The following is a 72089-nucleotide window of genomic DNA, read 5'->3' as shown; positions in this document are numbered from 1 at the left end:
GCTGCCAGTTCTAATGAATTCGCCGTTAAATTTGTTTTTTAACAATATGGTTCTAAATGATGCAAGTAAAAGAATCCATACCATCTAGTGGAGCTTTTTCTAGGTAATAAGTTATAATAACTTCAAGCAAATTAAGGAAATCCAATCACAGTTAATTAAATAAACTTGTAAAAATTATTAAAAACGTGTTTTTTCGGAAATAATATTAAAAAAATAATAATTCAGAAATAGTTTTTAGATGAAAAAAACAAATCAGATAGCTAAGATACTTAAAAAAAAAACTTTGTAAATCTGTTGATTTAAGTACAAATATATTTAATTCAAGTCCTGTACATGACATTTAAAGCTACCCGTGGTGTGCAACTCGATAATCGAAAGGTTCTTCGTGCACCAGGTCCAAGGACTAAATATTTTAATCGTTTTTTTATCGTTTAACAAACATAAGAAGTATATAATAGAAACAACTTTTTCATAAAAGCTTAATGTTTGAAAAAAAGCTGTTTACATTTGAATAGTTGAGACAAAAATAAATTAAACAAGTATATTTTAGATAGGTGTGTTTTTTTTTTCAAAATGTACGCTTAATTTATTTTACATAGCAAGTATTTTTAAATGATCATTTATACGTATATTTAAATAATTACTTTTAAAACAAACCTACTTTGTCAGTTTTCACACATTTTACAATTATAAACACAATTAAACCGTTACTTATATAAAAAACTATAATCTGATATCGACAGAAATTCATTCTTAGTAATATGCCGTACACAGCTTTTAAGAAACTTAGAAAGTGCTCCTCTAGATAAAAATTTAGGTATTGAGCTGAAAAACAGTATAAATTAAAATAAACGTTTTACTTCTCATAATAACACTTTTGATTTTTTCCAAATGCTTTTTAGTTTTTATTACAAATAGGTCTTAACCAGGATTGCCACTCGTTTTTTCGAATTTTTTTTCCGGTTTTCCAGATTTCCTCCAGGTTTTTAAAAGTACACATCTTTGGGTCTATTTTTAGTTCAAATTTAAGGTAAGAAACTGTGTTAAATACTTTAAAAACATTGAAAAGATAATATTAAGCTACTTTAAATGTGTTTTCTAATGAAAAAAATTTTGATGATGACAAAATTTTCTAATCTACATGATAGATTTTTTGTGTCAAATCGAAATTTTACTACTTTACATGTTAAAAATTCCAGGTTTTTTTTAGTGATTTTGTTCAAAAGTTCTCAAATTCCAGATAAAGTGGCGACCCTGCTTATTTAAAAAAAACTACTTTGATTGAAAAATTTGTACTATTTAAAACAGGTATAAAAACTTAAAAGAAAAACTAGTACACACTACACAATGATTCCACAAATGGAAATAAGAAAAACACTATTTTGGATTTAAAAATACATTGTTTCAAAAATTCAAAGATTTTAGCGCATTGAGAGCTTTAAACTAATTTTTTTAATTTGCTTACAACAGAAATTATGTCAGTTGGCGCGACGCGATTTAAAGGGTTTTTGCTAAGAACAAATTATAATCAATAACAATACTATCATCTTTAAAACATTTTTTCTCGTAAAATTATTTTAGTTGTTTTTACATTATTTAAAAGTATATTTAAAAGCTTTGATTAACTAGTAAAACTTTTTCAATAAAAAAAAAACATGTTTTGCAGTTACTGTAGTAAGTTTTAAAGACCATGATAATAACCGCAAAGTTTGTGGATACATATGGAATTTAGGAAAAAAAATCAAACAAGTTAAGTTTCTAGCACAGTTTTAGCCGACGTATTATTTGAAAACAATCTAAAGAACTTAAATTTTAGATTTTCTTACAATATTTCAAGTATAAAACAGTCTTTTTGATTACCAAAACTTTTATTTTTAACATCTACTAAACATTTAAATACTATAAAAATCAAAAGTAATAAAAATCTGTGTTTAACTTGTCTCATTTTTACTTTTAAAGTATACCTATATTATTAAGGCCATAGGGGAGTTCAACATTTTTTTTAAACAAAAATTGACATTAGACCTTCTATGAAAGCTATAATTGTACACTATAAGAAACTTTTCACAGAAGAAAAAATAATAAATTAATTTTTGTATAAGTTGTGTAAAAAGTTTCAATACAAACGTATGGAAGATAAATTTTTCATTGCCTATTTTACAATAAGTTACAAGACACACACTTTCAAAAACACTAAATATATTTCGAGCAATTCTCTTCAGTAGAGTACAAAGCTAACAAATAATAAGATTTTACACAATTATATAATAACCAATAAATCATAAAGTAATCAAGAGATTAATAAAAGACAAATGCAATTAGTAAAAGTTAAAACCAAATAAGTCCATTTTCGTTATAATTGATCTACAGTAAAACTAAACATAAATAAAATAAAAACAATTCTTATAAAATGTTACGAAAATAAAGAAACAGTATAGCCAAAATCTTTTTGCTTACATAAAAAAGGTCTCCTTAACAAAATACAAATGGCTTCTAATTTAATCAAATCAAAAACATTACTACAAATTTTAACTATTTTAAATCTATCTATATTATAATTGTTTAGGTTATTGAAATTTTTGTTAATACATTGTTTAAGTTAAGTAAACCTACAATTAGCAGAATGAATTTTAAAAAACTTTTGAAACTCGAAACTTCTGGCGTCAAGTTTAATTTTAATTCCTTAATTTATTCACAACAAGACGGGATAGCCATGGGATCCCCCTTTGGACCAACATTAGCAAATATTTTTATGGGTTATATTGAATTAAAAGTTGTTCCTGCGTCCAAAAATAATTTATCATATCTAAGGTATGTGGATGATTGTTATGTTTTACTTAAAAGCGAGAAAACTAAGGATAAATTCTTTAATATTTTGAATAATGCTCATGATTCTATAAACTTCACAATAGAAAAGGAAAACAATGGTGAACTTGCATTTTTAGACGTACAAATTAAACGAAAAGAAAAAATATTTTTAACTTCTGTGTACAGAAAGAAAACTTTTACAGGATGTTATTTAAATATTCAATCAAACTGCAGTTTACAAAGAAAAGTAAATTTAATAAGAACTTTGTGTCATCAGGCACACAAAATTTGTTCCCCAGAGTTGCTACTAAGTAAAATCAAACAAGTCAAAACACTATTAAACAAAAACGGTTTCCCACAAGAGCTAGTTAACAAAACAATTCATTTACATGTGAAAAATTTGGATAGAATAAAGACAATAGGACCGAAAAAATGTGTAGTTACTTTAAAAGTTCCATTTATTAATAAAAGCTCAGAGATGTTAGAAAAGAAAATTAGACAACTAGTAAGAAATACTTATTATGCAGCGAACCCTAGAATTGTTTTTACCTCTAAACCACTAATAACACCAGGTGGTAAGGATCCAGTATCAAAATAATATAAAAGTATGGTAATCTACCAGTATAGTTGCTGTTGTAAAGCAAGTTATATTGGATTAACAACTAGACATCTAAGGAAGAGAATAAAAGAACACATACCAAAATGTGTAGAGAATTTTTTCCTGTCAGATAAGAAAGATGATATACCGGTTAAGGTTTTAAACGCATCTAAACGTTCATCTATTTCAGAACATTTAGTTTTATAATCCAACAACTTCAAACAATTATAATATAGATAAATTAAAATTATTAAAATTTGAAGTAATGTTTTTGATTTGATTAAATTAGAAGCTATTTGTATTTTGTTAAGGAGACCTGTTTTATGTAAGCAAAAAGATTTTGACTACACTGGTTCTTTATTTTCGTAACATTTTATAAGAAATGTTTTCATTATATTTATGTTTAGTTTTACTGTAGATCAATTATAACGAAAATGTACTAATTTGGTTTTAACTTTTTCAATTGCTTTTGTCTTTTATTAATCTCTTGATTACTTTATGATTACTTGGTTATTATATAAGTGTGTAAAATGTTCTTATTTGTTAGCATTGTACTCTACTGAAGAGAATTGCTCGAAATATATCTGGTGTTTTGAAAGTGTGTGTCTTGTGTAATTTATGGTAATTTACTGGTCACTTATTGCCTATTTTCTATACTCTTTAAAAATTCACAAAAATCTTTATTCTTCTTTATTTTTTGGTTAATTAATCTCAGAATTTTAGGAAATGTTTCTTACATTGGTTGAAATAATTCTGTTGTAAAAATTAAAAAAAAAACATTTTAAATATAAGTAATATTTTTACTTAAAATAAAAAAAAATCCAACAACAGAAATGTTTATTATCTAGTTAGTGAAAATTAAACTTTTAAACTTCTTAAAACTGACTGTAGTAAAAGATAGATTTTTAATAAAATAGTCTTTTCTGCCTTTTTACTTTGGTCCTTCCATAAGGAGCCTATAGAGTTCTCCGAATTTGTACCTTCATATCTCAAAACTAATTTGAATCATACAAAACAATAAAAAGTAACTGCTAGCTAAATTATATATCTTAAGTTCAACATGTAAAATAAAGTGCATTACCACTCCATTGCCTTAAGTCTAAACGATTTCAACTACATTTTTAAAATATTTTTTATTATATTATTAAAAAAAAATATATTACACTAGACTTTAGAGCTAGATACTAAATATTTAGAACTTACATCAATTTAGCAAACATTTAAAAAAAAACTTCAACTTTAACATTTAAGTGTAAATCAACAAAACTTTATTTTATTATCCAAGTGCGAAAACTCTAAATACACCTTAAAAGGTATAAAGTAAAAACGTTTTGTTCATATATTAAACATTTTTAATTGTTATGATACTGCAAAGGAAAACTTTTATTTTACAAATTCGAAATATTTTTCAACTTAATGGACCATTAATTTCACTTACAGTTGCAAACATTTTTATATTTTTTGCAATGAGGCTTACTTTTTTTTAACTAACAACTATTAACAAAAAAGAAACAATTTAAATAATTGATAAATAAAAATTATTTCTGACAACTTATTAATATTAAGTATCTGCATAAAACAGTAAATAACTGCAATATAATAATTTTTATTTTCGCTTAAACAAATGATCCTCTAAATGAGGAAAGTTTTCAAAACTAAACTAGTTTTTTTATGACAATTTTGTCTGAAATTACATGGTTTTTAACTTTTTATAAGTCACGTACTTTAAAAGAAAACTTAAGTTATCTTTTAAAGGTTACTTTTATCAAAGTATAAATCATGTGGCACGCTTTTAATTAGTGGTTATAAAAGTTGTGCGCAATAAACTAGCTTAAATTTATTTTATATGAAAAATTATTGCCATAACGAGATACTAACCTTCTAATGTTAGTGGATAAACGTGGAAAATTTTGTTTTTATAATGTTGTATTTTTACTTAATTATTAAACTAAACTTTCGTTACACTTTTTGGAAACAGCTCCATAATCTGAAATATTTCGTTTTTAATAGATAAATATTAGAGACTGTTACTATGAGTGAATATTATTTACAAGCTTTATTTTTAAAATACTAAACACAATTAGGAACTATATTATTTTAACTAATAGAAAAATGTTAAGATAATCAAAAGTAAATAAGATTAACAAAATGAAGGATTGTCAAAAATTTTTGTATAAGTTAGCCATTGAAGCTTATAAAAAAATTAAACTTAACAAATTTCTAATTACCGTTCATAATTGTAATATTAAAAGGTAAAAATGAAGCGATCAGTAACTTTGATTTAAAATACATACTTAAAATTAATTAACAAAAACTAAAAGTGGAATAATTTAGAAATAACAAATAAAAATACTACAATTGCGCACTAATAACATGAGACTTTTAAAAACTAAACTAGAAAAAGTAAGTTTTTATTTGTGACAGAGAAGTTTTTTGTGATTTTAATCTTCAATAGTCTACTCAAATTAGTATCTATAATTAAATTTAATGATTTAACAAAATCAAGTACTGTATGAAATGTTTGTATCATCAGCAAAAAATAATGAAATATTGGTAATAAGTTTATAAGATGTTAAATGCAAAGTTGTTAAAAAAGCACCATTTGTTGTTTAAAATTCAAAGCTTATAAAAGATTGTGATTTACTAGTAGCAGTGTATAACAAAAAGACTTGAACTAATTAAAACATTAATAAGCTGTTTATTGCTTAATTATTATTACCGAATAAACTTATACGTATTGATAGCAGATTTTTCATTTATTATTTCATAGTTCAGTGTGTACTTTTAAATACAAACATAATTAAAAATAAAATAACGATTCTTATCAACTTAAAAGGATCGTGGATGGAGAACACTTGTGATAACTGATCAGTGCAATTTTGATGTAAAAAGCGGTAAGTTAATGGCTAGCAGCTTTCAATTTTTAATGCTGAGCTTGCAAGCATTATAAAAAGAGTGATTTAGCCTAAAAGCAGGTCCTTCTCATAATACAAAAGATCTTGGAAAACACTTTAAATTGTCATTAAGCACCTGCATAAACATATCTGGACAATCTAGTTTTGTGTTCAAGGTAGTGTAAATAATAAATTGTTCGTACACAACATTTATTTTTTCTTTATAGAAGCACTGCTTGCCCATTATATCCAAGATGTCTTCTTCGCGTATATAAAAACAAAATCTTCTTTTTATAGCATCTACAGCCAGACTCAAACCTGCATAAACAAACTAACTGAGAAGGTCTGATTTAAAAAATACTTCTTGGGTCTTGATGTTAGTTTTTTAAATGTATAATGTATGTGTTTGTTGTAAAAACTACTCTACTACCCTGTCTGTTTATCTTGTAAGAGTGAGTAAAGATATTTGCCAATTTTAGAAGGCAGAAGTTGATGGTTTAACAAGTACTGTTAAAGGTATTTTAATTGTTTGTATGGTACATTGATAAACATGCGTACATAACATAATATATACAACACATTAACAAAAGTTAACGTTTATGTCAGAGAAGTTTTTTTTTGTGCTATAAAGAAAAGTATAAACGGTTGAGGTACAATATTTAAAAGTTAAATCTAACATCTTGAACAGTTTGCATAAAATCATTCAAGATTGTTCTTAAAGTATTTACTTTAAACACTACAAATGGCCTTAACACATGGGCGATCATTGTCAACATAATTGCGCTTCAGAGCATTACCAGTTTCTACCAGTCTATCATCTGAGCTTTTAAATCTGAACGTTCGTAATTCACATCTTTCAGTAAAACTATGCTGTGTTACATCAGAATTGATTTCATCATGACTGTACATGTGTACCTTATCATCTTTGTCGACCGCGTACTTGATATCATTGTAATCAATCCTGTAATTATCATTTGCAATGGTTGAATAAGGTATCATGTCTTCAACAAAATAAAAATGATCATTTCTAACATCAAACACTAACACCAACTTGTCATGCTTTTCTATTTTTATCACAACTTTGTGTGCTTTCTTGAAAAAGAACATCTTATTGAACATTATGCCTTTCGCATGGCTTTTTTTGATGTTTTCTTTCTGTGTCAAAGGTCCACCCGTGTTATATCTTAATTTGTTTGTCAACTCTTCATTGCTGATAACAGTCATTGTTTCAATCTGTATGGTGACCATCTTGATGTTTTGAACATAATCAATAATACTCTTACTAAAATAAATATATTTGTAAAACATGTAAAAAAAGTACAGTTTTCTTTCATCATAAAATGAAAAAATGATGTGAATATTTTTTTTTTCAACACCAGGTTTACTTTCGTTAAAAAGACAAAATGTTTTTGTTTCAAAAACTTCCAACACTGCATTATAATGTTTTTTACCTAAAATTGATACTGTAAACTCATCTTTTATTGGGGTAACAACAAACAAGTTTTTGTTGTTAGAACAAACACTTGACTGGTGACTATATTCTAAATCAATTTTAACCAAGTCAGTACTTAACAGATCGAACTGTAGCAAAACAGGACTCCTGTAATAACCTTGCATTATTATGCTGTTATTAAAGTACAGTAGTAAACAATAATCTTTGTAAGTATATTTGTTAAACTTAACAGAATAACCTTCTTTACCGGTAATTTGAAGAAAATAATACCCGTTTTTGTTGTATTTAAACATATACAAACCTTGAACAGAAGGCCTTTCGCCTTTTTGAAATTCCAATGCTACTTCCATGAAATTGTCCTTCAACAATGGATAGTTTTTCATTCGGTTTATCTGACCATTTAAAGTTTTTTTGTTCAGATTGTAAACGAAATGATCCCAACACAACTTGCTTAAACATTCAATTTGTAAATAGTCAGAGACTAAAAATATTTCGAAAACTGTTTTATTTTTAATACTAATTTTTTCAGTCAATATGTAATCTACCATCACCCTTGTAAAGGCATCAATGCCCACCGGAACACACACTTCAGTAAACTCTGACTTGTGATCTGCAAAACAAGACTTGGTTATCAACTTAAAATATTGGGACTTAGCAAGCAACTTTTCTTTGTTTACTGCTAAAACATGATCTTTATTCAGACGCACAAGCAAAGTTTTATCTTCAGTCTGAATGTCTTTTTTAGTTTTAGTATTTAAAGTCTTTATATCAATATCTGCTTCTGATGCACTACTTTCTTGCATTATTGATTAAATAACTCAAACTGCTTAGTTTAAATTGATTCAGTTTTAAATCTGTAAAAAAATTATACTGTAAATTTTGTATCAAAAATGTAATATTAGTTAATTAATATGTTCTAATAATATTAGGCATTTTTTATACGACAAAATTTCTGGTTTGTAACAGTGAACACAAAAACTTTAAGCATTTTTTCTTAGACAGGTGATACTCTAACAGCATGCATTAAGAAAAATTAAAGTGTACTTTAACTTTGTTGCTAAACAACAAACATTATTTTTCAATTTTTTCAATAAAGCTGAATTGCTAACTGATTAGAAAAATTAAAAAAAGAAAGATCATTAACTATAAATTGATGCACATCAAATAGAAAATGATTAGTTTAAATATTTCAAAAGTTTAAAAAAACTTAAAAAAAAAAGTAAAATAAAAGGTTTCAAAAAATGCTTTAAACTTGGTATAAAAATTATTGATAGAAAACTTACAAGATATAAAGTATTACTTGCAAATATGAACAATTTTAACAAAGAAGTTTTTAAAAGAACAGCTAAGAACTTTATACTAAATTAAACGTATTAAACTAATTATGAGCTTATTTTAATAACGTCTTAAATAACTTGAAATTAAAACAGTTAAACTTGGCAACAAAACAAGATTCCTTACAATTCAAGTGTAAAAACTAACTTGTTATTAGTGCAAGAAAAGTTAACTATGTAATGAAAAGTTTATAATTAAGATTATTTTTTGAATTTAATTAAAAAAATAAAGTCCAACCACAATATTATATTTTTGATCTTTGGCAAAACTTAAGTAATTGATAAAAATGTATAAAATGAATTATATAAAGTTTTGATGTTAAGCGTAAAACTGTTTAATAAGTATTCAAATTTAATTACATTTTGAAAGCTGATTGTCATATGCTAGTAGTGTTGTAAAACTAATAACTTAAATTTAACTGATTTAAATAAATAATTTACACTCTTATTCACCTAAACATGAAAGGTCTTATTTTAAATGATTGCAGTAATTAAAAGGTGCATTTTCAATAAATTGTTTTATAGTCTACTTTTAAAATCAAGTTCACTTAAGAAAGTCTTGTTTTACAGTTTAGATTTATATAACAAGCCTTTTCCAACTTTGAAACAATAAGAACACTTGTACTAATTAAGCCGTGCAATGATGTTGGTTGATTCAAAAGGCAGTTTCTTGGCTGGCAGGTATTTTTTAAATTGGAATTTACATCATTTATAGAAGTGATAACATAAAATTCGCGCAACTTTTTAATAACTAGCAGTTGCTTCTTTATACACAAAATTTTTGATGCATTACTTAAATTTTCATGATCACTTTTTCAGCTCATTTACATTCAACTAACAGCTGAGATGGGGACATCCAATATGTTGCTTTAAGGTATAAGTAGAGTCTTCCATGTAGAGCACAAACAGATTTGTCAATTTTTAGAATATATTGTATATGATGGCCTGCTAGTCTATAATATCTCAACCATCTTATTTAAAACTTTAATAAAAAGTATAAAACAAACTAGGTATTTTTTATTTTTCACCATTTTTAGCAAGAATTCACTTACATATTTATGTTTGTTTAAGATCATTGACTTATTTAATTGTCACCTTTGTTGTGATGTTATGGTTTTTAAATAAAAACTTGGTTTTAATAATAAAAGCGTAGACCCTACCATACTACTATTTCAGATTATTTCTTCTCAAGAGATAGGTAGAGACCACTAGTGGGCTAAAAAAAAAGAAAATGTTAACCACTTCTAATTAGTTGCTGTTGATAAGAATAACAGGTGAAGTAACTTTTGTGGTGTTACTTGCACACATTTAAAAACATATAGAGCTTTACAAATGAAATGTTTTGTGTAAAAACAAAACAAGCATACACAGATTTTCATTACTTGAAATTATTAAAATCTTATAAAGTTGAAAACTGAATTCAACAACAAAGAGAAATAAGTAAAACATCTTTACTCTAACAATAAGTAAGACTGTGGGAGTAACATAAAAAAGTTAGTTTTAACAACTAACACAATTCATGTGATTTTTTTACGTTGTTTTTATGGCATTTATTTTAAACAATACAAATGGACTCAACTCTTGGGTTAACATTTTCAGTGTACTTGCTTATTCTATCATACTTGCACTCCCACACAATACCAGCATCCACCAGTCTATCATCTAAGAACTGATATTTTCTTACTTCACTAATTGCTGTAAAATACTTTTTTATTTCTTTAATTTCTGTATCACCACAAATTGGTTCATACTTTTTATAGATGTATACTAAATCATCTTTATCAACTGTGTACTTGGGCGTTGCCCTGTCATGAACAATACAGTAATCATCATTGTATTTTTGTGGGTGAGGTATCATGTCTTGAACAAAATAAAAGTGATCATTTTTAATATCAAACACTAAAACCAACTTGTCATGCATGTCTATTTTTATTACAACTTTGTGTGTGCTTTTAATAAAAAACATCTTCTTAAACATTTCAACTTCTATGTAACGTTTTTTAACGCTTTCTTTTTGTGTTAAAACTCCTCCTGAATTGTACCTTAAAATTTTTGTCAATTTTTGATTGCGCACAATGGTCATTGTTTCAATGTGTATGGTGACTAGGTGAACATTATGAAAAAAATCAAGAATATTCATATCTTTTTTAATATGTTTGTAATAAGTAATGTATAAAATGTACAGCTTACCTCCATCACAGACTGTAAAAAAGATGTAAGCATTATTGTTCTCAGAATCAGGAATCTTTTTGTTTGAAAAATCAAATGTTTTTGTTTTACAAGCTTTTAACACTGTATCATAATAACTTTTACTGAATAATGTTAAAGAAAACTCACTTTGTGTTGAAGTAACAACAAACAAGTTCTTATTGTCATAACAAACATTGATTTGTTGACATTCTCCTATATCAATTTTATGTAGGTTTCTACTTAACAGATCAAATTGTAATAGATTAAAAGAACTGTGCATTATTATGCTGTTACTAAAACAGTATAACGAACTAATATAATAACAGTCTCTTGTATTGTTAAAGTTTATTGGATAATCATGATCGTCAGTAACTAGTCGAAAGTAATACTTACCATATATACTATTGCTGTATTCAAACACGTACAAACCCTTAACAGCTGGCCTTGCACTTTTTTTAAACTTTAATGCTACTTCTTTAAAGTCTTTTCTCAACAATGGATAACTCTCCATTAAACTTATTTGATCATTCAATGTTTTTTTGTTAAGATTATACACGAAATGATCCCAACATATCTTATTTAAACACTCAATTTGTAAGTAGTCCGAAATTTGAAATATTTCAAAAACAGTTTCATTATTAATACTAATGTTGTCAGACAATATGTAATTTATCATCACCCTTTTAAAAACATCAATGCCCACTGGAACACATACTTCAGTAAACTCTGACTTGTGATCTGCAAAACAAGACTTGGTAATCAACTTAAAATATTGGGACTTAGCAAGCAACTTTTCTTTGTTTACTGCTAAAACATGATCTTTATTCAGACGCACTAGCAAAGATTCATCTTCAGTCTGAATGTCTTTTTTAGTTTTAATATTTAAAGTCTTTTTATCAATATCTGCTTCTGATGCACTACTTTCTTGCATTATTGACTTAATAATTTTAATTGGTTAGTTTGAATAAATTCCAATTAAAAGCTGTTATTATATTGATATGGTTAATATTTAATAACAATGTATGAAAGTAACCATGAAGGTATTTTTTAATTTTAAAAAGTAGGCAAATTTAAGCAAGTACTTATTAAACTTTCAATTTCTTTCAAGTTAAACAAACACTGTTAAAATTTTTGTTAATTTACAAATTTCATAAAGTACATATAGCATAAGTGTCAATTGTTTTCATTAAAAATAGTTATAAGCAATAATATTTTCATTTCTAAATTATTATTAAAATTATAAAAGAATATTTTATAAGCCTTTGGTAAAAGAAAATTGTATTATTTAAACATTCAATATTGAAAAAGCTATAATAACTATATACAAGAAGGCACTGTTAGTTGCTGTATAACTAATAGAACTGGTTTCAAATTAGATCCACCGGCTTGTATGCTTCAGCAAGTATTTCTCAAAATGTGCACATAAGTTTTACTAGTATTAAAATTAAACCATATCTTCTATTTAAATATAGTTATGAAAATATTTTAAGTTTTTTTAAATTAATTTATGTACTTTGTGTAGTCATAATTACAAGAAAAACAATTAAAAAAAGTAATTGCTGTAGTTCAAAAATACTGACATAAAAAGATTGTTATTCCAAATGTCTTTTATATCAATATTTATTTCTATTTAAGATCTTCAAATGCCTTTTCATAACAATGTTTTTGAAATTTAGCATTGCTATAACAAAGAAACTTTAAACCAAAATATCTGGTTATAACTACTTTGGTTTTCCAAGTCAAACTGTTTTAATAAAATCTAGCTGTTTTCTTTTAAAATAATTGTTAAGACTTTTGTCAAATGAAACTATTTGAATGCTTTAAAAAATGGAGATTTTGTATGAAATGGATAGCACTGAACCAAAATTTTTATAACTTGAAAACCAAGTGCTTTACGTTAAGGAACTTTTATCAATTTCATATCCTAGTAATTTTCTATGGAATTGTATTTGAATTGAATATTAAAATAGTTTAAACTTTTTTTTATGCTTGCAAAAATGTCATGTTGAGTGTGCTACTGAAAACAAAATGAAACTACGCCTATACAAACAAGATAAATAAAATGTTTATTGCAATAGATGTAAGGAGTCAGTTTTTTCACGTTCTAAAGGTTAATAACTTGATTATGATTGTTTTTATGAATCTGCTAAGCTTAGTATTTCTGAATTCATTCAGATTTGTCTAGTGCAAATTTAACAAAAAGATAAAACTAGTAATGTTTATATAAACATAAAAAGCTTGAATAAAAATGTTTCTAAAATTGAAAAGCTTTTGTGTGTAGTTGAGGGGTTGCCTAATGTTATTTTAGTATGTGGATTTGAGTGTGTGAAACATGGCTGACTAGTTCTACATTGTCTAATAGTAATCAATCTGGTGGTGTTGCATTTTGTGGACTAATAAGGGCATAGGGAGGTCCACCTTGATTTTTACAAGTTGATCTTATTTTATAGAGTTTTATCTAAGCTACAGAAATTTTTAACCAGTTAAAAAAACTCAATGTAGTTTTTGAGATATAAGTGATCAAGGTCGGTGACCTCAATAGGTTCCTAATGGAAGGCGCAAACTAAAAACGCAAAAAAAAAGACTATTTCATTAAAAATCTATCTTTTGTTTAATTTTTTAACCAGTTTTCTTTAAATTTTTACAGAAAGTCCATTATTAAATTTAAATAAAAATTGAATGGAGATTTTTTTTTAATTTGAAAAATAAACTTTTTGTTAAAAAATAACTTTTTTTTTTGTTTTTATAAAGTTTTTTATTTTAACATTTCAAAAATTGCAACACTCAAAGTCTTTTTAACTACAAAAGGAACGTTTACGTTTCCTGAAAGTTTGAGGTCCCTAGGTCAAAAAAATAAAGAAGAAGATAGATTTTTATTAAATTTTTAATCTATGAGAAAATTCATCCCAAAAAATTTGCCGTTCATATTGTTTGTGTTAATGTTATTTTTTAGTAAAAAAGAAATGTTGGACTCCCCTCTGCCCATAATAACTTGAAACAATTAATCTGTTACAGTTGGTTTATGTGTACACCAAGCTCTGCATTTGCTACTTAAAAAATTCAATCATGTTTTAGACTTTTTTAATGAAAAGAAAGAAGATCATATAAGTAAAAAATCATTAAGTAGAGATCAGCATGCTTGTGACTACCTGTATTTTATTTCTAGTGCTGGTGCTAAGCAATGTGTTCTTTCCCTAACTATAGAATCTACTGATTATTCCTCTAGTTCAGGAGTCGGCAAACTGCTGCCTGCAAGCCAAATGCGGCACTCAAAGTCAAAATCTGCAGCCCGCGAGCTACTTTTTAGCAAAAAAATTATATTTTAAAAACAATAAAAATTAAAAATTTTGTAACAAAAACTTAGTTAGGCTTCTAATGTAATGAATACTCTTTATTAGTGCTCTAATATTGCTTCAGTTTATTACATTTTTGATATTAAATAATATATTTCTACTGATTACTAGAACTTTTATTTAAATAAATGTGCCCCTCAAAGATTTTTTCTGAATAGTGTGGACCACAAGCAACTTTTCCTAAGAAAATTGGCCCGTGAGTTACATAAGGCTGCTGACCCCTGCTCTAGTTCTTCAATTGACCATGTGTATTCTAGTTTTGAATGTGAAAAGCTAAATTTTAATGATATAGATTAAGATATATCTAACCATATGCCTGTTATTTTTGAAATTAAATGTGAAAAGTCATAAGTTAAGCTTTATTACCAAAAGTCTTTTCAGAACTTCAGTAAGTTTGAAGTTAGAACTTTTCTGAATAATTTGAGTATAATAATTGCTAAACATGAGTTTTTGTGCTGAAAATTGTGAAGATGTTAACAAATGGTAATTTTTAAAGGTATTTTTAGTGAGATGGTGTTTGATCACGCTCCTATCAAAACTTGAAGTAAAAAAGATCAAAAACTTAAACCATGTATAACCAAAGGTGTAATTATTTCAATAAAGTTCAAAAACTTTATTTTTTTATTTTCCATTAAACACAAAATTCTTAAAAATCAGGTTCCTTTTAAAAAGTATAGAAATCTATTAAACAAAATAATAGAATGCTCCAAGAGACTTTATTTTAAACAAGTAGTTAAAAAAAATAAAGAAAACAGTAAGACGTTATGGAAACTTGTGAATAGTAGTATTGTTTCAACTAAATTTACCTCTAGTTATAGAATACAAGGTGTGCTAAATGAGTGTGGTAAATTTGTGAATGATCCAAAAGATGTAAGCAATTTAATGAACAAAAATTTGTAAAAATTACTGACAAATTGTTAACAGAGAGAAATATTGTTGTTGGTGTAAAAAATGATGAGTATTGTTCTCGTTCAGTAAAAATGATTTTGTTTTTAATAAAACTTCAGAGAGTGAGATTCAGATGTATTATAACCAACACTGAATGTAGGTTACTAAAAAAAATTATATAGTTATAATATGTAATACACCTACAAAAATAACCATTATCAAACTTAAACATATAATTAAAGGTACTCTATAAAAAACTTTAGGGCTACTTGAAAAAACTAGGCATGACATGAATTAACATATTGTATTAAAGAACCATTACAAACACTATCAAATGTAGAGAACATGTTTTACAAAAAAAGTGGGCCAAGTGGCCCCCTAGGGGGCCATGACAGATACTCAGGGGGCCATGAGCAGCAAAGGGGGAAGAGGGGGGGCCATGAGCAGTAAAGGAGCCACAGGGGGGCCATAAGGCCATAACTTGAAACTTACACTAGATATTCTTGAGTTGCAGATGAAGAGCAAAAAAAAAAAAAAGGTCTTATGTGTATAGTTTATGAGTAACCTATATGTTGAAGGGGGCCATTGCTTTTTCAAACTCTTTAAAGGGGGCCATTTGCAAAAAAGTTTAGGAAACCCTGATCTAGAGCAATTCCATGAGAAAAAAAGATGTCCCAAGAAACAATATTATACTATTTTAATAAAAGAGTAAACCACATCTACTATCAACTCAGATTTATCATAGTATTTTTTTACCATGAATATTTTTAAATTAGTATAAATAATTAACAATAAATTTAATAATAGTTAATATCAACTCAATACATAATAAATGGAATTTTACTTTTTTTATAATATAGCCCTTAGCAAGATATAAGCTCTTATATATTTTATAGATAAAAGTTTATACCTTGCTAAGTGCTCAGTATTGTGAATAACATTTATGCAAGTAATTACAATAATGATAAACTGCTATGAATTTAAAACTAAAAAAGGATTTGACAATATGCTTTTGAATTAGAGAATTGAAATATTTAAACAAACTTAGTTTTAATTAAATTTCATGTATAACACTTTATAAACTTACTAATAGTAATGTGAAAACAACAACATACTTGAAGCAAAAATAAAAAACTTAATACAGATAAATAGTTATTGTTTAATTAATTAAAAACTCTTTTTATTTAAACATAAAACTAGACTATTCTTAATAATTTTACATCCAGTTTCAATGATGTTTAGTTCTAGATCTTTTACTCTTAGATAAGTGCTCTCAATAATCATGATTTCTAATAATGGAAAGTGATTTATAATGTATTCAATATCTTTATCAACATGTAATTGAAATGGCGTTACATCAGTAATATCTTTCTGGCTAGCTCACTCCACACATTTTATATTCAAAATCAAAAGAACTAAAAGTGAAAACAGCAGAAGAAGTTGCCTTTTAAATAAGAAAAAAAAAATTATTACAGACAAAATTTGCATATTTTGTGTAATAATGACATCATAATACATCAAAAGCAGTTGAAAAGTCTAATACTTATGACTACAATTATAAGCTTTCATTTAAGGTATATATTATAAGTCTAGGACATGTATAAGTGATTTTATTACTATTAAAGTCAAGAAATCAAAAAATATGCAACTTTAGGGGTTGTAATTAGTTTTTTGGGCAGGGACTTTGCTTTTTGAAAAATTTCTTTTTTTTTTATATTCTTCTTAATCAGTCTAAAACACATCCAATTCATATCCCCTCATAAGAATTTTACAATATGACCAAAAAAAAGTGCTGTACTCCCTACCCCTACTTAAATACAAATTTAAATATTATTCCGGTCATAATAAAAGATTATTAGTCTATAAAATTATTTAATTTTTTTAAATTGCACAGTATCAACAGGAGTTGCCAAAAAACCTGAAATCCTAGAAAAACCTGGAATTTGTCAAATTAGCAAAAATAGTCTGGAAAAACCTGGAGTTTCAAACAAAATTTATTTATTATTTTTTTTATGGTAGAAAAACGTCAGACTTACTCTTCCCTCTACAATGATATACGTTTTTTGAAGGTCAAGCAAGCAATTTGTCATCACTGCCCTTTTAAAATTAACATAAAACTAATCAAAAAATAAAAACTATCTTTTTAACTTCAAAAATATTCCTTGGTGACCTGTCATTTGCAAACACTTCTAAAGGTTGAAATCTCAACACTAAAAACCACAAAGTATGGAAAAAATCATTAAGCTCAAATCCCCAAGCAAGTATCTGCCTGCAAAAAAAAAAACACATCAACGATATAATCATATAATAACTGTCACAACTTTTTATAATAAAAAATTAACAAAATAAATGTAACATAAAATTTTGTTAGTATTGGATTAACATAAAACTCATAAAAAAAATACTTTGACTTTTACCTCTAGTTTACAAAAAAAAGATATTGATAAATTAGCTGTCTTGAACAAACACTGTAACATGAAGATAATAAATTAAACAGCTTAACAATACATTTAATTTATTTCAATAATTTATAACAATACTCTTACATTAGCCAGATAATCATAAAATATAAAGACCTGTCATACTCTGCTATATATAATTATATAACTTGCATCAAATTTCAATACAAGTAAAACATACATACATAAGCACTCTAGATCTGCTCCTTGTAGTTATCTAATGAAAAATGTTTAAAACTATATTTAAAATTTTTTTTTTTTAATTTCTGGGACGCTAGACTAAAACTTTGGACTTAAATACCTAAGGCAGTTAAGGCCAAGTCTTGTTCTAGGTCTTTCAGTTATTATTTTTTTAAATATTGTGTTGTTTGACTGAACAGAACTAACTTTATGCGTAAATCTATTGTGCTCTACACCAAACCCTATATAAGTATTGTGCATTAATTTACAAAATTGCAATTCATACACATCATTTAATTTCAGCACACCAGTTTTTTCAAATAAAAGTTTTGTTGTGATCAGGGCAGGCACGGCAAAGTATCTGGTTAGTCGTTTTTTGCTTACAAACAATTGGTTTTAATAGGGTTATGAAGTACTTAAGTGATGTTTGCTGGACTCATTTAAACATATGATTCGAATGTTTTTAGGATACCTTAAAAAGAAAAAAAAAGTAAAAACATTCAGCACCTAAGAAACCTGATTTAAACAGTAAAAATCTCATATTTATTTTATGTTTAACTAAATAGTGATAAAGTCACTTAAACATGTCCTAGGCTTATAATTTACATCTTAAATGAAATTATAATTAAAGGCATATATTTAAGAACACTTCAACTACTTTTGATATATTATGCAACATAATTAAACAAAATATACCAGTTTTGTCTCTACAATATTTACTTTTTTCTAATATAAAAAACAAATTTTACTGCTGTTTTTACTTATAGTTTCTTTCATTTTGAATTTCAAATGTGTGGAGTCAGTCAACTAATGTAATGTAATTTCAATTGCTTGTTTATATAGATCAGGGTTTCCCAAACTTTTTTGCAAATGGCCCCCTTTAAAGAAACTGAAAAAAACAATGGCCCCATTCAACAAGATTACTCATAAACTACGATAAAAAACACCAAAGACCTTTTTTTTTTGCTCTTTGTCTGCAACTCAAGAATATCTAGTGTAAGTTTCTAAACTACCATAAAATACACATAAGACTTTGTTTTTTGCTCTTCATCTGCAACTCAAGAATATCTAGAGTAAGTTTCAAGTTATGGCCTCATGGCCCCCTCTTCCCCCATTGCTGCTCATGGCCCCCTGAGTATCTGTCATGGCCCCTAGGGGGCCACTCGGCCCACTTTGGGAAACCCTGCTCTAGATGCACTTAACTAAAGTAATCAATTACAATTACTAACAAGTTTTGTTTTACTTCTGTTTTTGATATAACATATCCTTCACAAAATGCTTGGTGCACTTTGTTATTAATATCTTAAGCATTTGTTGTACGCCAAAACCAAAAAAGGTGCAAGACTGTGTTTCTGCATATTGGAAAGCCCTCTATTTACATTACACCAAAGTATTTGGTGAAAGATATGTTGTAACAAAAACCAAAGTATAACATAACTCCTTAATAAAGTTTGAAAATTGAAAAGCAGTTGAAAAGTCTATAACTTATGACTAAAATTGTAAGCTTTCATTTAAGATATAAATTATAAGTCTAGGACATGTATAAGTGATTTTATTACTGTTAAAGTAAAAAAATTGAAAAATATGCAACTTTTGGGGTTGAAATTAGTTTTTTGGGCATTGACTTTTTTTTTTTAGATTCTTCTTAATGAAGCCAAAACACATCCAAATCATATCCCCTCATAATTCAAGCAAATATCTCCCAAGTACTCCCTACCCTTTATTTAACAATAACAAAAATGTAAAGATAAATATATGTAGACATTAAAAAAAAATTAAATATATATATAGGGTTGCCTTTTGTTTTTTCAAAAATTTTTTTCAGGTTTTCCAAATTTCTTCCAGGTTTTTAAAAGTACACATTTTTGGGTCTATTTTTAGTTTAAAGTTAAGTTTAGGTAAGAAACTGTTTTAAATAGCATAAAAACATTGAAAAGATACTGTAAAGCTACTTTAAATATGTTTTTCAATATTTTTTTTTTTATGATGATAAAAATTTTTTATTTATATGGTAGATTTTTTGAGTCAAAATGAAATTTTACAACTGAAAATTGTTTAAATTCCAGGTTTTTCAATGTTTTTTTAGTGATATTTGTTTAAAATTCAAAGTTTTCCAGGTTTTTTTTTTTTAATTTCCAAAGTTCCAGGTTTTTTCGCCTAAATTGTCAAAATCCAGATTTTTTTCCAGGTAAAACGGCAACCCTGTATATAACATAAATACATTTAATATTAGTATATATACTTTAAATATGTATAATAACATATAAAAAAAGTTTTGGTAAATAAATTTTTCACTAATAACCTTAATTTATGACTATAGGATGGGCATTACTTTTACAAAAACAATAACTTTTTAGCTAAAGACCTAAAATTTTATGAAATATAAATTAATAAGCTCAAAATAATTCTAGTAAAGTATGAAAATAGTTAGAATGTAAATTTTAAATAAAATGAAAAACTGGAACTTTCTTTGTTAAAATAACTCTTTTAAATGAAAAACTATGTTTAATAAAAACATTTTAAAAAATTTCTAAAATAAATGCAAAAATTTGATAACAATTTTTAAGAATTTAAGGTTAGTGAATTCCTATATCAACAAACTTAGTTTGAATTTTCTAGTTGTAAAAAGACTCTAACAGCTTAGATAAAATGAAAAAAAAACAAGACCAACTTATAAAAAGCAAGGTGGACCCTCTTATAGGCCTATAATATTCACTTTTAACAGATAACATCACATCCCTACCTCAAAAATCTTAAAAATATTCTTTTAGAGTTGAATGTGAGTTTGTAACTTAAAAAAAAAGTAACTTTAAACCATGATAATGTTATTGACATGAACAAATGAAGTAAACACCTGATTGGGAATTTTAGTTTCATGATTTTCCCACTCTTTGTTATTTTTAGATTTTAGCCTTGTGAGTGTTATTCAAATGTTGCATGGCCAAGGTTTTTTACAACTGTTTAAAAGATAGTTTTCTTTTTTTTTTAATACTTAAAACTTAAATACTAACGGGGCAGGTAAAATTACATATGATGTAACACCCTTGTTATGCCCAAAAACGTTTATTGATGCAGAGGGTAGAGTGACTGATGTTATTAAACCATAAAACTAAATTAAACACTTTGTGGTATAAACATATTCTTTTTTTTTAACTGTATTCAATATACAAGATGTCAAAACCAATAAAATTATATGCTCAAGATCAAAGACTTTCTGTTCAGAAATTTATTCTGATAAATATTTATCTATTTCTCAATTGAAATCTTCAAGTCAATTTTGAATTTAAATACAAGCATAATATTATTAGTTTTGGAATCTACTATGTATTTGGAAAATAGCATTTAGCTACTTGGAATTAATTTGAATTATAGAATTTACAGCTGACTATGGAAAATCTGGAACATTTAAATTGTGAATGCAAGTATAAAGACCATATAAGTATTGGTAATTGATAAGCAGTTACTAAAAACTTAAACTATATTGTTTATTGAACGGCGGAAAATAACTTTTAGTAAAAATTTTATGAAAGTTCCGAAATCTATATTTTGAATTTCAACTGAACTGCCTTTGCTTATACCTTTTTCTAACATAAGTTAGTTTTTTCAGACTATACGTTTTAGTAATTTTTTTTCCACTTACTAAGTTTTAAGATAAATATTTATAATAAAAGATTTTAAACAAAAGAATAAAAAAATTATATTTAAATTCTCTTTTAAGGTAGTTTAGTTAATATTTTTGTAATGTATTTTCCGTTTATTTATTAATGAAGTGGTTACTGAATAATAGTTAATATTGGCCATTAAAGTCTCCCAGGAGTATGTTTTTAGATTTAGTCATTTTTTCTCAGCGATTTTATTTGAAATATGTAAGCTAGAGTAAGGTGCTCGAAAGTCAAACGATAAAAAATATTCAAAAAGCACACAAAAGTTACAGCATTTGTTTTTAGTTTTTACCAATTTTTGTAGTTTTTATGGTGATGTTTATTGTGAATTTGACTTTTATATTACTCTAAGTTATTTTTAAGTGCTATACTGTGAAGTATTAAAAATAAGTAAACAACAAAAGTATGTTTATCTCAATGTTTTAATTCAAATATATACCTTATGATAGTTTTTTAATAGTTTAAATAAAGTTATATCAATTTTTTATTAATATTGGTAGAAAATAAATATTACTCTCTGAATAGATATAATTACAATAAAAATATATATCAAAAATAATTCAAAAAAAAAACTTATAAATTTAATCAACTGCCAAAAAAACTTTAAAAGTTTAAATAAAATACTTCATAAATTATTTTTAACTACAATGTTCTAAAAAAAGTTAAACAGACTTACTTTAAATACAAAGATTTTTAATATCTAAACAAGTTTTGAATAAAGTTTGAATGTAAGCTTTAGTAGAATTATTACTTCATAATAATGAATAAATTGCAAAACCTATAAAATCACTTTAAATTTTCATACAGCATGAAAGATTAAATATTTGTATCACAAAAAAATATTGTGTTTAATTTTAAAATTTTTTTGAAACTTTTTCTCGACTAAAACTGTCCGGATAATAGAAGTCCGGATAAATGAATAAGCACTATACTGTCAAAAGAAAAGAATAAAAAATAGCAGCAAAAAAATCAGTTATGTTGTATTAACTAATTAGTAATTTTTTTAGAGACATTGAAGTTAACAGAAAAAAAACATTTAGACCTAAGAAATAAAGATTAAATAAAAAGTATATAAAAACATTGGTGAAAGTCTACAGAGCTGAAGCCTGGACTTTCATATGCCGTGAGACAAGCTCAAGTTTATAAGGGTTGATCATACCAATTCGATCATCAGACCACTAGCTTTCAGTAGACTGAGACCGGTTTCGTCCTGATTAGGACTCATCAGGACGAAATTGGCCTCAGTCTACTGAAAGCTTGTGGTCTGATGACCAAATTGATATGATCAAACGTCTTAAACAATTTTACAAGCGTTATACTATACATAAATAATTAGACATAATATTAGACTACAATTAGTTAAGTTTATACGTTTTAATACAAATTTCACAGCAAAATAGAAATTTCTTTAATCAAATCAAAGTATAAAACATATTATGTACACTATAATATCTAAAATAGTTTTAAGAAATAATCATGAAGTTTTAGTAAAACAGTAATTCATAAATATTTTAAAATTATATTTCACAGGACAGTATAGGAAATTTGTTTTGGATACTTATTCTTTCTATTTGTACTCGTTGTTGTGTATATACTGAAGGTTTTGTTGTTGAAGAGTACAATGAAAAAAGTAGGGAATAGAAAATATGAGACTAAAACTAGTGATGTACCGGACCCACAATTTCGGGTCCGGCCGGACCCGGATCCGGACTTTTTTTTCAAATTAGAATCCGGCCGGAACCGGATCCGGACTTTTTTTTCAAATTAGAATCCGGCCGGAACCGGATCCGGACTTTTTTTTTCAAATTAGAGTCCGGTCGGAACCGGATCCGGACTTTTTTTTCAAATTAGAATCCGGCCGGATCCGGATATCAGACAGAAATGGCAATATCCGGCCGGACCCGGACCCGGATAGTGAGTCCGGTACATCACTAGAATAAACTAGCCTGAGTCAGAATGAGGTTTTTAAAAACTGAAAAAAAAAGAACTTTAATCTAATAATAAGTAGAACAGCTAGTCACAAGGTTTACAAATTTAGGTGTTAATTAAAATTAAAAATCTGAAATCAAGTTCTTGAACAAAATACACAAGAAAATAACAAAATATTGAAAACTGGATCACCTTGTGCCACTCTAGTGGCAATTGTCTCTTTTTTACTTTCTTCTTTTCTCTCAAGCGAGTATAAATTCAACAATCTCGCGTAATTTTGACTTTTTTTTAGTTTCTAATGCATTGCAGCAGACTGAAGTCAGTGCAGCTTTTCGCTGCACTTAAGTTTTAATGGTTTCAATCTTGTTGTCGAGTTGATTTCGATTTTAGAACACTTTTTGAGTTTGGTTTAAACATTTAGTCTTTAGTTTCTTTTATTCGAGTATTGTCGTCTTTTAAACGAATTGATAATTTGGTTTATTAGTGTAATGTTGTGCAGTATTTTATCATCTTTTCGTTTCGCAAATTCATTGTAAATATAATCATTATCACAGATTCGAACTAAGTTTAAATAAGTATAAGTAACTGATTTATTAAACCTTTAGTAAATAGTAAGTAATTCATATTAGTTTATTTAAGTCGACTATAATTTAAGCGTTATCTTGGGGCATCTACTATACAAGTTAGAGCGCACGTTGCGTTATATAAATCAGGCCGATAAAATTGTATAAGTAGATCCCGGGTTAGCGACAAGCTCAAACTCATTCAAAATCTAAAAGAAAACTAGCCTGAGTTTTTATAAAAAACTAAACTAGCCTGAGGCAGTCGAGGTTTTTAAAAACTGAAAAAATTACTTTAATCTAATAATCAGTAGAACAGCTAGCAAAGGTTGACAATTTGGTAGTAAAGTTGTGGACTGATTGTGGTATACTTAACTTATTAGTACTACCCATCATGATTAAATCCTACCTTATTTAATTAATATCTAACAAATACTAAATTCTAACTGAGACTATTTTCTATAATCAGACACGATAGTTTTGAGTGATGAATCTTTTATATAAAACACAACAAGAAATGCTAGCATACACAAAATTATTAATTACTTTGGTAACAATTTAAAAACCGGAAGCTATTTAAATCTATATCAAAAGACTTATAACAAAAAACTAAAAATTAACTAAAAATTTTAGTAAACAAGAAATGGTAAAATTTTTAGTAAACTATTAAACTATAAACCTGGCTTAAATGTTTAAACAATTAAACACCTGTTGAAATATTCACTTTAAAAAAAAAACACTACTTACAATAAGCATTCACAAAAACGTTCAAGATATTTTGTTGCTTTAAGCTACACACCAAACTAACTAACTGCTTACATATAAACTGCCTGTCATGTTCTGATGTTTTGTTGCATCAGTACTTAGTTTGAAACATGGTCATATGGTTCTCATTGGCTCGTACATTCAACCGTATTAAATCTAAATATTCTCTGAGCTCAACTTTAAACAATAAATAATGCAAGTATTCATTCCAAAGTTTTCAATTTTACAACATATGTAAAGAGTTGCATTTCATGAAATGTTTATCTCATGATTTAAATGTAAACAAATGTAAATTAGTCACGTGTACAAAATGAGCCAATCACGGTATGTGTTTAATTTTAATTGACGAAAATGACTCTTATTAATTTACACAGGGTTTGTTTTTGAAAAAATACTTTTCAGTATGCTCTTTTTTACTAACTAGATCCGGGTCCGGCCGGATCTCTGTTAGGATCCGGCCGGACCCGGATCCGGACTTTTTTTTCAAATTAGAATCCGGCCGGAACCGGACCCGGACTTTTTTTTTAAATTAGAATCCGGCCGGAACCGGATCCGGACTTTTTTTTCAAATTAGAATCCGGCCGGATCCGGATATCAGACAAAAATGGCAATATCCGGCCGGACCCGGACCCGGATAGTGAGTCCGGTACATCACTAACTAAAACAAATAAAACCAAAAAAAAAGTTAACCAAAATAATTAGTAGAACTAATATAGCAGCTAAAGAGTCTACTGCTGTTGTGATTGCTGAGTAGTAAGTGTTTTGTTTCTTTTGCGTTAGATAAATATTAATAAATCAAAACCGATATATGACTATTACACATAAGCTTAATTACAAAACCTTATTAGCTTAAAATTTTTCACTTTGTAGGACACTTGTGCAAAATATTACTTTTTTTACTTCAAATATCCAAATTTATACATTCAAATAGATGTTAACTAAAAATATAAAACTATCATACAAGTTGAGCTTTACATCCAGGTAGTCAGTCATCAACATTGGTGGTTCAACAGAGACTCGTAAACCCATAGATTTGAAGAAGTTCAACTTGTATGATCTCTCCCATATGCCTTATAAAAAGCAAAACGCAAAATTTATGTATATAAATAAATTTTCTAGCTACCAAAAAAATATTATAAAACAAACACCAAATATAAATAATAAACATTTAGAAAAAAGATCAAGCAACGAAGAAAACTTTTTAAAGACAAAGTAAGAATTAATAACAAAAAAATGCGGTTACAATGATAAATTTAATGTTGAAACAACGGAGTGAAAAAAACAAAACGACCAATAGAAATAAAAGAAAGCGAAATATAATTTGGTATAATCTTCCATTTTGAGCTTCAGTCAAAACAAATATTGGCAGAGAATTTATAAATCTAGAAAAAGAACATTTCAACTAAAATAACCTATTATCAAAGATCTTTAATAAACATAATATGCAAATCAGTTATTCACGTATGGCGAATTTGAAGAGATTAATTAAGTCACACAATCAAAGGGTTTTAAACAAAAGTAATTTGATCAAAAATCAGTGTAATTGCGCTGGTGGCTGTAAATATGATTTGAAAAGGGGTAATTGCCGTTCAGAGAACATTATTTACAAAGCAACAGTTAACTCTGACCTTAAAAATAAGTTCTACATCGGCTTATGCTCAACTCACTTCAGATTTCGGTATGCTAACCATAAAAAATCTTTTAAAGGTGGTGTATACGAAAATGAGGCTGAGCTTTCGAAGTATGTTTGCGGCCTGAAGTACAAAAACATTGATTTTAAATTAACTAGGGAGGTGATAAAAAGAGCGCAGCCAATAGGAAATGATAAAAATCCTGTTTGTAGGCTGTGCTTAAAAGAATCAACAGCCGTTATGTATGCGTTAAAAAAGGATGGTATTTTAAATAAGAGGATTAAATTCATAAAGTTATTTCGACATATGAAAAAGCTCCTCTTAAAATACAAAAAATGTTGAAGTATTTTACAGTCACTTAACTGTGGTTTTTGTGAATTTTAGTTGTTTGATTAGTTCAGGAATCGGCAAACTGCGGCCCGCGTGCCAACGGCGGCCCTCAAAGGGTAAATCTGCGGTCCGCGAGCGTGTTTCTTTTTTTATATGGAATGCGGCCCTCGAAAGAAAATTCTGCGGCCCGCGAGCATGTAAATGTGGCTCGCTGAGCAAAAGTGTATTTTAGGTTTTTTTTTTTTATTGATTTGGTTTAACTTGTGTAGTTTTGGTTTAAGTAGCTGTTAAATTTTAAAACAATTAAAAGACTTGACTGTTTTTACTTAAAAATGTAAAAAGATAGATTAGCGTTCAAGCAGTGTTTTTATCTCAGTTTCATAAAACCTTTCTTTTTACAATAGCAAATTATGATCTGAAAAATAGAGTATCTGAAATATAAAGTATTAAAATAAGTATTTGGATTTAATAAGTTGTTTATATCATATATATTTAGTAAATAAATCAAATGCAAACGTTTTCTGTTGTGTACAAAAGTAATGCACAGTAATTAAGTAGAATGTCATTTATTTTAAACTAAGGTATTTTGTTTAACATGTAATTTATACTAAAGTTTCTCTTATAAATGTTTTATCACTATATCTTATATTTCAGTGTACACACAAACATTTTTAAAAATATAAACAACATTGTAATAAGAAATAAGTTTTATATTATTTTGGTGTTGACACCTTTTGTTTTTTTAGATGTCTGTCTACTTTGAATTAATTCTTATGCATACCAATGTACACAGATGTTCATTTTTAAAATAACTTTTTTATTTCATACTTAAGTAAGATTCAGTGTAGGTTAAGCACAATTTCTTTTATTAATGTTTTTACATATAATAGCTAAAAGTATACAGACACATGTAAAATATATATGACATATAATAAAATAGTTTTGTTTACATAAGTTAGAAAACTGTATGAATTAGATGGCTCAATACATAAGAGCTTAATTATGAAATTTTTAAATATTGTTACTTTAAAAGCTCTGCAGATATTTTTAGGAGAAACAATGTTAGCTAAAGTAACAATTGTTGAACAAAGTTTTAATAGTATTTGTTTTGTATAAATTTTCTGTTTTCAAATAATATTTTTTGGCAATTTAGGTTTTTTTATGAGTTGTATACTAATGTACACAGGCGCTCTTTGTTACAAACTTTATTTAGGATGGTAAAATTATTTAGGCTGTATATTGTTAATCGAAATAATTCAAATTTAAGCCACAACTAAACATTGCTACACACTCAGACTTAGTCAGACTAGTTTGAAGACTTTTAAAATCTCTTGCCAATGTTGGCATTTTTGTAACGGTTTTTGGCATGAAATGCTAAAATCTTGTTTTAAACAAAATTAAAATTAAACTAATATTATGTTTCTAGCAATAATTGGAGTAGCAACATTGTTTGTGACAAAAACTTAATATCAACACTCATTGAAATGTTGCGTTGCAACATTGATTTAAAATTTTATTGACCTATTGTTGTATTTTGTATTGGAACTAAACCTAGAAGTTCTTCTAAAAAGTTAAAGTTATTGGAAACACCTCTATTTATTCTTAGATAAGAAGTATTTGTTGTATCATTTCCCTTATCTTAACAGATCGATGAAAGTCCTAACTTGATTTATGCGGCTTTATAATCTTCGGACCTTTCTTAAACACAACTTTTTGTTGTCGTTGAACAAATAAACAAAAAACTTCTACTACCGACAACACAAATTCTTTAAAAAAGTTTCAATTTCTCAACGGTGTCTCCTTTATAGTCATTGCTTTTGATACTTTATAACTTGTCATGAAAGTTTTTTTTGATCATGCTGTAGTTACTGAAGATAATCATGTGCTTTGTTAAAACTGGCTTAAGTATATGTTTATTCGTTTCTCCTAATAACTTCTAACTAACGTTTTTTAGTTCTTATAGTTTTGTCTTATACTCACATTTACTCTTTTTTCAAGTGCAATGTTTTTATTGCAGATAAAGCAATAATGATTTGCTAAAATGCTCAATAATCTTTTTTTACTCCAATACCAAATCATTAAATTTTTATAATAATTTAGATATTTTAGAAACTTATCTGTCCATTCTAGCTGACTTATAATATTTTTTGCAGTATATATTGATTTTGCTGTTAATAAACTTCGTTATTTCTTTATATTTCTAAACAGAGTTGTCAAATAAACAGGCTAGTTTGAAAATTTAAAAGCTTGATATATTGCAAGTTTTTGGCTTTTTCAATTTTTAATAAACTTAGTCAAATTTGATGTAACTTGGAATTTTTTCTTAAAATATGGCAACCATGTAAAAGACTATTTAATTACCAATAAGGTGTTTTATTAAAGTAGTCTAGCATTAATTATGTTAAAAAATTTACTCTATTTTTTATATACAAATGGATATTAACTTTATTTAGGTACTAATTACTGAATTTTTTAAATATTGCAAAACATTAAAAGCTATTTTCAAAAGTAAATAACAAATAAAAAAGTGGTTGACAATAAAATAAATGTATAAAAGTGACCCATAAATGTTTTTAATTCTATGTTTTATACAGAGATAGTTTGTAAGTAAAAAAATAAAACTATCAACTTAAACTTATTAACTGATTAAGATAGTAAAAAGTTTATTTAGACTATTAAGGCTTTATTAGTCAGCGTAAACTTTAGTCCGAAAGATAAGTAAAATTTAAATAGGTATGCTATGTACAGCTATAAATCATTAAAATTATGCTGCGTAAAACTTTTTTCAAAGTGACTTAAACTAAAACCATTAAATTTTGGGAACGGGTCAAAATTACACGAGGTTACTAAGTTGCACGAGGCGATTAAATGGCACGAGAACAGATTTGCACGAGTGTACAAAATTGCACGAGTGTACAAAATTGCACGAAGCCAAATTTGTACAAAGCCAAAATTGCACGAGGGTACAAAATTATACGAATGAACAAAATTGCACGTAGACGATTTTGCACGAGTTACATTTTTCAACGTGAGTAAAAAACTAAAGAAAAAATGAAAATAAAAATTAAACAATAAAAAAAAAAAAGTTACTGACTGAGGGTAAGGGTTAGTAGAAAAGTGATAGTAAAAATAAAAATTGATAATAAAAATTATAATTTAAAAATACAAATACAACAAATTAAAAAAAAAAAGCTACCGACCGAGGGTAAGGGTTAGGGGTAAAAGTGATAGTAAAAATAAAAAATAAAAAATAGCTAATAAAAATTATAACTTAAAAAAAAATTAAATAGAAAATAAAAAATCTTTTGACCGAGGGTAAGGGTTAGGGGTAACAGTGATAGTAGAAAAATACAATTAAATAAAAAATTCAAAAATTTAACAAAAAAATTAATAAATAAAAAAAAATCTTACCGACCGAGGGTAATGTTAACAGTGATAGTAATAAAAATAAATAATAATAAATTAAAAAACAAATAAATAAATAAAAATAAATAAAATCTTTTAACCCGTGCAAAATTGTCTCCGTGCAAATATGTCTGCTCGTGCAAAAGTGTCTTCGTGCAAAAGTATCTCCATGCAATTTAATCTTTGTGCAATTTTGTCCCCTCGTGCAAAAGTATCTTCGTGCAATTTTGTGAACTCGTGCAATTTTGTACGCTCGTGCAACTTAGACAGCTACCCTTAAATTGTTTATATTTCACTAAAACTAAAACTGCGGCCCGCGAATATTTTGAAAACTTGAAATTTGGCCCGCAAGCACAAACTGCCTGCCGACCCCTGGATTAGTTAGTTTGAAGATCAATTTTTGTACCAAATTTTTGTAATGCACAATATTACGTCATAATGTTTTTTTTGTATAACTTTTGCATCTATGTTTAGTAAACTGTTTAGCTTTTTATTTTAAATTTAACTAGCTGATGATTAAAGCGTTTTCCTTTATGAAACAACAGTATTTTTAAAATTGTATTTTTCAATAAGTTAAACATATATTAATGAATTAAAAAAATTAAAAGGATAATGCTATAAAACTTTAATTTAATAAATATATTTTTTAAACTGTCTCTTTTTAATGTGATAAGAAGGAGTACAATATGTTTTTTTCTAAAACGTTAACAGTTGCATATTTAATTTGCTGCGAATCAAACGTAAACACTAAAACTATAGAAAATGTTATTTACCTAGATCTACTATACATCAAAGTTTTTGTAATAACATCACTATATCCAAAATATACAAACGTTTCCAGTAACACCATTAGTCAAACAGTTTACTACCTTGATAATTCTAACTTAATAACAACGTGAATAAACAAAATAGGTATATTATTTTTAACATTAAGCTTATTCGAAGTCAAAAGAAATATGGAGTAAAAAAAAGTTTTTTAAGTAAAAATTCAATAAACTGTCCAAAGTTTTAGAGAGTTTTGCTTACAATTGTTAAATTTCTGTAGATTATACTTACTTAATTTAAGTTTTTATAAATTTGGTGTTGTAGCAATTTTATTCAACTTAACCACCTATTTTTTTTTATAATGTTAAACCATATGTGGTATGTTTTAAAGCAATTATGCTTCATTCAAATTCAAACAAAACTGTTTTTAAAGTATTGTTAAAACAAAGAAACAGCCTTTTATGAATCGCAAACCGCAGTTGTTCAAAATAACTGTAGCAGTCTTAAATTAAAACTGTGAAAGAATAAGGATAAATACACCACTTGTAATTACTAATTTAAAAGCCTGGTTGTCGGTAGTTTAACTAAACTGTTTTTTATTTTTCAAGAGAATGTTGTTAATTAAAATATATTGCAGTTTGCCGATCTCTGGTTCAGATGGTTGTTTTTTGCTGCGGTTTGGTTAAAATGCGGCATTTTAACGCAGCTGTACTTCGCCAAACCCTTTCGAAATTTACACTTTTCCACCGTCCATTCGCCTTTTTCGGTGTCAAAGACAAGAACCGCGCCCCTGAAACCGGTAAAAACAAAAAGCTTGCGTCCGACGGTCACGGCCTCGGCGGGGGAAGAAATGGTCAAGTCAGAGAGTTGCGGTGGCGTGCTGATCAAAAAAAACTTGTCGCACGAATGATCGTACACCTCGACAGAAGTGTTTGACAATCCGCCGCACGCCAACAGCTTACCCCCCGATGCCACCAGCGTATGTTCGTGTCTTCCCTCGACCAAATCACCCATGCGCGACCACGAGTCAGTCACGTGATCGTAGTATTCGCCGCTCTTCATGCGAAACGATCCCCCGCAAACGTATACTCTTCCCAGGAAGACGGCGGCTGCAGCGTCATGCCTCGCAACTTTCATCGGCGCCTTTTCCGTCCACCTCCCGCTCTCGAAGCTGAACTTCACGCAAGAGTTGGTTGCTTCCGCTTGAATTCCTCTCTGAAATCTCCAAAAGAATCCCCCCATTATGTAAACGTCGCCCATGAAACAGGTTGCGGAGAAGCAACGTCGGCCATCGTACATTTCAGCTGCATTTTGCCAAGCGTTGGCGCGAGGCGAGAACTTTTCCACGGACATAACCGGTTTGTCGACCCCTTTGACGGCTTGCACTCCGCCAAAAACGTAAAGCTGGCCTTTTACGCAAAACATCTTAGATTTGGACCGCGCCGTTTTAAATTCTGAGAAACTTCTCGCATTGAAAGTGTTCACGTCGACCCCGTAAACATCATTGAAGGAAGCAAAATTACTTTCGGTGGTATAACCTCCGCCGACTATGACGTCATAGTTGTTTTGGCTGCAGTACCGAACTGCTACTGCTTCTCCGACTTCGGCTTCATAAATGCTCACGTTGAAACACGGTTTGTTCAGAACTTGTTTCAAGGCGGCAGTCGACAACAGCTGTAAGCGAACTTTCGACAAAAGGCGCCGCGCGTGCTTGCAACGTGCATCGTCGTGCAGCAACCAGCTTTCTGCAATGTGGGCAATTTCCATCTCCGAATCGATGTCCAGCTCATCGCTTGAAAGTATTTCTGCCACGCATCTTACGTCCAAGTAGGAGAAGTCTGGTGAACCAGAAACTATTGAGAAACACCGTTCGATGAGCCTCAATGAAAGCTTGGATAAACTTGGGAGTTTAAACAAGTACGCGAAGAAATAAACCGCTAATACGTTGTCAACGTCAATTCTTCTTTTTAAAGCGTTGCATATCTTATGTTCTTTATCTTCATCAATTAAAATACAATGCTTTGTTTTCAATGCAAAAATCAAGTTTTTCAATCCACCAAGTTTCAGTTTTCCTAAAATGTACAAATTTTATATAACAAGTTATTATTACAAGTACTAGCTACAACTAATTAGCACTAATTAGTTTAAGATAGAAATCACTTTTTAAAAGTGCTTAAAACAGATCAAATTCAGTTAAATTCAAACTTGTACATTTAAACAAGTCAGATAAGGATGATGCTTGGAGAGGAACGCTTAAGAAATCGTTCCCCCTTAAAACAAACTGCATAAAATGTGTCAGTTTTATCCTTAAGCTTTTAATTTCCCTGCTAATTTTTTTTAAACTATGTACATTTGGTGTTCGAAAAACTCCTTACCTAGGGACACAGAAAGCATTGCGTCCCTGTTTCAATGGACTTTGAAAAACTTTAATAAATAAGTTTAACAAAAATTAAGAACAGAAGGAACTCAGAGAGGTTACTGCTTCTTGATAGTAAAATTATTATAATTAATTTTTAACATATAAAAAAAATTGCTGGTCATATATCAAAAGTAAAATGATATTTTATTTATAAAAAGTATGTTAGAGGTTATAAAAAATTAGATAAAATTTTAGCTAAATTATTTTTATAATTTTTAGTAAAACAAATATGTAAAATATACCAGTGATATTGTTTCGAACGTTGCAAGACTTAAAAAATGTCAAATTAGTAAATTTTCGGACCACCACCGGATGTTTATATTAATCAAGAAAGCACTTAAAATGGTATGAAATATATACATTCTTTTTTTTTCTTATAAAATTTTATTGGAATTATAATTTTTTTTACAAATTTTTATAGTTTTGTAATGTAATAAATCTAAAAAATGACATTCAGTATAAAAAATTTATCAAAACTTTGTTTTTAAACTCTTTTACCAAATAATTTGAATCTTCAATTTCAATAAATACTAATAAATGCACTAGTAAATTAGAAGTAAAATTGATACTAGTGAACAAATCAATTTATATTTTAACAGTGATTACTTGGGACACGTTCAAAATCCACCTGTGATCAAAATCCACCCGCGATCAAAATCCAGCCAGAACGCCGGTGGATTTTGATAGTATACAGATTACTTTACTGTTATAACTGGGTAATTATACTTTATCATAGAATTATAAAAAAAAAATTGAATCTTACTTTGTTTAATAACATTGTATGTTGAATTCTCCTTGCAAAGTGCGATGATCTTAAATTTTTCAGCAAGTAGATTTCGAACAGGTTTTGAAGTACTTTTTAACATTTGTTTAAGTCTATTTTAAGCTATATTAAATTATAATTTATATTTGACAAAACAAAAATTAGAAATCTTAAACGCATAAAAAATTAAGGGTTTTAGATGGAGTATAGCTTGCTTTATGTTTTAGTAAAACATGTAAGTCTTGTTATCATTGAAAGAAAATTAAACATGCACTTAAATAAGGAATATCTTTTTAATGCAACTTTTATACTAGCTTAACTTTAAAACAAAACTTAGCCATTCCAAGTTCTAAGTTGAATTGAAATTGTTCTAGCAAAGATTTAACCTACTTTTTTTCACAGGTGAATTTATATCTTAAGTAACATAAAAAAAAATTTATATTAAAACTTTAAAAGTAATTGCTATCTCTAACTCAATGCAAGTACAAAATACAAACAAGATAAACTTCTACGCTACCATGCCTTTTGGTAAATAAATATAGATAATAACTTAAAATCAAGAATAGATTAGCAAAATGTTCAGTTTTAGATTATTTTAACCAAAAATGCTTTTTTTTTACTTACAGAGCTTTATATATAAATTTCGATACACTTTTCTCTGATTACTTGTGAATGTTAAATGCATTATTTACATACTTTCATTCCAACCCTAAATTAAATGAGAGATTAACTTGTTTTGTAAAAGACCATTATGCTAAGTTTTACACTTTCTGAACCCAGGCCGTTAGACAAAAAAAATTTCGAGCATCTTCGTTTTTTCTTTTGTTCTACGAACGTCCTTATTTACGAACGTAAATATTTTCAATATTTAAGCTTTTTGGTATTCAAAGTCTTGCAAGTACCAGTAAAGGGATTGCCAAGGTTTTGAGTCAGCGTGCCAAAGCATTTAAAATTTTATTAAACCAGGAAACTGCTCAATTATCGAGTTCATTTTAACAAAATAATAATTCTATGTGGCCTATTTTTACTACATCTATCGTAAATTTTAACTCCCTGTGAACTGTACCTAATAGATTTTCGTTTGTTTATTTAAACCCCATAATATCTAATGCAAGTTTCGAAATTTAGTTTAGAAGAATAAATTTACATGTTTTTGTACCGGATTTTGGGACGGTTTAAATCTTTTTGCCAGCTGAACGTTGCCAGCTTCTATGCTAAAAGAAGTAAAATTATAAATTTGTATAAAATTTACAATGTAAAATAAATAAATTGCAACTTTTGCACTTAGTAAACAGCATATGGTGATATCTTGCAAAAGGAGCGGTAAGATGAAGAAAAATTAGTGATTGGTATTCTGCTTTAAAATTTTATTGCTTAAATATCTGGGAGACTTTGATTTTTTAAAGAAAAAAATTAAGTGTTGTCGAAAACAAATGTTTATATATTTTTTTTACCCTAAAAAATTATACTGTATTGAACTTCATCAGTATGTCCTAGACAAGACGTTAAAAGGTATCTGTGGTTGCTAGGATCAAAAATTTTGAGCATATTTTTTTTTTGACTTTCAATAAACTGTATTTTGTAATTTTATCAATTTTTATCAGTTATTTAAGAACTGTGTTGTTATTGTGGTGATCAGTGTATCTCCAAAAACTAACCAACAATAAAATATTAACTTAAAACTAGCTTTTTACTGGATAAGGATCCAGATCTCTTTCTTCAATTTGAGAACCCTTCCAGATCCTAATTTTTATTTTCAAATTAAGATTCAACCAGTATCGGATGCGAATCTAGTAAATTTAAGCTTTCATTGTTGTAGTTAAATTTTATTAAATCGGCTGGCATGCTTGTGGTGGCTGCAAGCTAAATTTAGAAAAAAAACTCAAGTTCACACAGAGTTGCCACATTTCAAGCTGAAAAACATTTCCTGAGTTTTCTGAGCCAAATTCTTTATTAAAGCTAACTTAAAAGTACATTATTAAAGACTTAGAAGATTTTAATTTAGTCCAAAAGTTCAATTAGGCCATGAAGAAAGATGAATTGAGAAAGGTTTTTTTATAGAAAATAACATAAGCAAAATGCATTATTTGATGATGGTAAATTTTCTTATTAAAAGATTATTTATATCAAAATTTATGACTTTTCCTGACTTTTTTTTCGAAAATCCCCATTTTTTCCTGACTTTTGTCTTTTTTTTCGTTTTTCCTGATTTTTCTGACATCCCTGACTTTATGGCAACCTTGTTCACGGTTCACGATTGTCTTTGTTCAAACGTGACTTTTTTTTTTACACATTGCAAACCCAGAATGTTTGGTGTTAGCTTAAAATGTTTCCTCAATTTAACTAAAAACCTTTTTATATTTGACTTTTCAACCTATTATCCCAAAATATCCTTAAAAGTTTCAAAATTTGCATGTTTGTAGACCACAGTTTGCTAATTTTAAAAATAGCAACAATTTATTACTACAATATATATTTATAACAATTATAAAAGTCCTAATGTTGTTGTTTTACCAGTATACTTGTGTCACCTAAACTACATTGTGTTATAAATTTTGAAATTTTAAAAGTTTATTACTTCCATTAACTAATTTGACCCCGCCGGATTTTCTGGCTGGACCCAATCGGGTTCGGATTTGTTTTAAAAATTAAGATCAAGATCCTTGCAAAAAACACTTGATCCAGTATACAGGGTTGCCACTCGTTTTTTATAAATTTTTTCTAGGTTTTCCAAATTTCTTCCAGGTTTTTAAAAGTAAACATTTTTGGCTCTATTTTTAGTTTTAAGTTAATTTCTATAAAAGAAACTGTCTTAAATAGTACAAAAACATTTAAAAGATGCTGTAAAGTTACTTTAAATGTGTTTTTTAGTAAAAAATTTTTTTGATGATGACAAAAAAATCTTATTTATATGATATATTTTTTGTGTCAAATTGAAATTTTAGTACTGAAAATGTTAAAATTATTAAAAGTCCCAGGTTTCTCCAGGTGTTTTGATCAAAATTCCAGGTTTTTCCAGTTTTTTTTCAAAATTTCTCAAATTCCAGGTTTTTCCAGGTTATTTTTGCCTAAATTGTCAAATTCCAGGTTTTTCATGGTTTTTCCAGGTTTCCAGGTAAAGTGGCAACCCTGAGTATATCAAAAAAAAAAGCAAAAAAAAAACAAGAGTTTGTAAAGTAATCAAGCAACCCTATCTACAAACACTCCTTGTATTTGTCCAGATATTTGTGGTGTGCAACTAGGTTTTTTTGTGTACTAGGTCTTAGAACAAAGTATTTTGAGTTTGGTTTTTGTCGTTCAATGAAATATAATAATGATTGTATCAAAATGCTTACTATCATTCGTAAGTAAATATATACTCTTATTTTAATTAAAAAAATAAAAATAAAAGTTCTCAAATTGCATCCAATGAAAAGAATTACAATTTTATAGAGCAACAGTTAAATTCGTCATTTAAATAAATATTTTACTTAAACAAAATTATTTGCGATATAGCAATATACATAATACATAAGTTTAAAGTTTAACTGTAACGTCACTTTAATTTTAAATAAAACCCTAATGTTATAAGTATCAATCTAATAAGAAAAGTTTAAAGATAACCTTCGACGGTAAGTGTTAACTTTTTAAAGATATTTTTGAGTAAAAAAAAACTATTATTTTTGGCTCGTATGCCTCATAAGAGTAAAATAAAAAAATTTAACTTGTACTTAGTTTTTTACTTTTGTATAACAACTATGAAAATAAAAAACAAGTAAAAATAAATTAGAAGCAAAATTATATATTATTAAACTAAAACTCGACAATAACTTATTAGCTAATGAACAATATTTAATTAATTATAGACTAAGAATTATGTAGAAACTATCTTATTTTTATTGTATAGAAACAGGAGTCTCAAACCCATTACAACAACAAACGTTGTCTTGGTTAGCATATTAGTAAAATAACTTTTAAAAACTACTTTAAGTAGGTTTCTGAAAATTTTTATTTGTTATTTCAAAAATATATAACAATTTTTAATTTTTCAACTAATTTAGATGTAAAAAAAATAAAAATGTTAAACATAATTTAAAAACAAAAACCATTTAATGATAAACTATTAACAGATATCAAATTTAGTTATGAAACATAGTTATCAAATTAAAAGCTTAAACAAAGCCATTTTCAAAATATTTCTAGTTATTTATAGTATGATAAAACTTAATGTTTTTTTTTATCAATATAATTTCATTTTGTAAACCACGATAGTGATTATTAATGTATAGTTCTTATACATGGATCCGCAAACTGCGGTCTGTGGGCCAAATGAGTTACTTATAGTCAAAATTTGCGGCCCGCGAGGTACTTTTCAGCTAAAATCTAATAAATAATACACTTTTTTAAAACAATAGAAAAACAATAGAAAACAAAAAAGTTTTTCTGGTGAAAACTTACAACTAGGCTATAATTTAAATAATTACGCATTACTTGGGCTCTTTTATAGCTTATTTTATTACATTTTGGTTTAAAATATTATTTCTGTATGGATTATTACAACTATATTTTTAAAGCCTTTTTCTAAACTGAGCGGAGCGCGAGCAATATTTTCTAAAAAGATTTCCCGCGACTTATAAAAGGCTGCCAACCCTGTTTTAATACAACACTTGGGGTGGGGAATACTAGCTCTGTTGGTAACTAGTTTAAGGTAAGAAACTGTGTTAAATAGTATAAAATCATTGAAAAAATACTGTTAAGCTAATTTAAATATGTTAAAAAATTGAATTTAAGACCAAATTGAAGTTTACTACTCTACATGTGAAAATGGTATTAAAATTCCAGATTTTTCCAGGTTTTTTTAGTGATCTTTGTTCGAAATTCTATGTTTTTCAGATTTTTTTTCAAAATTATTTAAACTCAGGGTTTTTCCAGGCTTCTTTTAGCTAAACTGTCAAATTCCAGGTTTTTCTAGGTTTCCAGGTAAAGTGGCAACCCTGTATATAAGTATTATAGCAAATATAGTCCATGGTATACTTGCCCAAATAAGTATTCAACCAGATACATTTTAATAGTTTTTTTTTTCTCATTACATATAAATACAATAGTATAGTAAGCTTGTTTTACATTTCATTATAGTAAGCTTTTAAATATAATTTAGTGCTGTTTTGTCGCTTAAAAATAACAACTTTTTTTTACTAAGATTAGGAGTAGGGATTGCAGCACATTTTTTTGGTCATTATATAAAATTAATATGTAAACATATGATATGGATGTGTTTTTGCTTCATTAAAAAAATCTAAAAACAAATTCAAAAACATTAATAATAAAAAGTTGCAGCCCCAAAAATTAATTTCAACCCCAAAAATCCCATATTTTTCGACTAAAACAGTAATAAAATCACTTATACGTGTCCAAGACTCATGGTTTGTATCTTAAATGAAAGCAAATAATAATAGGTATAAATTACAGACATTTCAACTGCTTTTAATGTGTTATGAAGTCATTATTAGACAAAATATGCAAATTTTGTCTACAAAATCCTACTTTTTTTCTAGTATAAAAAGCAAATTCTTCTGCTGTTTTAACTTTAAGTTTTTTTTTAATTTTTAATATATAATGTGTGGAGCCAGCTAACCAGAAAAATATAACTGATGTAATGTCATTTTAATTGCAGGTTGATATATATATATATATATATATAAGTACGTTTTAATCACATTCAGTTATTAGAAATATTGGTTGTAGAGAGCACCTGTCTAAGAGTAAAATATTTAGACCTATACATCATAGAAACTGCATGTAAGTTTATTATATTTCTTAGCACGGTATAGACTTTTAAATATGATACAGATAAAATTTTATACCATGCTAAATGCTCAGTTATGTAAGTAGCACTTGTATAAGTAAATACAGTAATACTAAACTGCTATGAGCTTAAACTTAAAAGGATTTGTAACAAAGCCTTTAAATTAGAGAATTAATACATTTAAACAAACTAACAAGTTAAGTTGTAACTAATTTAAATGTATAATACTTTATAAACTTAAACTAATAAAGATGTGGAAAAAATAACATACTTAGCTAAAAAAGAACCTTAACACAGATAAATAATTATTTTTTAATTAAATAAAAACTCTTTATATTTAAATAACAAATTTACACTAATGTTAATAAATTTACATGCAGTTTCTATGACATATAGGTCTAGATATTTTATTCTTAGACAAGTGCTCTTAATGATTATAATTTCTAATAACTAAAAGTGATTTAAAATTTATATATATATATACATACAATTAAAATGACAATATATCAGTAATATCTTTCTAGCTCGATGACTCCATACATTTTATATTCAAAATCAAAAAATATATTACTAAAAACAGCAGAAGAATTTGCTTTATACTAAATAAAATTAGGATTTTGTACATAAAATTTTCATATTTTGCGTAATAATGACGTCATAATGCATCAAAAGCAGTTGAAATGTCTCTAATTTATGCCTATAATTGTAAGCTTTTATTTAAGATATAAACTATAATTCTAAGACGCGTATAGGTGATTTTGTTACTGTTTAAATCGAAAAATCGAAAAATATTTTGTTTTTTGGGTTGAAATTAGTTTTTTGGGCAGCGACTTTTTATTTTTCAATGTTTTTGAATATTTTTAAAGAATTTTCTTAATCAAGGAAAAACATATCTCAATCATATGTCCTCATAAGTCTAGCAAACATCACCAAAGTACTTCCTATCCTTACTAAGATATTTTTTGTACTCAAAAATATTGTTAATTCTGTATTTAAAATTTTTCATTAAGTTTAATAAAAAGAGTTAAAAAATTAAACTAGTAACCAGAAAAAGTTTGAATGTCTACTTAACTTTAATAAAACGAAACATGAAATAAAGGTAAACTTTTATTTCATTGGTTAATTAGCTGATGCACTTAAACTAGACAAAAGATTTACAAAGAGTGCACGACTGTTTTAATTTAGTCAAATCAAATTCTGACAGTTCAAAACTTAAAATTATATAAAAAACCGTATATCAAAAAATAATTTTTAAAACATAAGAATACGTGTGTGGGTCTTTATAATATCTAAAAGCATTTTAAAAGTTTTTGCAAAACTTCAAAAAATTTTGAAATAAGACTAAAATAAGTTATTTAATATGGTAGTTTTTAGTAATTTTTAAATATTTCATAAAAGTATTTAAAATTTTTCAAAAAAGAAAAAATCACTTGTAGATACTAATAATGGGAACGGGTCAAAATTGCACGAGGTTACTAAATTGCACGAGGTCATTAAGTTGCACGAAGATAAATTTTTACGAGGAGACAAAATTGCATGAAGACATTTTAGCACCAAGGATAAATTTCGCACGCGAATAAAAAAAAAAAAAACTAAAAGATAAGTTAAAAAAAAATCAACCCCTGCAATTTTGTCACCGTGCAAAATTGTCTGCTCGTGCAAAAGTCTCATCGTGCAATTTTGTGCACTCGTGAAATTTTGTATGATCGCGCGAATTTGACAGCTGCCCACTAATAATACCTACAAAGGTTTTTTTTTACAAATATACACTATTTTTTAAGAGATACTCTCAATTATTTTTCAAGAATTTGATATGTCAGAATTTGAATTTTTATGTAACCTTTTGCAAAAATAAAACAAAGAAAACTTTGACCTATTATAAATACCCAGGTAGAAGTTATTTTATAGTATTATTACATTATACTTTGATTTGTGGTAGACATTAAAAGTTGAATGTCTAAAATATAACAAATGAAAAACTAGACTGATTAATATTAATTGCATGAGAAAACATTTCGCTATTTTTTTCTTATATATTTTAAACTAGAAACATAAACTAACTAATTCTATTATGTCTAGGTACTTTAAGAGGTGAAAAAAAATTCTATTTTGAAATTCAGTTTTATTTGTTTAAGTCATAATAAAAGTATATTTTTAAAAAAGAGCTGAGAGTTTATATGTTTTCATATTAATAATTCTGTGTAAAAGTTACAAAATGGTTACCTTTACAATACAGTTTTTTATATATAGGTTTTGTAAAACTGTTTATAACTATAATGTAAATTATAATAAGTAAGTATAACTTTATTATGAATTAAAAAAAATCTCTACCAAACTACTTGTTATCATTACTATTGCAAGTTCACTGTCCATATGATGGACTTAGGCATCAACTAGGCCACTTAAACAGAAAAACATATAACAAGTAATCAAAAATATAAATAAATAAAAAAGTTCATTTTGTTAAAAACAAAGATAAAAGCATATTTTGAGTCAAATTAAAGTATAAACTAAACTTAAGTTTGTTTTTAATGTTTTACAACGTTTAAAATTCAGAACACTAATTAAAAAAGCGAAAAGTAAATTTGATTTTACATAATTAAGTATAAAAATCTAAAGCTTCACACATGAGCAGAAAAAACTTTATAATTTCTTTAAGTCGTTTGAATTTTAATAAATAAAAATAAATATATAAAGTCAGTGTTACTCAAAGAAATAATGTTTTAATTTTATTCAAAACATACTTAACATAACTTATTCTGACATTTTCTTTTAAGTTTCTTTTTAGTAAGAGTTGTTATAAATGAAATTAAATCAAATTTTATTGTTTTAAAATATTTCATTTTTTGAAGTTTATTCGTAACAACTACTTATTAAAGTAATTATTACATTAAAAATTATTAGCTTATAATATTTATATTTACTACCGCTAGATTTTAGCTTTTCTTTAATTTTAGCAGCTTAAATCCTTACTTTCTTCTAGTTGTTAATCGCATAAAGACTGTCATATCATTATACTTCAAAACAGATTTCTTGAAAAATAAAGATCTGAAATAAGGCATCTGATTGGTTGTTAAAATTCAAACTGAGTTTAAATTATCAAAAAAAAAAAATCAACTTAAAAACAATCTTGCTAAACATTTTAAAGTTTATAAAACCTTTTAACTAAATTTTCAAGTGTTTAATTAAGTTTAAAAATATGTAAAATCTACCACTTTTATTTTTTTTTATTTATATCTGCTTTTTGAATTTTAAACTTCTGAGCAATTTATCAGTCAGTTATTAGAATAAGGCTTTTTACCTTGTAATTTGTATTGTACAACTGCTTGTTGTATTTCAAAATTAGTTTCTATTATTGTCTAGTTTTTTATGTTTACAATGTGTAATTTATATGCGATTAAATAACTCCTAAATAAATAATAGCAGTAAATTAGTTTTAGTTCGTTTCGTGTGTGCTTAATGTCAAAGTTAAGAACTAACACATACTTAATTAAATGTTATTTTAGATGTAAGTCAAGATTAAATGATACTGTTTCAGCCCCGCTTGTAAATCCTTACTGCACAATATTTTGTTATACAAACGAATCGAGTAAACTTACTATTATTTCTTACAAGCTTAAGTTTAGCTTACTTCGTTTTACTTATAATTTTTTTTTTTAGTTTACTATGAGTCTCGTTTTTGTTTTGTGCTTTATCTTTAAACTGATTTACATCATTAACATTAAAAAACAGTTTTTAGAGAAGTTACGGTATCCATTATTATTTTTATTAATTTATTTCACTCATTTTTTGATTAAGTGCAATTAAAAGGGGTGGTTTTTTTATTTAGCTAATCAGAAAAAAGCTGCTTTTATCTTTTCAAATAAACAAAATTTTTCTTTTTTTTGGTATTGATATAAATATGTACTCCAAACTTACAAACAAGATAAGTTTTCTACAAACACTTTAAAATTTAAATTAAAACATACATTATGAAAATAGATACGGGTCAAAATTGCACGAGTGACAATTTTGCACGAGTAACATTTTGCAGAGAGGGTCATTTTTGCACGAGAGTAAAAAAATATAAATAAATATTAAAAAAATAAAAAACGTATTTAAAAATTTATTAAAAAAAAAAAGTTACCAATCGATGGTAAAGGTTAGGAGTAACAGTGATAGTAAAAAAAAATAAAATAAATATATACAATAATTTAAAATAAATTAATAAAAAAATGGTAAGGGTTAGGGGTAACAGTAATAGTAAAAATAAGAAAAAATAAATAACAAATAACAATTTTTGTTGAAAAGAAAACTAAAAGAAAAATTAATAAAAAAAACAAAAAGAAAGCCACCGATCGAGGGTAAGGGTTAGGGGTAATAGTTATAATAAAAACAGAAAATTAACTAATAAAATTTATAAAAAAAAACAAAAAGTTTTTTGTCCGAATTTGAGTAGTCGTGCACCTTTTATATGTAGATATTTGGACCTAGTGTTAAATTTATACCTATTATTAATTTGAAAAACGTTACTTAGTAGTTAGTTTGAAAAGATCACAATAAAAGACCCAGTTTTGAATCAACCCCAAAAATTATGATTACACCACCTTTTTAATCATGTTTGCTATGATTAGTTGTCAGGGGTGTCTTGTCAAATAGGTATACTATTTCTAGAATGTGTAAGTAATGAGTTGTATTAATTTACATTTTATAAAGCTAGTTGTGGAAACTTGGTCTTGGCAGTAAATAATCACTGTTTAAAAAAAACAGCTCCAATAAAAATATAATAGATCTAATTGTTAAATAATGTGTCTGTCATTTCTTGTACTCAAGTAGGATAATAACAACTACTTAAACTATTTTACACTGATATCAGTTCTTTCTTAATTACAATTCCAAAATAAATAATCTTTTTTTTTTAAGGTAAAAAACATCAGTCTCAAACTCTACCCCTTGCAGATAAACGTTTTCTTGGGAAAAGTGAGTGTGTTACATCATATTTAATTTTACCTGCCTTATTAATAATTAACTTTAACTATCCAAAAATAAAATAAACAAAAACTATATTTTAAACAAATAAGAAAAAACCTTGGTGACAAGCCATTTGGAGAACATTAACAAGGCTAAAGTCTCAACATTAAAAATCACAAAGTGAAGGAAAATCATGAAGCTCAAATCCCCAAGTAAGTGTTCACCGGCGCTACAACAAAAAAATCACACCAACAATCCAATCATGCGATCAATGCCACCAAAGTGAACTCACAATCAGTTGTTTAGAAAATGCATAAAACTAGCATTATAATGAAAACATTCGCATAAATAACTATCTTAAAGCTTGATAACTAACTATTTTACTAAAATGTTACTCAGAAAAATTATAAATAAATTAAAAAAAAATAAAAGTAAAAAATCTGTTAAGAAAAAAATGTAGTTTCTGAAACTTGTATTGATAGAATTAGTTTTAGTCTAATAGAAGAAAAAAATAACTTATAGTTATGCAATAATAATTAATATATACAGCTAATAAATAAAGTATAATAATATAAGAATAATAAAGAGTAAATAAACAATCCACACAGCTATACAATATCTTTCCCCATCAACAGACTAAAACCAGCCAATCATGATGAGAGTAAACACAAACAAAATTGACCATACATATATTAAGAGAAACAGATAACAAATGACAACCAAAAGCAATTAAGCAAAATCTGCATGCAACACAAATTACTCAACCACATCACTCTAAACCTACTCAGTATACTGGCTCAACAAAATTTTTTTTAAACTATATTTAAACTGAACCTTTTTTAGGTTTTTAAAAATTTCTGGAACACTAGACCATAACTTGGGGCCCAAATACTTAGTTTAGGCCGAGCCGTGTTCTAGGTCTTTCAATTACAAAATTATTATTTTTTGAATGTATTGTATTGTGTGTATGAACCGTACTTACTGTGGTCAACCTCAAATCCTCTCAAAGTATTCAGAATCAACTTACAAACTTGCAAATTAAAAACATCATTAAATTTCAGAATACCTGTTTATAAAAATAATGAATTTGTTGGAGTTAGTGAAGGCATGCGACAAACATAAAATTCCTTTTTGCATACAAACAATTGGCTTGAAATGACAACTAGCAGCACCACCCCAAACAGATATACAATACTGGATATGAGGATAAAACAAACTATAATACACCATTTTCAAAGTACTCATGTCCAAATAGTATCTTAATTTTGACATCATAAAATAACTTCTCAAAAGCTTAGATTTAAGGTATTTTAAATGTGCCTTCCAATTTAAATTATCGTCTAATACCACACCTAGGTATTAAATATTTTCACTCTGCTCAATCACAAAACCATTTACCTTAACACTGAATTCATTCTTTTTTGCAGCTCTATTAAACAGTAAAAACTTTGTCTCTGAGTAATTAATAAACAATCTATTTTTACACAGCCATTCATCAGTTTTTTCAAACCCATATTTATAACAGTATTAACATGGTTAATATCACAATGTTGATAACTCAGGCAGGCATCGTCTGCAAACAATCTTAATTTAATATCTGTAGCTGAAAATATGTCATTTATATACACAAGAGACAACAATGGACCAAAACAAGAACCCTGTGGTATCCCAACATTCAAATTTTCACGCTCAGAAACAACATTATTTACAACAGTAGACTGACTTCTATCTTTTAAATAACTTTCAATAAAACTTAACATTGAGCATTTTATATTATAGCATTGAAGTTTTGATATTAAAATTTTATGATTAAGAGTATTAAAAGCTTTGCAAGGTCCAATAAAACAGAACAATTTACTTTTTAATTTTCACCAGTCTCAACTAGTTTCTCAACAATATGATTTACTGCTAACTCAGTCGTACTATTTTTCTAAACCCATATTGTTTGCAGTGCAGTAAATCATTTGACAGAAAGTAACCACTCTGTCTCTCACACACTAATGACTCAAAAATTTTAGAAAAAGGAGACAAAAGAGAAATAGCCTTATAATTATTTACATCATTTTTTTACCATTTTTATAAACTGGCACTACCTCAGCATGTTTAAAGAATTATGAAATACACCATACTCAACACAATTATTATACAACATAGAAAGAAAGGGAGAACGTAGGTTTTTTAAAGCCACCATAGTCAAGATCATGAACATTCTGAAATGGAAACACAGATTTTTCACATAGATCACAATAAAATCTAAAACTATTGCTTTTAAATTGGTATAGAATATTTTTATTAGTTGTACATTCAAAATGACATTTTCTAAAACATTAAAAAAACAAGTTAAACAATTTTCTGAGTCTTTAAAAGCCAAATTAAATCTATAACAAACAGACATTTTCAAATCACAATCTTCACAAAAAAAAAAGTTAAATCATTTTTACATATTTTAGTAAGACTCTTATTTGGTATACTGACACATTTGAAATGCATCCATTTAAGACAACCTTCACAATATACACATTTATCTTTAGAAGAAAATCTTTAAAAATCAATTTTACAAAAGTCTTCACTTCCAACAATGTCAAATTTAAAATTATTTGTACAGTTTTCACAATAAAATAAATCACTGTTATAAAAAAAGAAATTAAAATTAAGTTTAGATAGCCCAGAACAATTAAAATGTATCCATTTTTTACACCCATCACAATATATAGTCAAAATTTGGAGGTTTAAAATCATTTTTGCAAACTCTACAAACCTCAATAAAAGCAGTTTTAACTAATTTTGTCTTTTCTAAGCTCATAAAAAGTACTAAATAAAATCTCAATAAAAACTTGAAAAAAAAAAGAATAAATTAATTAGTATTTAGAATTAAGTGATATCACATTTAGAATATTATTTCAACTCTTCTACACAATGAACTACAACAGCCTTGCTTGTTTCCTTCTCCCTTATCAAAACATCCCCACCAGACGACCAAGAGAATTTCCAGCCATTAGCCTTTTGGAACCTTCTTATATTGTAAAGAAGGTCCCAACTAAATTGTGACAAATTTTTGTTGATGTACATCTTCTAAATGTTATTACATATAGAGCTAAGATTAGCATTTGCCAACTTTTTTTTCTCCTTCATGATCTTAACCTTCTGCTCAAAAGATCTAAATTTAATCAAAATAGGGTTAAATGCTTTCTTTTTATCTTCAGCCTTTCCAGTTGGTTTCATCCTTCTAAATGAAACAATATCCTTCTTATTAATTCTTGGGTCAACTATTTTAAATGTGTTCATCACCAAACTTTCAAGATTCTCATTGTCTGATACCGGTATCCCTTTGATTTCAGCATTTTACATTCTTAGAAAGTTGTCCATCTTATTAACTCTTTGGGACAACTCACCACCTTACTTAACTTTTTGTCAATCTCAGATAACTTTACATTATCTGATTTTAACATTTCTATTTGATTTTTCATGCATTTGTTTTCCATCTCCAGTTTGTCAAAACCACCACTAATAAATTTCACTGATTTTTCAAGCTCAACAACTCTATTCTTTTGGATCAATAGCTCCTCCTTATGTTCCCTCATATTGTTTGAAATACCCCCCCAGACCTTTTGCAAAGTCGGCCCTCACATCCATAATCAATTTCTCCAAACTCTTTTTTGCATTGACATTTTTATTTAATAAAATTACACCTTGTTCAAATAGAATCAATTAGAACTTGAATGATATAATTAGGATTGCATGCTAAGCTTTAATTGTTTTGCAGCTTAAATAAATTATTTTTTAGATGCTCATTAAAAAACATTGAAACAGGGTTGCCACAAAGCCTGTAATAAATACTCTATTTGAATAAGATTTATTTAAGCACTGACGAGGTCTTTGACCAAAACTTAGTTTGTAAAATAAGTTTTTGAAAGAATAAGTTCATTATTTTTCCTCCAGTAGTTGAGATCTCTTTATTTGTTTTCTAAAAACTAAAACATAATATTTCTAATTAAATAAAAATTCTTATAACAAACATAAAAAAATCTATAAACTTTTGTTGAGAATAAAAATATTATTAAATTAAAAAGTTTTTGTAAAAAGTTCAAAATTTTGTTGAACAATTGCTGCTCCTTAAGGTCTCACAGTTATAATAACCACCAATTTTGTTGAAGAACTTAATTTTTTTCAATATTTGAAAAAAGGGAGGCTGAACAGTTTAAGGTCACTCAGTACAGTTTAAGGTCACTCAGTACAGTTTTTGGTCACTCAGGACAGTTTTTTTGACTCAAGAGTGGCAACCCTGTGTATGAAACTTTGATTTGTGTCACTCTTTAACGTAAACTAACTCAGCTCAGACAATAACCTCCTTTTTAGAATGAATTTTTTTTAGGATTGAATGCAGCTCTTCTTTAACGCTCACTACAGGCCCACTCCAACCTTTACATATACTAGACACATATTGATCCCTTTTCTTTAATTATTTTTCATCTTGAATCTATTATAGCTCTTTTTATTCTGCTACCTACCTTTGCTTCATTTCATTACTAAGTTTAACAACTTTAATAAAAACATTTTCAACTTGATAATAAATAAATAAAGTAATGAACAGTAGTTTCATATCCCTTAGTTGTAAAGCATTGGTGCTAAACTTTGTCACTATTGTTTGCTTACCAATTTCAGCAAAAACTGCTACTTCACTCTAGTATAGTAATCATGTAATACTGTTAACAAGATCTTGTTAGAACATTACTTTCACCTAATGCTTTTGTCCACTGTAAAATAAGGGCTTCTGAGTATGTTAGGACACAATTGTTTAATTATAAATAATCTTGTATGAATTAATAAAATATCCTTGATAAAACTGCAAAATTTTTCTATTGACATATTGAACAATTACTCTACTTGAACTAGCAGTCTTTGTAAGCTTTTTAGTTTTGATGATCTGTAGCAAGAACAATTCCATAGTGAAACTGTGATATTTACACAAAAGTTAATCTAGCATAATTTTAGAATCAAAGAAAGAATTTTTGTTTAAGTAAATAATTGAGACAGCAAAATTGGAGGTAAAAATAAATGAGTGCAAAAAGAAAAGAAATGAAGTCTACTAGTTGTGGCTAGATTTAGAGAAAAAATCCTCTTTGACAAGTGTAGGGGCAGCAGATGAGAAAGATTTAAATAAAATAAGCTAAATGGTTTTAACTGCCAAAAAAATGAAGCGGGATGCAGACCAAATGAAGGAAACCATATCTTAATTATATGAAGAGGTTGAAGTGCTAATAAAGAAACCCAGAAATATATTTTAGTACATATAATAAAAAGTTTTTTATTAAGCTCTTTATTCTTTTAGGGTTTTAATTGTAAAATTTTCTTATATGTTGTTTTGTTTATTTAGATACATTTATTTTAGGAAATGCTAAAAAAATGTGTTTTTTATCAGACAAGCTGTGTTTATTAAGTAAAATACAAGTATTTTGCTGATAGAGCTGTTTATTGCAAATATAGCATTCATACACAGATGGTTCAAGTGATGTAATGGAAGTTTGATAATTGAATTCAGCAAAAAAACTGTTGTTTTAACCTGTATTAAAATTAGATTGAAAGCTTAATATAGTTTCAAGTGTTAGATTATTTATTTTAGAATAAGTTTAAATTTAGATTTTAGAGTTTAATTTAGAAAGCCGGAATTTTTTTTTCAGTTGATGTGTAGCAACCCTGTTTTAGTTTGCGCCTCCCATGAGGACCCTATTGTTGCCTCCAACTTTGACCGGCAATATCTCAAAAAATATTTTTAATTTTAAAAATCTACAAAAAGCGTCTTGTACCTTAGTAAAAACTATATAAAATAAGATCAAATTGTAAAAAATGTTTTACCCTTTCCCCCCTATGCCCTTAAACTATCACTAGCATTTTTAGTCTAATATTAAATTATTATTAGGATAAATTTTTATTTTGTGTAAAAACATATATGTTTTTTATATAGATGAAATATTGAAAGTAGTTTTTTTTATAAAGTGTTCAAGTAAATGGCTACAATAGGAATTTTTCTATTAATGCATGGAATGACTACTGAAAACTAAAGATTTTTTGATTAGGAGTAGAAAAGTTTTGAGTCTTGTCTTAATTAAAATGAGCTGTTGAATGTAAAAAGTAAGTTAATAGTATAAACTGTAATATAAGAACAAAATTTAATTTTTTTTTTAAAGCATGTGCTAGTAAACTGTACAATTATTTTTTTCTAACTTGGTACTATCAACTTATATTCAATTTAAAAAATTTATTAAGTCTTATAGGGAATTTTTTTCTCCTTTCTAGAGAATTATTAATTGATACAAAAATTGTTTATAAAAAGTTTTTGATTTGGTTATGAAATATCTTTTGAGTATTCATAGTAAAGTAGGCTCATATTGCCCATTACTCAAGCTAACTCAATCTAAATAAAAGTGTTGAAAAAACTTCTGCAAGCTCAAATTAATTTAAATTTTAAAAAATTAGTTTAAGAAACCCAGGCTGTCTTTAGCTTGCTAATGTTTTTTATAAAACAAAAGACTGATTGAACTCTTTTTTTTCTAAAGTCAGTTTTTTTAAAGCATCAACTGTTTTTAACTTAACATGTTCATGTTTTTTTTGTTTAAATGATATCAGTATAGTTTAGAACTTTTAAAGTTAGTTTTACTTATTACATATTTGAATTCTAATTACAAGCTTAAGCTAGTTTTTGGTGACCAAGCCAACTATTTTGTTTTTATATTCAAGACAGACCTACCCAGTGCTTTAGTACTCTTGTAAAACTTTATTTATTTCAAAATAGTTTTTTTATACATTTACAAGTTAATATTTGTTCATAATGTTTAGAAATTAAAACTATCGTACTATTATTCCAAAAAAGATACTTGAACAAGGATTTTGCACATAAATAATGTAATAAAAAATTTATTTAATCATCACAGTAATGTTGTTTTTTGATTAATATGCTTTTGGTCATATCTATTGTAAGAAAGTTTTTATTAATTAAGTTATGGTTGACATGCCTTGTTTTTAACATGTTTACCTTTTTTGATTATTTTTTTCAATTAGCAAATTCTTAAAGCTACAAAAAACAAGTTAGTTTTCATAGAGCTAGGTATTAAAAAACCACAGGGTTAATTAATTTTTGAATTTTAATCTAAAAATGTTGAAACAGACCATTTTTTTTCTAAAACTTTTCTTATTTTTTGGAGATAGATGTCAACCTTAAATAGTTTAATTAGTAGTATTAAAATAATTATTATTTTATCTTGAAAAAGTCATTTTAAATTTAGAGTAGTAGTGGAATACACTTTTTTATACACATTAATTTGGATTTAGAAATTATTTTTAATGCTTTACACATTTAAACTATTATTGAGATTTAAGGAAATAAACAAGAAGGGAATATTTTATAACCATGTGTAGCTGAAACACAAAAAAAAGTTAACAAAAATATAAATAATTTGCTGAAAAATTTACCATATGTACTTGCTTTCTTGATTTTGAATTAACATTTATATCAAAAAACTAAGAAAATTGTAGTTTTAGTTTAAAATATATTTATCAAGCAACAACCATCTTTGATCAGGTTTTTTCTAAATGTTATCTTTTATAAAAATATAATATTTTAAAACTAAGTTTTAATAACTTTATTATTTTGAAAAATATAACATTTTTTACTTGTGGTGTTAGTTGATAATATTTCAACCTTTTGGATAGTTTTTATCTTAGTAACCAAATAAACATTCCCAGAAAGTTAATAGACTAAATAATATAGTATATTTTAAAAATTCAAAGGGTGTAGAAGGAGGTATGACAATAGAATGAAGTTAGTTTAACTTGATTGACGCAAGTTAGGCTTATTTTAATGAGTATTAAATTTTACATACTTATTAATTGTTCAGGGTTGTCACACACTAGGCTATTTAAAAATTAAAAAACTCAGACCAACTTAAGCTAGTTTGATTTTTTTAAACTCAGGCTTATTCTATTATATGCAAAACTCCAGCTAGTTTTGATTTTTTTCCTAAATCTCTGGCTAGTTTTTTTGACTTTGTATTTTTTATTAAAAGTAATGTATCTTTTTTATAAATTTAAATATTTTGAGTTAATACAGTTCATCAACTTTTTACACACTTTTATACTAATACCAATGTCAAAATACAGCTGTACTGTAAGTGTTAATAAAATGGAATCATCAAACGACGAGCTTGCTTATGCCACTGAAAAAGTCTCTTGGGAGGGCAACTGCCAGCTATCTCTCAACAGAAGCGATGAGAAGTTTGAAGCTTATGTCACAGTTGACGACAACAAGGTCACAATTAAGCTGAAGAAAGATGGTTACTGTTTTAATTTGGAGTACAAGCAAATCGTGTTGCAGTGCGTGAACCCACAGCAAACTGGCTTGTACATACAGTACAGAAAGGAAATATGCCTGCCGTCTTGCTATGAACTAAAAGAGGACTCCAGCACTGACAGTGACTCTGATGAGATGGATTCCGAAGACCCGTGCACTGAAGTGGATCTGCTGCTTGCTGAGCCGGACATAGTGTACAAGCTGATGTGTGACTTTCAGGACCTGCACCCGGACACTGATGACGAGGAGGGTGATGAATTCGGACCATCGAGTTTGCATGGACATGTTTGCATGGACCACGAGATCACCATGATGTCCAGGGATATGATGGGAGTTGAAGTAGAAGTTGGCCAGTTTGACGATGCTTGAAAGTTGCATTCCAATTATTTGGAGCTTGCTGCTTGTGGTTGTACATTTTTTTCAATTTGAGAAGTAAATTTAGTTTAATTTTAAAAGTTTTAGTTTGATGGTACTGAAAAATTTAATCATAGTTAGATAATTGTGCTTTTGTGTTATATGTTTTTTCAAGTATTGTGAAAATTTTCAAAGATTCTTTCAAGAATTTGTTTAATTATGTAAATGTTGTTTTATTACTTTTCTGTTTCAATTTTTGCTCCAATACATTTTGTTGTTTTCTGTTATATAAGTAGTTTGCTATTTTCATATAAAATGCAGTTTACAAAAACAGTTATGTTTTGAAATAATAAATGATAAAACACATACTAACACAGTTTCTTACATACATGTAATTTTGTTTTCTAACAACGTTTTAATTTCATAGGGTCCTAAAACGTATAATAAAGTTAGTATTAAATTAAAACCTGTTAAATAGTTCTTTGAAAATTAAAAAGAAAAAAAAAATAACCTAGCAAAAAAATATTTTTTATCAATTGTAATTGTTTAATGAAACTATATAAAATACATAGTACTTATAATAAGTGGTACATGATACTTGGTATTTATTTTTAGCACTTCTATTTTTAAGTATAGAAATGTCGCAGCAGTTGTTTGAACTTACCAGAGACTTCTGGGTGCATATAGACCAGCAGAGAGAAATAGACAAAGTTCAGTATGAGTATTTTGAATCAGAAGTAGTCGACAAGTCAGTTGAATATTAACATAGCTTAGTTTCACTTAGTTTATCTTAAAGAAATTAAGGCTTTTTTAACAGCGTGCAAACAATATTTTCGTTGAAAATGTTAATGAACTTTTAATGGGTTAATTGCATTTTAATTTGTATCGTTTTTGGCTAGCTGAATTTAAAGTTAGTTATTTGTTTATACTGTACTTAGTAGTTTAAAACTTGAATTTAATCTAAGCCTATAAATTCACTAATAATGGAACACTTTTTTAATTTTCATAAGTTTAGGTATGAAATAGTAAGATCTAAAAAAAAATATTTTTTCAAAATAATTTCTATAAACTAATGTTTAAACTTAAACACTAATAATATTTATAATTTTAACTACATAGTTTGCATTCTTGCTTAAAACGAATTATTTACTTTCATACAGGGTTGCCACAAAGTCAGAAATATTATAAATATTCAGGAAAACAAAAAAATTATCTAAAAAAAAATGGATTAAAAAAAAGTTCGGAAATATGATTGAAGCATGCTCTTTTAAGACAAGTTACCATCACTAAAACTGCATTTTGCTAATGTTGTTTTCTAAAAAATATTGCTTTTGCAGTTCATCTTTTTTCAGGGAATAAATGCATTTTTGGAATAAATTAAGATATTTTATGATTTCACTTGTGTATTTACTATGTAGTATAGAGTAAGTTCATTATTTATTTTAAGGTTTTTATTTGGAAATACTTGTATCGAAAACTAATACTTTATGTATAGGGTTTTCAAACTCAGACTAATTATTGTTTTTATTTCTAATTCAGTTTAAATTACTTACATAAATTTGTTGAACGCATTTGATTTTTAATTTTTTTGAAGCCAAAACTAAGATATCTCAAGGACTCTTGGCTTTCTAAAACAAATTTCTGAATGGGCTCATAAACGATGATGATATAATTATTTATAATGCAAGTGGTGTTCATTAGGGTAGAACTATAAATAAGGCATCCTTTCAGCTAAAAATTTATTACTTTTGGCAAATACCACAAAAATACCATGTGCAAAGTTTTTGACGTTTCGAAGAAACTTTCACGTTTGCAGAGTTCAATTTTCTTAAGACCACCCCAATGCAAACTGTATAGGACTCAAAAAATGAATTTTAGCTGGATTTTTTTTACATGTGGCAATTATCACAAAAACATATAGTGCACAATTTAAGACAATTTTAAGAAGGTTTTATGGTGGTACTTCTTGATTTTTGAACAAGAAAACTTAAATTTCAAGAAAACTTACAAAAAGCGATAAAAATTATTTGAAAAAAGTCAAGAAAGTAAAAAAGAAAAGTAAAAAAAAATAATGTTTAGCTCTTTCTGTGGCAACCCTGTTCATATCTTAAATAAACCAATACTTAGTCTTATGTAGTTATACATAAAGTGCATGTTTAAAAAGAATGTTTTAAAATATTACAACAATAGAAACAATAGAAAGTTTTAAAAGATTAAAGCATCTTGCTACTACCAAAGTAACAGTTTTTTTTTAAATTTAGTTTTATAACCTTTTGAGGTAAACTATAAAAAGGTTGCTTCGTAAAAACAACAAAAAATAATACTTACCGACTAAGTTAGGTAAAACTACTAAAGTGTTAAAACTTTTTTGTACTTATACTACCTTGTATTTTTTTATTTTTACCGTTTAGTTCATTTAATAAATTACGCATAATATTGTACTGATAAAGTAAATTTCCTACCTTTCATTTATAAGTCTTAATTAGTTGTTATACTTCGTCTAAAATAGTTTAATGAACGAAATAAGTTGTAAGGATATTCAGGATAACAAATTATGTTCTTTTTGATAAAGTATAACATCAAAACAGAATTCACTTAAATTTAAAAAAAGTATTTTAAATAAATTAAGCTGTTTTACAAGTGCTTCTTCATGTAAATAGTTATTTGTTTTATTATATTGTCATAATTAACTTGTATTAGTAGTGTTGTATGTTAGTATACTAATATAAATGGATTAAAAGCGGCTCTTGGTGTCTGTGACCCTGCTACTTCACTTGATTTAAACTTTATCAGCTCAATTGCTATATTGATTCTATGGCCATCAATATATGTACTACTGAATTATGTTCTGATGCGTAGAAGAACTAAACTTTAATTCTCTCGAAAGTTTTAGTATGTCTCTATGTTACCAAAACACAAGCTAAAATGTCCGAGCTGAAACACTGAGAACCAGTTTGTTTTTTAATTGCAAAATACATTAAAACTGTTTTTTAATTCCTTAATTAAACGTTTCAAACAAAGAGAATTTGTACTTCGCATAATTATATTTAAACACCCAAACTGATCACGCTGCACAAATTTATACTCCCGCTTGTTTCACCATGTGTTTTGTATTGTAGCTGAATAACTTACTCCTAATTTTTTTTTATTTGCGCAACACTGTTCAGCTGATAAAATTAAAAAAAAACTTTTTTAATAAAATTGTAGCTAAATAATCTGCGCACACACGTTTTCTTATTGAACTTTTTTATCTATTAACTCTTATTTACGTTTGTTGTGGAATATACCTTACAAGCATAATGTTTTTGTAAATATTAAAATAAATATATAATTATCCGACGAAGTTTAAGTATCGTTATAAGTTAATTGATTTTGTTGATGTTAAAAAGAAAATAACATGTGATCAGACTTCAAGGTATAGTATTTGTTATGTAAAGCAGAGTAGTTTTTTTGAAAACTTAACACATCCTCTAGAATAATTACTGCAACAACAAGAAACTTTCAAAACGTTTGTCAACTTTATTTCCTACACTAAAGTTTAAATAAACTACTCAGTCCTTCAGACATATAACTCGCCAAAATGTGTATGTTAAGTAAATTAATTATTAGATTAAACTCTGAAACTAACTGAGAAAGTTTATGTTTTCCTTGATGGCAAATTTACAGATAATAGAAACACAAAAGTACATAGTTGAATTTTATTTCAAAATATAAAACTAAACACTAGTAGAAGCTGTTTTAGTTAAGGACTTGTTATTATAATCAAAATGTAAATATAACATGTAACGATTAATCCACTTCATTAAATAGCTATAACTTCCAATAGATTAAAATTGTATATATAAACGGAAAGGACAATTTAGAATTTAATTTTGTATCTCTGCTTAAATTAGGATATTTAATAAAAACGAAGTATTTCCTACTCCTGTAAATCCTACACTAAAATGTCCCTGGAATAAAGTTAAAAGTAGAGTTTAAATATAAACTATTCTTTTGAAAAGCTTAGTTTAAAAAACAAAGAACTATATTTAACTGTTTAACTTATATACTAGTTCTGCTTTAAGTATTTCAGGCACTTTATTTAACTTTATTTTTGTTTTTGTAAAGTATTTTTGTTTAATATGATACTTGACAGTCCACAACTTGTACAATATTTACGTTGCATTACAGAAGGGAGTTAATAAAACAGATTGAAGATAGAATAGTAATGCTAGTCAATCAACTTGCAAATAGAGAAACACCGTATTTTGAAATCAGGTTAACAATTTTTATTAATTTTTTATACAAATTAAAAGTTTGTTGTAGCTTCCTTTTTATTTACAAGTCGTTGCTTATAACAAAAGTTAACGTCTTTAAAAAGTTAATTCACATATAAAATGCTTACAGTTAAATAAGAAGTGTTAATATTAAAGTTTCTTTGATGCTAACTTTTATTTCATGATTGATATCAGCAAAATTAAATATTGTAATTCAAAAGATTTATAACACGAATATAATCACAAAGTATGTTTTTTAAATTATTCATAGTTGTTCCATTTTTAAACGCACTATGTACGCTAAAATAAAAGCTGTTTGATTACCGCCTAGTTGTGAAGCATGTAACTTTTTTAACACGCAGAAGTCGTACGAACAGCAACAACATCAGTTACAAGCCGAACGTTGGCCTGGTTTGCCAGGAAAACCCGCATATGACAGTTGTTTCACTCGGTAATAAAAACTCCATGGAAAAATTTGGTGTGTTAAAAGTTTTGAACTTTTTTTTAACGTTTTATGGTTATAACATCTCTTAAACACTGCAGTTGAAAGCTTGTTATTTTTCTTACCATAGTTTTGGTTTACTTGTTTTTAGTGAAGAAATATTAAAAATTAAAATAATCAATCATATTTATTTTTTAATTTCAACAAATCAAGTTAAAAAGTTTTTATTTCATAAAGGATTAATTAAACATCATAATCTACTATACTTATGATTTTTTGGTATATTTAAACTCAAATGAATTTTTAAATTTACTTTACTCTTTTTTTGTTTTCATAGGACTCTTATTAAAGGTAATGTCAATGATATACAAGCATTTGCAACTGAATAAAGTAACTACAAAGAGAGATTTATATTACGAGGAACCACATGTAAGATACTTTAGTGTTTTTAGTATTGTGTAAAGTTACCAGAATAAATTTTGTTGTAGCTTCCTCTAGCGATAAACTGTTCCTATTGTTTTGTTATCTTCTTTACCTTTGTTTATATATTAAATTTAAATTCATGCAACATAAGAAAAAAGTTATAATAGAAAATGAGATGTTTTAGTTTAATGCTAACCAACCTTCAAGTAGAAATATACTTCTTAAAATTTTCAGAAACTGATATAAAACACCCTTAGATTTATAACTTTCAATTATCTGTTAATTAAAAATATGTTCTTGAATAGTTTTTACCATTCAAGTTTCCAACCTTTATTAATTACCACCACAAAATTCTAAAGTTTAACTGTTTTCGAACTGTTTAACACACAATCAACAAAAACAAAAAAATCATTCATTCAATTCTATCCATCGGAAGTACAGTTTGTCACACGTTTCAGCTGTTCGAGAACTAATAACTATCTTTACATCTGCTACGATGATTATACTCATCCGAATTGTAGTAATCTTAACCATTTTGTTCATAAAGTTTTTTAAGACAAAACTGCATAGCTTTTTATCGCATTGCAGCTGTTCAAGAACCAGCGCGTGCTGGACGGGCTGGTGGACGACGTGGCGTGCATGCTGCGGGTGCCCAGGAGGTGCTTGAACGTGGTGGCGACTTCCAAGGGGTGCGTGCAAGGCGATCTGCAGTACTGCGAGAGTGGCAGGAGGGAGGTCACCGACTGCTCCCTCTCCGCCGCTGTACGTTGGCTTATGATTAGTATTTTGATTGTTGATTTTAAGTTTAATGAGTATTTTTGCAAAGTAACTTCGAATTAATTTTGATTTGAATGATAACGTTTTAATTGTCTGGTGTTCAATGTATGTTTATTAGAGATTGATTACTTTGTTCCTTTTAATTTTTATTTTTGTAGCTTTTTCGCGAAAGAATCTAGTTTGTTTGATTTTAAATATAAAGAAAAGTTTGGTTTATAAAGTTTAAAGAAAATATACAAAGTAAGTTGTGTACTAAGAAAAAAAATGTACTGTCTTTTGGTAAAAGTTAAATAAAACACTTTTAAGCTTTTACTGTTATCAGATTATACTGTGTTAAAGTGAACCAATTGCAATTAGATCGTTTTGAAAACAAAAAGTTTTATATTTATTTTGTTTGTTTGATTTTGTATTTTGAGTGACTTGATATACGAATAATCAAAAATAGTACCAATTTAACAAAAAAAGTAAAAGTTTGATAGAAAGTTTATAACTAATTGCAGGGGATTTTAGTACCAACTTTAGTGGACGAAATCACAAACGTTTCAACGAGAAACGCGAAATTTGTTCTGGTCATCGAAAAAGATGCCACATTTCAACACTTACTCGACGACAAGTTCACTCAAAAGTTTCCTTGCATACTAGTTACCGTTAGAATTTTGCCAGTAGCATAACAATATTAAATCTATATGTACACATACCACTTCAACCAAAAGGCAAAGACAAAAATTAGAAATATTCATTGTTTTGATTTTTTTTTACTTTGGTTGTTCATTCCAGTTTATTAAAGCCCTATAGTTTTACAGTTTAAACATTAAAAGCATGTTTTTGTTTTGCTAAATTGCATATGTTTTAAATTTCTTTAATACAAAAGACTGCTCTTAAAATGTTCCAAGTATTTTCTGTGCAAAATTTAAAATACACTAATCAAAACTTTCAACGATACTTTTTCAACGTAAAAAAAACATTTTCATGACATAACAAAAAATTTCATAAGGGTAAAGGTGTGCCAGACGTGAACGTGAGACTGATGATCAGAAAAATAAGAAATAATTTACACATTCCCGTGTTTGGACTCATGGATGCAGATCCGTACGGTTAATTATATGCATTTAAGATAATTTTTACTTGGTAAATTTTTATAGTTTTGTCTTTTTTTTTAGAAAAAACTTACCAATAAGTATTATTTTGAAAAAAAAGCGTATACAATTAATTTTTTACAGAAATATTCAAAATTAATTATTGTATCGAGAGTTTTTATGATCTTTGATGTAAAATATAAATAAAAAACAAACTGATGGTTTTCATATTTGAAAATGCTGCTTATATTACAAAATTTGTACGTTATATGGTATAAAAGACTTCGCCATGATAAATGCTTGTATGAAGATTTTCTAAATATTTCATATAAATTAGTTTAGTTCTAAATTATACCTTTTGCTAGAAATTTAGTTTGTTTATAAATGTATAACGTTTTCTTAAATTAAAAAAAATGTTCGATTGAAAATTTTATACGTAATATATTTTATTAAGTTTTGATACTTCTGTTGTAATATATCATTGACTGATGATCATGTTTAAACTTTTAATTGAACGTATAAAGAGCAATTTAAACCTTTACTAACTACAACAAACTAAAGTAAAATGTTTTGTAACTTTTTTTTTCTTTGGTTAAACAAATTAACTTTCCAATGAAATATTTATTTAAAACATTGTAAAGTTTGTAAATAAATTAACTTAAAAGATAGTTTTTAGTTATTTTTATACTAGAAAAACAAAAATTAAGTAATTAAAATTAGATAATAAAAATATTAGTTAATAATGTATAACTTTTTCTTCAGGAATTGAAATTATGTTTGTGTACAAGTTTGGATCAAAAGTAAGTTGTGTTAAAATAATGTAAATAACTTACAAAACAAATTAATTTGTTTTAAAAGTGTTTTTATTTGAAAGAATTTATTTACTTTCAGATTATTCAACATTTAAAGCATTCTTGTTATAAGTATCTTTTTGTGTTCGTACTTGATAAAGAAAAAATTCTAACAATGATATCAAAATAATTAAAATCGTTTTAAAAACATAAACTTTTGTATTTCAGTCACAAGTCTGGGATTCAAACAACTTAAATTTACCATTCATGCATTGGATAGGAGTTTTTCCTTCAGATATAAGAAGGTTTTAAAAAACTGTTATTACTAATGTTTTGTAAAATATAATTGATACAAAGTTTGATACTAACAATTTTAAATGAAAAAAAAAGTCAAAATTATCCGAAACTAAAATTGGAAAGTTAACTATAAATTTGAAATAAATAAAATCTCTTAATCTTAATAGTACCAGTGGTGGCGACTAAACCTTGTATAATGGAAAAAATCTGGAATTTGACAATTTAGAGACTAAAAAATCTTGATTTTGACAAATTGAGAAAAAAACCTGGAATTTTGAACGAAGATCACCAAAAAACCTGGAATTTTATAGATTTTTACATGTTAAGTAGAGAAATTTCGATACGACACAAAAATAGATTTTTGTCATTTTTATATTTATTATTATTAAAAAACACATTTAAAGTAACTTTACTGTATTTTTCAATGTTATTATTCTATTTAAGACATTTTTTACCTTCAACTTAATTTTTAACTAAAATAGATCAAAAAACGTGTTATTTTCAAAAACCTGGAAAAATTTTGAAAACCTGGAGAAAGTTTGCCAAAAACCAGTAGCCACCCTGTAGTACATTTTTGGTAGTATTAACTAACTATAAAGTTTCACTAATGATATGTAATTTTAAAGCATCGAAACTCAATGTTTTTTATATCTGTTTCTTAAAATAGTTAGTATTCAAAATTTTTTATTACTTTATGTTTAAGTCGTTTTTATTTTTATTCTACTAGTTAATAAAACCAAATAATAGTTTTTATTTCAAAATTTTTTGATAGGCTTCAGTTGCCGGAAGATGCTGTAATACCTTTAAGTAAAAACGACGAGAAAAAGTTACTGGATATGTATGAGAGGCCGTATGTAGAAGGTGCTATTAAAGAACAAGTTTGTTTTGTACTTTTTAATGCAACTATAAAGGCAAGTGTAGTTATTACTTTTATTAACAGTTGCTACTATCCTCGGTTAAACAGGCATATTTGGTCAGAAAAAATTTCTTAAGTTTATTAGTATATAGAAAAGTTCTTAAGAAATCCTTAGTAATACTTACATTTCAATCTTAAAAAATACATTAATTTATCTTTCTTATTATTCAAGTTTATGTTATTTACCTGAACATTGCTGAAGTCAATTCTAGTTTCTAAGATACAATGTGAAAAATGTTTGAATATTAGCTATTTTGAAAACTAGTAATTACAGTCTTTAAGTAAAAAATCAGATGAAGATAAGAGAATTTATATGATTATATTTTTAATTTTTACGTTTTAAGCTTTTCATTTTTTTAAACGTAAACATTAAAAGATTTATCAAAATTACAATGATTTTATAAAATTTCATATATTTTAAAGGCATGGTAAGTCAAATTTTTGATTTTAGCATACAATTTAAAGATCAATACTTATTAATATCCTAGTTTCTTACCTGTAGTAGTCTATATGTAACTTTGTTTAAAAAAGCAAATTACTGCTTAATATAATTATTATTTAAATACCACAAGCATCTTCAAGTCTTGCATTATTGTGAATGGTTTCTAATTAATTCAATAAAAAGTTTCTGAGTTTGACCAAATCATTTAGCATTATAGTGTTTTAACACGAAAAAAAAGCAATGCCCATAAGTATGGTCAAAAAATGGTAAAAAAAATTATTTCAACATTTAAAAGTTGATTAAAAAGTTATTATGAAACTAAAAAAAAGAAATATTCTCTTAAAAATTTAAAATATTAGATTTAACTCAGATTACTTAATTGATTTTGAAAAAAAAAAAATGGTATTTAAATGGCAAGAAACCTTTTTATTTGAGTATTAAACTGAGGCGTATAAACTTGTTTTAAATCTATAAAAAACAGTAAATCGTACAATTTTAAAGCTATGTGCTTATTTTTAGCTATTAAATTTACTTAGTTGTAAATAAATAAATATACATATACCTATAAGTTTAACTATAACGAGATGAAAAATTTAATGTAAAATGACATAAAAGAAAAATACACTTGAACAATATTGTAAATTGGTTTCTTTACAAAATAAACATAAAAAATAGCTAAAACACTGTCAAACTTATTTTTGATAGTAATTTCAGTTGATGATCCAACTTTTCTGAGCACACATCTGTTGAGAACTTACAAAAATTTCTAAAGTTACCTACAAAAAAGAAATGTTAATTACTAAATGATTTTTTTACTAACTGGTTTAAAAGAATAGCTACAATCTTTTCTAGTATGCAAATAATATATTGTTTATTTTATTGTTAAGTGTTGGACTGTTTTACAAAAATTTTGCACATTAGTAATTTGTTTAACCTGCTAAATTTTGAAGATCGAAGAGATGCTAACCACTAAAACAAAGGCCGAAATTCAAGCAGTCAACAAAATTTCACCTTCTTATTTGGGTGATACTTTCCTCCCAAGAAAGATAAAACACGGCAAATGGATATGATTTTGTTTCAAGATACTTTTTTATATTTTTTGTTTGCAACATTATGTTTTACTTCTTTTAAAGTTTTGATTTGTTTTATAAACGACTTTGTATCAATTATTCTGTAGTAGAGAATTGTGCCTTAAATTTCTAATTTTTTTCAGATTTGTAGGACTATTTGTTACACTTAACAATAACACTTTTTATTCTAATCATATCATTAAAAACTTTAAAAGTATGAACACTAATTATTAAAGCAACATAAAAAGTTTTTTTGAAATTAAATTGAAAACAATTTATGTTAAGTTTATACAAAATTATTATGCTTAAAGGTTAGAAAAAGTTGAAGTACAAAATATATTATAAAAAAATTACACTAATTTTAATCTTCTACTTGATGTTATGTAGATAAAGCCGTGCGTTAGTTAGATACAGATAGAAATAGAACTGTAAGTATATTTCAAAACAACTATAACAAAAAATTTAATATATAACTTTCTTGAAAATACAGTAGACTACCGCTTAAGTACGCAAGTTGAACCCGACCAAAAAGTGCGTACTTAGCACGGGAAGTGCGTACTTTTTGACGAAATAGTATAACATGAAATTTAGTTTTTTGTTTTCTTTCTTACAACTAGCCAGCAAATAATTAAGCCAATAAACTAGTATTTTTAATTTAAATAGTATTTAATACATAATTCTAATCTGAAATCTTTTTAATAGATTTTAAAATGATTTTTTTTTTCTATAAAAAGTTTCTACATTATTAATAATTACATTTAATATAGAAGGTCAGTGTCAATCTCTTCACTTTTCTTCAACCACTACATAAGTATTTAGTTTATTAACATTTAATAAGAGGACAACCTCAGGCCACTTAGACTACTCAGGATTATTCACCTTAGTTTAAAAGTTGTGAAAGTCTTAGGCTAACTCAGCAGGTTGGCCATTCTACCTGGAAACATAAAATAGTCTGGAAAAACTTGATGATTTAAAATTTAGGCAAAAAAACTGGAATTTCTTAGAAGTTCTAATATAACATCCTTTATTTTGATAAATAAATTGTATATATAACGGCAAAGTTAAAAATGTAGGTTGGATTGTATTTTTAAAACTTTTATTTTTCTAGTTTATATTAAATACTTTTCAGATATTTTTAAGAGCATTGAGTTATGTCAGCTACTAAAAAACGATTAACTAAGTTGGAAAGGTTAGAGAAATCTGTGAAAGCAGTTATTCAGGTTATTTGTTTATTTAAATTTGATATAGATATATAAAAAAATTATAAAAAATATATATATAATTTAGAATTTTTTTTTGTCTTTCTGGAAAAGTGCGTACTTAAGGCGTGGTGCGTACCAAAAAAAGTGCGTACTTAAGCGGTATTCTACTGTATATATATGCGCTATATAATTAATTTTGTTACTTGTACACCAAAATTAAAAAAAGTTTAATTTTTAAACCAATGACTTCAACGCTTTATTGAAAAATAGTTATATTATGACAATAAAGCGGCAATACCAAATCATACATAAAGTAGCACAACTTTTATTTAATATTTTACTAAAACATTACATAATGCAAGGTTAGTAAGTTTAATTAAAAAAATATATATTTAAATGAATCAATTACGAGGTGCACGACTATTTAAATTTCAAAGATAAAGTTTAAGATGTCATACCTCTAAAAGTGATAAATAATTGAAAAAAAAGCTTGTAAACTTATTAAGTGTCTACGCACACTTATTTAATTTTAGAAATATTTATCTAGGTTCTGCTAATAAGTAACAATATACAGGTTTTATTAATTTTTACTATCATGATCTTAATTATTCGACCTTCAGCGCTTTTTTTATTTTTCAAGTTTGTATAAATTTTTGAGGTTTTACCTTTAAAATACTGTTTAAGAATTTAAGTTGTCATGTAAACGAATTACAAATACATTATTTATATATAAATCTACTAAAATAAAATAGCAGTTAAGTTTGAAGTGTTCATGTTCTTAAATACTATAACATTTACTTTAAACCGATAACCGAAACGTTCCTTTGTACACCAGGTCCTTGACCAAACTTTTTAAGCGCTTTCTTTTTGTTCAATAAACAAACACTTTATATATATATATATATATATATATAACATTTAGTTAGATGTAACAGAAAAAGTTTCTTTTAAACGTACTCATGTGTTATTATATAAAAATATTAGTGTAAGTTTTGATTATGTCAGTGTTTTTATACATCAAAATCTCTGAAATTACATCGTTTATGTTTAGAATTGTTGGTCTAGTACAGGTTTTCCCAAAGAATCCATTTGAGGGGCATGAGGTCATAATTTGAAACTTACACTAGATATTCTTAAGTTGCAGATGAAGAGCAAAAAACAAAAAAAAAAGGTAGTTTATGAGTAATCTTGTTGAAGGGGGCCATGGCTTTTTTAATTTCTTTAAAGGGGGCCATTTGCAAAAAAGTTTGGGAAATACTATACTTATGGCTAACATAAAATAAAAACGATTAAAAAAAGTGTATATAAACAAAAACTTCAAAATATCTTAATTTTGTGTAATTAATTTTTTTTTTCTAAAAAAATAGATTAAATTTTGTTCATTTCATAACTATCTTTGACATATGTTACTGGTTATAAAAATACTAGGTTGTGTGGTTTAAAAAAAACCTTGTAAAAGATTTTGTAACAAAAAGCAAAAAAAAACTATAAGCTCTTTATACAACAAGTCAAGTGAGAAACTTTATAGTTGCGAAAAGCATTTACTAAATAAGATAACCATTAGTTATTACGGCCATCGTTAACAGAGTTGAGATGTTTCGCGCCATCAATAATAATTAATGAACTTACCGCAAGATCAACAACAGCAGCATCCGAGACATCCTATGACTAAGCCTGCCTGATGAGTCCTAATTAGGATGAAACCGATTTTAGGATGTCTCGGATGCTGTTGTTGTTGATCTTGCGGTAAAATTCATTAACTACTAAATAAAATAAAAAATAATGAAAGTCTTATTTTTAGATTCTTTATAGTTTTTAGTGCTGTGTATGTACGATAAATTAAAAATCTTACTTATTTTTTATTAAATTAGTTTATTATTTATTTAACGACAAATAAAAGCGCTCAAAATGTTTGGTCCTAAGACCTGGTGCACAAAAAAAACTTTCGGTTATCGAGTCGCACACCACTTGGATACCTTATACCTAAAAACGTCTAATCTTTATTACACCTAATTATTATTTAGTACTTATAAGATTATTAAAATCGTACTTTTTAAATTAGTTTTATTTACTTAGCTGATCATAAGTACGGAATTTTTTTTTCTTGCCTCAATAGTTTTTCCATCAAAAAGAATCCTAGTAAAAACTTACAGGATCTTTAAAAAAACTTGTAAAAAGTTTTCATAAACTTTGTTCCATGAGCAACATAACATTTTAAGTTTATTACTTTTTAATATATTTTTAAAATAATGACTTTTTGTACTATTACAATTTAAATTATTGAAAATGTAAGAATAAATAGAAAATTTTTAATTAAGTAAGAATTAGTTAAATTTCTTTGTCTACATTTAAAAGAGGAAAAGCAAAAAAAGTTATGACTACTGCAAAAAAGTAGTCACTCTGCGTTTACACCTTCATGTTTTCTCAACAAAAAGTGCTACTTGGAAAAATAGTAATGAATAGTTGAAATATAGAAATTAAAAAAAAACTGATTTTGATAACTGAATAATTTTTATATTTAATAGTTACTCCTTGTAATGACAAGGCTTATTTTAGCTTTGTTTTAAATAGTATTTTGTTTATCTTCTTAACTTTACGATTTATTTATTCATAAGATATAATAAGAAATTTTCTGGTTTTTATTTTGTATATCTAGTATATAGAAAAAACACAACCATAGTTGACTATACAAACTATTTATAAGCAAAGCTAAAAAATTAAGTTAAATCATTTTTCTATCAAAAAAAAGATTACGTAGCAAATAAAATTCTCTTTTTAAGTATTAGCATTAAACAAAGTCACGGTAAAGAGTTTTTATTAATGTTGAGATATAAAGGTGTATTAATTTTTAATTGCTCAAATTTCTATTTGAAAAGTTAAAGAAAAACAAATAAAAAAAGGCTTTCAAAACTTTTGATAATAAAGCGTAAAAAATCTCTAAATTTATAGTAAAACCTCGATTAGTTAGAGATAAGAAAGTTTAAAAATGTTTGACAATGAACATTAAACTCTAAAAGTTTTAAGAAATAGAATATTTTTGCGACAGAGGATCTACAAGTATCAAGAATTCTTATTGACTCTTTATTTTTTTCCCAAAAATGTTTACTTCATAATTTATAAAATACTTAAATTTAACAATTAACGAAATATTTTTTTTATTAACCAACTTTTTAATTTACTACTCTGCTTCTCTCTATATGAACCAGAGCTACGAATTTCTGAAAGTTCTGGTGTTTTATCAGTTAATTTTGAACGCTCGTCGAGCGATGTTGATGGTGCGTCTGTACATGATTGTAGATTTGATTCTCTTTTGGATGTATACGTATTATATTTGTTATCATATTGATTAAAACTTCTTTCATTTTCTTCAGTACTATTAAAATCGGCAACTGAACTGTAATGTTTCAACTCTGTGATGGGTACAATTGACTCGAATTTTTCGTTTTCAAACGGTCTTTTTGTTTCTTCCTCATTAAACGGTTGAACTTCAAGCATCTTCGGCTTAAAAATAAAACTATCAGACACTGTTTTAAGTTGCTGCATTATTTTTTCTCCCATAGCCTCCTCTTCAAAATCATGCTCCTTACTCCGCAATTTTTTCCCTCTAAAAAAATTACGAGCAAGTAATCTGTGTTCACCATCATCACAAAATGAGCTACTTAAAATGCAAAATCTCTTTCCATGATACATACTGAGCGGTTCATTAATGTTGTATATTGGAATATCTCCGTCTCGGAAAACTTGATTTCCAAGTTTAACAACACCAAAGTGCAGCTCATTACAACTAGGACCTCTGAACGCGCTGTAAAGCTTGTCAGTGTGGTTTGACGGAGGGTTGGTTCGTTCACTCATTGATTTCGTCTCGTAAATTGTGTCTCCTCCAAAAACACGGTCTGTAAATAAAAGTTAGTACTTGCTAAATATTTAAAAAGATATATACATTTATACTTTATTAAGAATTACTCTTTTTATAGGTGCAAGTTGTCTTGTATATTTCAGCTACAAGTCTACAGTTGTAAGGTTTTGATGTGTTTATTTTCAGTTGAATACTGCTAGTCCATTTCATTTCAGTTAATATGATCATCTTTCCGGAGTTTTCTTCAATTGCAGCCAACATCAGAGTAAAACTGAGTTCTCTTTTGTAGTTTGTGACTGGATTCCCCATTTTAAAAAATGGCAATGATGCCTGGGGCAAGTCGTGCATCTAAATTTATCTATAATTACAACTGTTTGTCAAAAAGTGTTTAGGTAAAAGTTTAACTTGATTATTTTGTTTACAAAAACTAATTTAGAAACAACGTTAACTTTAAAACCATAACATTACATCAAAATACAAGTACGTTTTTACTTTTTATATTCAAAGGAAGTAAAACAGTTTTTGAGTGTTTTAAAATATTAAAATAATAATGTTTTACTTTTGCCTTAAATATTTGTTTAAATGGCAAGAAGTATTTTTTTTTATTTGAGATGAAAACAAAAGTAAATTCTAACAAAAAATAAAACAGTTAAAATGTTTCTGTTAAAAAAATATTGAACTAACATCAACTTTAAACAACGTGTATTCGTTTGTTGGGCCTTCAATAGTGACAACTGATTCTTCTGTATACCAAGGATAAGATTCATTATAAAGGTCGCAAACATAAGGTTGACCGTGAGGATAAATGTAATTGACTCTGTGTAGTTTTATACTCTTTTCATCTAATATTTCAATAATTTTTATCTATGAAACTATTATTTTTTCTTATAAAACTTTTTCTAATAAAATATACAACAAGACTACTTAAAATACCATAAGTTTTTGCTTTTTCTAAAGTTTTCAAACGCTAAAGTTTATTAATTTTAAAAGAATTGTTTATTTGTTAATATGAAACAAGAAACAAACTTCAAATTTTCACCAAAGTTTGCCCTATTGACCATTGTGTCTGTTTCTGCAAATTGAATGAAACCCACCGTCCAAATTTCTCCTTCAGCAATGGGAGGAAACAAAACGTTGCATCGAGCTTGAACCATGTGAGGTATATAATTGAAGTGAGTCTTACTCTCTAGCGCCATTAGGCGGGTGTTCGGATCGTCTTTGTAAAATATTTCCGTGGAAGCAAATATGGTTTTTGAAGAAATTTCTTCGCCCTTTTTGCTTGAAGGAGAACTTTTCACATGCCATGTTGAGCATTCTTTAATAGTTGAAGAAAAATACCCTTTTTTCGACGCTTCTTCCCTTTCTATTTTAGGGGAAGTTAAATTATAGGCCATTGAAATGTAATCATTGATCACGTCTACTCCTTCTTCAATTATTTTTTTGTCCACTTTTGCTGCTAACTCACGCAAAGTAACTAGTTCTTCGTCTTTTTCACTTATAAATCTTTTTACTGTGTAGTTCGGATAACTTTGCACTCTGAAACCCTCCATATAAGACCTAAAGTCTAAAATTCCTCTTTCAAAAGCAGCTTCAAGACTTTCAGTGTTACTTTCATCTTCCACATCAGAAACTCCAAATTCAGGAAAAACTGTATAAAAATTTTATTGAATTAAAACTTTTAGTACGTCAATCATGTAAAGTGTAGCACAATACTTTAATTAATGTATTTGTAAAATTTAAACAAACTATTTTGTTGTTGTTCAGTGTTACACTCATTTAGAGTTTCAAACTAAAATACTATATTTAAACTTGCATGAAACTAGACATTGCAATTATCTTATAACCTTGTTTTTTCACTATACCGGTGTTAGCTGATTTTTGCTTTGATGTAACGGCTTTATCTTTTAGAAGCATAGCAACAAGATTATCTGAAAGTTGAGCTACAATAAAAAACCTATCAAACAATAGTACAAGTATTTATTTAAAGTAGTTTATTATCACGACAATAAAACAAAAAATCTTTTAAACAGTCATTTAGTGTTTGAAAGAAAATTTTAAGTAGTTAATAAAAAAACTTACTTATAACTTTTAAACGTGGTTTTTCTTCATAAGCTTTTTCTACAACTTTTCTAATTTTTGGTGTTTTATTCGAGTCTACAGTTAGCAAAAGTTCTAAAATATTGAAAATTCTTTTATCTAGTTTCTGGTTAAACTTTTTCTTTCTAACCCATCTCCTAAAACTTTCGTCATTTAATGAAGCTCTATCCCACGGAAAGGTAATAGTGTTAATATAAAATATGCAAATTCCGGCTGACCATAACTTATTTTTACAATTTTTATATTGTTCACCAAAAAATTCTTCGGGAGGTTTGAAGTGAGAAGTAATTATAGAAGGTGAGTTTGAACTAATGATGTCAAGAACCAAGTTTTTATTTGAGTCAACTTTTAAGCAATCTAGAGTAATATCATAATCTCTTTCTGTAAAAACTTCCTGTGCTAATTTCAATTTGCATACTAATTCTTTGCTCCATCTGATTCTAGTTTCCTTATCTGCTTCTGAAAGTACACTAACAATACTCTTAAGAGCACTCTGTTTCTTCTGAATATTATTGAAACTTTTACCATCAAAATTATAGTCTTTATAAGCGAGTTTAGTTTTATTTAAGTTTTTATTTTTGCTTTTAGATCTCTTATACTGCTCAATTGGTTGATGAAGTCTCTT

At 27.0% G+C, this 72089-nt stretch overlaps 3 protein-coding genes across 3 annotated transcripts; 2 read left to right on the top strand and 1 right to left on the bottom strand.

Moving 5' to 3' along the window:
* Positions 1-31825: 31825 nt before the first annotated feature.
* On the bottom strand, positions 31826-34489 carry LOC145839159 (kelch-like protein 25). Its single transcript, XM_082946771.1, has 2 exons — positions 34387-34489; positions 31826-33276 (listed from the first exon to the last, which is right to left on the bottom strand). Exons 1-2 carry the CDS (start codon positions 34487-34489, stop codon positions 31826-31828), a joined length of 1554 nt encoding a protein of 517 aa, XP_082802897.1.
* A 16622-nt stretch (positions 34490-51111) lies between these two features.
* On the top strand, positions 51112-54176 carry LOC145846368 (uncharacterized). The gene is made up of 2 exons (XM_082953186.1): positions 51112-51250; positions 53276-54176. The coding sequence occupies exon 2, from the start codon at positions 53298-53300 to the stop codon at positions 53832-53834; it is 537 nt and encodes a 178-aa protein (XP_082809312.1). The 5' UTR covers positions 51112-51250; positions 53276-53297; the 3' UTR covers positions 53835-54176.
* Positions 54177-54457: 281 nt separating this feature from the next.
* LOC145839147 (meiotic recombination protein SPO11-like) lies at positions 54458-64309 on the top strand. Its single transcript, XM_082946760.1, has 11 exons — positions 54458-54567; positions 57990-58076; positions 58438-58553; positions 58855-58946; positions 59529-59702; positions 60218-60364; positions 60712-60811; positions 61556-61593; positions 61813-61889; positions 62654-62759; positions 64190-64309. The coding sequence occupies exons 1-11, from the start codon at positions 54458-54460 to the stop codon at positions 64307-64309; spliced, it is 1167 nt and encodes a 388-aa protein (XP_082802886.1).
* Positions 64310-72089: the final 7780 nt, after the last annotated feature.

This window comes from Thalia democratica, chromosome 1 (genome assembly GCF_965202585.1).
Source record: "Thalia democratica chromosome 1, ktThaDemo2.hap1.1, whole genome shotgun sequence".
In the NCBI taxonomy this organism is placed as follows: domain Eukaryota; kingdom Metazoa; phylum Chordata; class Thaliacea; order Salpida; family Salpidae; genus Thalia; species Thalia democratica.
The sequence above is the reverse complement of the archived record's forward strand: the minus strand, read 5'-3'. Positions and strand labels throughout refer to the sequence as shown.

Coding starts and splice junctions, on each gene's coding strand:
- LOC145839147 (XM_082946760.1), top strand. CDS start 54,458: ATGTCGCAGCAGTTGTTTGAACTTACCAGAGACTTCTGGGTGCATATA. Junction 54,568..57,989: donor GAATCAGAAGTAGTCGACAA/GTCAGTTGAATA, acceptor GTTGCATTACAG/AAGGGAGTTAATAAAACAGA. Junction 58,554..58,854: donor AAACTCCATGGAAAAATTTG/GTGTGTTAAAAG, acceptor TTGTTTTCATAG/GACTCTTATTAAAGGTAATG.
- LOC145846368 (XM_082953186.1), top strand. CDS start 53,298: ATGGAATCATCAAACGACGAGCTTGCTTATGCCACTGAAAAAGTCTCT.
- LOC145839159 (XM_082946771.1), bottom strand. CDS start 34,489: ATGTTAAAAAGTACTTCAAAACCTGTTCGAAATCTACTTGCTGAAAAA. Junction 33,277..34,386: donor ATACAATGTTATTAAACAAA/GTAAGATTCAAT, acceptor TGTACATTTTAG/GAAAACTGAAACTTGGTGGA.